This window comes from Pan paniscus, chromosome 2 (assembly GCF_029289425.2).
Source record: "Pan paniscus chromosome 2, NHGRI_mPanPan1-v2.0_pri, whole genome shotgun sequence".
Classification (NCBI taxonomy): domain Eukaryota; kingdom Metazoa; phylum Chordata; class Mammalia; order Primates; family Hominidae; genus Pan; species Pan paniscus.
In genome coordinates this window covers 40,328,742-40,389,689 of record NC_085926.1, presented here as the reverse complement: position 1 = coordinate 40,389,689, position 60,948 = coordinate 40,328,742, and the positions used below count along the sequence as shown (strand labels likewise).

The window sequence follows — 60,948 nt, the reverse complement described above, 5'->3', positions numbered from 1 at the left end:
TTACGTGGCTGGTTTTGAAAAAGTGGTCCAGGAGATAGAGCATAGTATGTGTGTGCAAGGAAAGCTTTGTGGAAGACTTATATGAAGGAACTGGACCTTGAGAAACATACATGATTTGGATGGGTGGGAGGAGGATCTATAATATAGTAGAGAGGATGGTGGGAGCAAAGGTACAGTTTGGGATAGGAGTAGCCGTTCTGGATGAGAACCAAGATTTGAGTGTCAGGTTGTGGACTCACAGAGGCTTAGAATTTCAAATAAGGTACAGAAATGCTTGACTCAATAATCTCAAGCAGTCAAAGGTTTATCAAAGTAAAAGCACTTTGAACTCTCTGGAATAAAGGTGATATTAATGAATGGGTTTCTTAATTTGCTAGGGAAAAAAATTTCTCTCATAAATATCACCTAGGGTCCTTAGGAGAAAGAGTACCATATGGAAGTTAACACACACACACCCCTTGCAAGTCAAAATAAAATAATAGTTCTTTATTCCATATTCAGCTAAGAAACAGCAATATGAAATAATGCTGATTTTTAGTTTGTAGCCATTGGATTTGCTGGAGTTCTTTCTCATCCGACTTTGGAGATAAATATTCCTGCAGCTTCCTTTTCTTTCCCCAAAGTCAAGACCTATGACTACTATGCAGAGAGGTCTATGATCTGGGAAAGTAATTGGTTAGTAGATCATAGAGTAGGATGTTCTATGACAACATCAAGTATACTTGTGGGAATGGTGACAAAAATATATACACCATGATAACAATGGAAAGTCAGCCCTTTGCTAAGCAAAAGCCTAGCAAAGGCAGTAAAATCTGGAATGCAATAATCTTGCTAGGGATCAATATGTTTTTATGGGAGGGCATAGCAATACAATGGTGAGATGAGGATGATGACAAACACACAGGTTGCAATCTAGTGACCAGAGCCCTAAGTGGGAATTCCACTTGGAGAATGGTCTATAGTTTTCTGGGAGACCTTTTTTATGTCTCTGTGCTTCGGGATCTACCTGTATGACAGAAGCCTGGCTGTGGCTGCTGCCCTGAAGGAAGTAAGTCTTCTCCCCCAGATACTATATTCTACTGATCTGAGGGGGTTCACTGCTTACGAGATTGCTACAAGAAAGTCTTAGTTAAAGACCAATGGGAAAAACTATAAAATGAGATTCTGATTGGCGAAATGCTTAATGGGTATCTTGCCAGGAAGAATACTGAGGGAGGGAAATGGAAACTGAGCCCTGAGGTCAATTCTTCAACATTAAACTGATACCTTCTCAACTTACTCTTCCTCTGGGGAACTTAATATAAAGAGCCTGACCTTAGTGGCCTGTCTCTTCTCTGTTCCCCAATAGATCAGCATGTGGGTAGTGAGGTCTCTGAAGAACAATATGCACAGAATAGCCAAGGGACGCCTCAAGAGGTGCTGTGGCAGAAATCAGTGTTTGAGAGGCACGTGACCTAGGTGTTTGATTTTAGTTAGTTGTATTTCCTGAAGGCAGCCACTTCACCTGCATTGCCTGGTGCCACCCAGGCTGACTCTAAGCAGCCATTGGACTCCAGGAGCTGCTTTGAAGGCTCAGTCAGAATCCACTGCATGGTCAAAGGCATGCTCAGAGTGCCTCTTTCTTCTGGTTGCTGAACACAGGTATGCAAGAAATGCCAGACACAGCAAGGCTGCCGCTGTGAAGAAAGCGAGGGTGCCCACAAAGACAGGTGGTTCTATGGGCAGACGGATCAGAGGGCTTTCAGCTGGGATCTGGTTGGTCAGGCTGAGCATGTAGCCAAGAGACCAGGCTATGCTGCTATTCCCCACCTGTGGAGTAGAGGAGATGGCTCAGTTCTCAGGGCAAGGCTCAAGGCTGCAATCACATACCGGAGGCATACCGCTATGAACCTCACAAAGCTCCCATGGGAAATTGTGGCCCAAAGAGGTCAAAGGACTTGCCCAAGTTAAGACACCACACGTAGCCACAAAGGCTTGGGGAATCTCACCTCCAGCGCTGCAGAAGAAATAGTCAAAAGAACAAATTCTCACAATCTTGTCACAGCCAAGAATGAAGACGGCACAGTTAATAACAGTGAAAGTGTTCCTGTTGTCCAGGAGCACAGGAGTGTTTGTGGCTAGAGAAAGAGGCTAATGAGTGGTTTACTGATCCCAGGACCAGTTTCTAAGAATAGAAAATCAGCCCAAATGGGAAGCTGACTGTCAATTTATTCTGGTAGTTCTATCTATTTTTGCTTTACATGTTTTTAGGGTGTTTTATTAGGTGTATAAATGTTTCACCTTTGCAATCTTCATAGTGAATTGAACATTTTATCATTATGTTGTAACCCTCTGTGTCTAGAATGAGGCTCTTGGTCTTAAAGACTGCTTTGCCAGATACTAAATAGTTATACCAGCTTTCTTTTGGGTAGTGTTTGATAATTTAACAAAATTATATTTCTATCTTTCCATGTCTTTATGCTTGAACCATGTTTCTCTTATAAATGGCACCTGCTTGATTTCTAAAAATTCAATTTGACATCTCTCTTTTAACTGGTAGGTTTAGTCCATTTATAATTATTGTGATTATTAATATAGTTACACTTCTTTCTAATATCTTACTTTTAAATTTTCAATTAGTGCTATTTTTCTATATATTTTTTTTCTTCTTTCCTGCCTTAAAAATGATATCTGTGGCCAGGCATGGTGGCTCACGCCTATAATCCCAGCACTTTGGGAGGCCGAGGTGGGATCACCTGAGGTCAGGAGTTCAAGACCAGCCTGGCCAACATGGTGAAACCCTGTCTCTACAAAAATACAAAAATTAGCCAGGCATGATGGTGGGTGCCTGTAATCCCAGCTACTCAGGAGGCTGAGGCAGGAGAATTGCTTGAGCCCAGGAGGCGGAGGCTGCAGTGAGCCAAGATCACACCATTGCACTCCAGCCTAGGCGACAGAGCGAGACTCCGTCTCAAAAAAAAAAAAAAAAAAAAAAAGAAAGAAAAGAAAAAGAAAAAGATATCTCTGTGTTCCCTTTGACAAGAAGAGAATTTTAGGTTACTCTTATGTCCCTGTATCTTATAACTCCTTACCACACCCTTATCATGTGGATATTTTCTATACTTGAGTCATATGAATGGAGTTTTTTAAAAATACTTTTCTTTAGTGTTCGTTTTCTGTTTTTTTAATATAATTTTTTTTTTTTTTTTTGAGACGGAGTCTTGCTCTTTCGCCCAGGCTAAAGTGAAATGGTGAGATCTCGGCTCACTGCAACCTCCACCTCCCAGTTTCAAGCAATTCTCCTGCCTCAGCCTCCTGAGTGGCTGGGAGTACAGGCACATGCCACCATACCCAGCTAATTTTTTGTATTTTTAGTAGAGACATGGTTTTGCCATGTTGGCCAGGCTGGTCTCGAACTCCTGACCTCAAATGATTCACCTGCCTCGGCCTCCCAAAGTGCTGGGATTACAGGCATGAGCCACAGCACCCGGCTTTTTTAATGTAAATTTTAAGCCACAACATCATTTATTCTTACTTCCAGTGTTTTTGTAACATCTCCTGGATTTATTTCTCTTCTTATTTTATTACTTCCACCAAAAATATTTTCATTGTAAGTCTTTTGTGCAGCAAATCTTCTCAAGTCTTTTTACACCTTCACGTTTTTATTTATTTATTTTTATTTTTATTTTTTGAGATGGAGTTTTGCTGTTGTTGCCCAGGCTGGAGTGCAATGGCGTGATCTCAGCTCACAGCAACCTTCACCTCCCAGGTGCAAGTGATTCTCCTGCCTCAGCCTCTGAGTAGCTGGGATTACAGGCATGCACCAACATGCCCAACTAATTTCGTATTTTTAGTAGAGACAGGGTTTCTCCATGTTGGTCAGGCTGGTCTCAAACTCCTGACCTCAGGTGATCCACCTGCCTCGGCCTCCCAAAGCGCTGGGATTACAGGTGTGAGCCACCGTGCCCAGCCTACATCTTCACATTTAAATACTAATTTGGCTGGACACAAAATTCTTTATAATTAAAAAAAGGGAACTTTTAACTTAGAATATTATGTCAACTCAAACTGGCATTCAAATGGAAAGTCATTCTCCATTCTTATAATATACTTTACTGGTAATTAGATTTATTAGAAGCAAAGCTTAGAGAGTACATGCTACCAACAGTCCTTATGTCTCCAGACATCCTTATTTTTTTGTAGATGACTCAATTTTATTTATGTAAAAGTAGATAGTCAGAGGCCTAATGCAGGATATTGATTGGTTTAATCTAATTATTGCTGAAGCTGGTATTGAACAGGCTGACTCCAGACATCCTTCAGGCTTCATATCAGCTATTCCTGAAATGAGAAAATTCTCTGGAACCTGGGGAACATAGTGCTGGCTGAACATATTCACAAGGCTTAGCCCTGCCTAAAAACAAGGTATGGAGGTCCTTTCACCTGTCACCAGGTGACAGCTGTGATTCCAGCTTTGGACCATTCTGGTCACTTGACCATCATATATATATATGGATGTATTTATAGATATCTATAAATATACATATTTTTAAATATATTAAACCCTGAGCTAAGAATATCTTCCCCATCCCCCAAATCTTTGTCAGTAAATATAATGACTTCAGGTTCATTCAAAGAGAAAATATTTATTTAATGCTAATGCAAATCCGTCAGGCCCTAAGGCCTGTATCTTACTCTGATATCTGAATAAAATGGAGAAGAATTAGTTACTATCCTCTTTAAAAAACTTACATTTAAAGCTTCTTTTCAGGATGAAAAGTCTCATATCCTTAACATATTTATTTATGAATTCAACCAACATTTACTAAGTACCTTCTAGGCTCTATCCCTTGTGCCGAGTGCTGGGAATATGAAGATACCAAGACAGGTCTCTGCCCTCCAGGACCGCCTAGTCCATTGGCCCTTGGCTTCCAGTCTTTTCCAGGAGAATGTATACCCATGAGCAACTCTTCTAAATTCTCCACGACCTCTTCTGGGAAACTCACAAGGGATCAGTCTGATCAGCTTCCACCCAGTGAGTTTAACTCATTAATACCCTTTTACCTTCTACATTTGTTCCACACACACATACAAACCTCTCTGTTGGGAAGAAGAAGAGAAAATGATTTGTGCTTGACTTACTTCTTTTTCAAAATGTATTTGGGGCCAAGTCTCCTCTGTGAATTTGTAACCGTTCACAAACAAGTGGTAGATGTAGTTGGCTGAGAAGCAGTAAGAGCGGGCATATACCTCATCAAATTTGGGGAGCAGCAGTGGGAGCTGAAAGGTTTAAAACATCTGAGAGGCAGGGCAGGCAGGTATGTTTTAAAATGAACACCTTGGGTTAAAAGTCATGTTTTAAAGAATCTTATCACCCATAATTTCATAATAGAAAATACTTTATAATACAATCATATAATCATGCAATATAATTATGAAAATATCCCTATATAATATCACAATATACTAATCTTTAAACTCATTGAGTGCTTATTATATGCCAAATATTGTTCTAACAATTGTGCATGTAGTTATAACATTAATTCACACCACAGGTGTGGGAGTAGATTCCCTTATTCCTTTTATTTTACAGATGTGATGGAAATAGAAGAGCATAAAGGCTAAATTCAGAATACACACACATAGAATAGATTCTACCATATTTTTTTGTACTGACATTGATCCCTTCTCTTTAAATACTGACCTGACTCCAATTCTGTGAGCAGAAATTCCAGGTGCTGGAGTTGAAGGTGTCCAGGGAAAAGCTACCTGAAAGATTTAAAGCACTGGCTGTGTAGTAGAATCCTGCAAAAGCCTGGAAATAAGTAATACAGAAGAAAATTAGTTCTCAGAATGGGGTATAATAGAAAGGTTTATGGGTGAGGAATAAGAAGGTGGCTAACAAGTCAGCAGAGGAGAAACAGAAAAGTGAGAAATGAATATTCAATGGGGAAAGAAAGGAATCTTTCAGAAGGTTTTGCTCTTACCACAAATGGCCCTTTAATCTTTGGCTGATAAACCCCATCAAAAGAACAGGTTTCTTGATCATGGCAAGCTTTGAAGTCAAATATGGAAGCCACCTTCTCCTTACACAGAGATGGGTCCCCAGTTCCTTCAAAAGTTATGACATCATTGGGGTTATAACTTTCTGGCCTCTGGTCCACAGTGCACAGGCTATCAAATACATGGCCCATGGTGAAGCTGATGCTATAATCCCGAGGGTAACAGGGATTGGTGAGATGGTTTTTGGTAGGAGAATTCTGTAGGTATAAGAGTAAGGTGTTAGACACGTATGTTTATTGCGGCACTATTCACAATAGCAAAGACTTGGAATCAACCCAAATGTCCAACAGTGATAGACTGGATTAAGAAAATATGGCACATATACACCATGGAATACTATGCAGCCATAAAACATGATGAGTTCATGTCCTTTGTAGGGACATGGATGAAATTGAAAATCATCATTCTCAGTAAACTATCGCAAGGACAAAAAACCAAACACCACATGTTCTCACTCATAGATGGGAATTGAACAATGAGAACACATGGACACAGGAAGGGGAACATCACACTCTGGGGACTGTTGTGGGGTGGGGGGAGGGGGGAAGGATAGCATTAGGAGATATACCTAATGCTAAATGACGAGTTAATGGGTGCAGCACACCAGCATGGCACATGTATACATATGTAACTAACCTGCACATTGTGCACATGTACCCTAAAACTTAAAGTATAATAATAATAATAATAATAATAAAATCTCTAAGTAAAAAAAAAAAAAAAAGAGTAAGGTGTTAGAAACCACTTTTTTTGTGGAGAGCCAAGTATTTCCCTTTTGCAAATTCTCTCTATCACTACCCTCCAATGCCAAGAGAGAAACAAAAAATACCATTCTGTGTCAGCATGTCTTTGATCACAGGTTGTCTAGATAATTCAAGTAGGGGTGGGAAAAGGGTGTGTGTGTGTGTGTGTGTGTGTGTGTGTGTGACAATTACCTCGTACCAGGCATAGCGCTAGGCTCTCTGTCACATTATCTGATCCAGCTCTTATGATAGCCCTATGAACCAGGTTTTATGAACTTCACTTGGTGAGAAAATGGATATATATAATGTATCATTTTAAGTAGAATATCACCCATCCACCTAGCAAAATAATCCAAAAGGTACAAATAAACATATGAAAGTGAAGTCTCCTTCTCATCCACTTGCAGCCATCAGGCCTTTTTCTGGAAACAATCACTATTGCCAGTTTTTGTGTATCCTTCCAAAGATCTGGCATGCAAATGCAGATATATATATTTTCTCCCATGCTTTTCTTTTTTTAAAGCCATAAATGGTAGCACTTTATATACCCCATTCTACCCATTGCTTTTCTCACTTAAAATTATATATCTTTGAGATCTTTCCATTCATTGTACTTATACAGTGGCCTATTTTTTTAGTAGCTGCATAGTATTCCACTGTACAAATAAACCATACTTTATTTAAGGAATATCATCTAGATGAACATTGAGGTGGTTCCCAATCATTTTGCCATTACAAACAAATATCCTTGTCACATATAAATCTTTTATCCATTGCAATTTATTTGATTTAAAGACTCAGAGACTTGGCTTTACTTTTTCCATATGACTATTCAATCTTTAATCTACTGGTGCAAAATACTCTATTTTATGCTAAAGTCCTGAATGTTGTTGATTCAATTTATGAGCTCTCTTTTCTAAGGAATTGGATTTGAACTATGTTCAACTTAAGCCACTAAGGCATACTGCTTCCCCTACAGTAAAATCTTTTCTTTTGGCTGGGTGTGATGGCTCACATCTGTAATCCCAGCACTTTAGGAGGCTGAGGCAGGCAGATCATTTGAGGTCAGGAGTTTGAGACCAGCCTGGGCAACATGGTGAAACCCCGTCTTTCCTAAAAATACAAAAATTAGCCAGGCGTGGTGGCACGCACCTGTAGTCCCAGCTACTCAGGAGGCTGAGGCAGGAGAATCACTTGAACCCGGGAGGCGGAGGTTGCAGCAAACCGAGATTGCACCATTACACTCCAGCCTGGGTGACAAAGCAAGACTCCGTCTCAAAAAAAAAAAAAAAATTTAAATTAATTAATTAATTTTTTTTTTTTTTTTGTAGAGGTAGGGTCTCCCTGTGTTACCCAGGTTGGTCTCAAACTCCTGGGCACAAGAGATTCTCCTGCCTTAGCCTCCCAAAGTGCTAGGATTACAGGTGTGAGCCACTGCACCTGGCCACCGTACAGTAAAATCTTGACTCAGACATTTAGCCCAACCCTTTCATTTTACTGATGAGGAAACTGAGGTACATATTCAAGTAGTGCAATTATTTAACAAAGGTCAGTGACAAGATTCTGCAAAAATCCTATAAAAGCTTAACATTCATCAAATATAACCCAAATGAGTGTTTTCCAGAAAAATCTTCATATGACTGAGAAAGAGGCAAACAGGCCCCTTTCTGCCTCTATGGTATGAAAAAAATCTATGATTTTCAAAAATTGTTACATATAATCTATAGCATATCATACTTGGGTCACCCTATGGCTGAAATATTGGTTGAAAGAAAAAATATGCCAGGCGTGGTGGCTCACACGTGTAATTCCAGCACTTTGGGAGGCCAAGGCGGGTGGATCACGAGGTCAGGAGATCGAGGCCATCCTGGCTAACACAGTGAAACCCCATCTCTACTAAAAAAAAATAGAAAAAATTAGCTGGGCATGGTGGCGGGCGCCTGTAGTCCCAGCTACTCGGGAGGCTGAGGTAGGAGAATGGCGTGAACCCAAGAGGCAGAGCTTGCAGTGAGCCGAGATCACACCACTGCACTCCAGCCTGGGGGACAGAGCAAGACTCCATCTCCAAAAAAAAAAAAAAAAGAAAAAAGAAAAAAAAATCAAACTAATCAATTGGCTATTTAGTATCTACTTCCAAATCTGATTTGTACTTTTTTTCTTTTCTAGTATAGTCTGAAGGGAGATTTATACTTTTAAAATGATTAAAACTATAAATTATTTCTGGCTTGGCCCAGAGAAGAAACAAGATAACATAAATTATTTCTGACTTAGTACATAGGAAAAGCTTAGTAAGTATTAGTTCTTTTCTTTTTTTGTGTGTTTGAATTTTTGTTATGGCATTCTTTAAGTATAATTTGCCAATGTGCCAAGTTCAGGCATTCAACATTCAACAGTCTTCACCGAGCTTAGTGTTTGCAGGGCACTGTCATGAAAAAGTCAGTCAATGGGCTCGAGGGAGAAAAGTCCACTAGAAAACTACAGCATAATCTGATCTTTGAGTAAAACTGGTTAAAACTGGAAAAAACAATGATAGAAACTATTCTTGATAGTGATAGAAAGCTTAAAAAATATACACAAAGAAAATACATTTAACAACAGAGGTACAGAACCAATGATGAAAACTATACATTTTATTGAAGGATACAAGCCAAGAATTAAATAAATGGAAATACATTGTATAATTCTGGATAGAAATTGTTGATGTCACTAATAAGCACATTTTAACCAAATTAATATATGGATCAATGTGATTCTATCACAATCTCAACAAAAAACTTCCTTTTTTGTTACTGCTTCAAATGACTTTGAAGTTCAAAATAAACCTCTGAGAGTAGAAAAATAGACTTTTGCAAGTAGAACAACATGATATTGGCCCCAAAATAGAAAAATGAATGTATAGAACAGAAAATCCAGAAACAGATCCTCATTATCTAAGTACTTATTATTAGAATGTTTTGGAATTCCTGAAGCTTATTTCAAAAAGTCATCACAACATGGGTGGTAATCTGAACGGTTCTAATTTTGTTGGAAGATTACCTATTTGTTCATTTAAATAAAAAAATACACCTGTCCTTTGAACCTGTCCTACAGAAATAAAATCACTAAGATTATATGAGTAAGAAGGCTTATTATATTATTGTTGTAGCAACAAAACAGGACATAGCCTGATGTCCATGAGGGAGGGTATGATTGATAAATTATGGGATAGTAAATAGTAAAGAAAATAAGTTAATATACTGACCTGGAAAGTGTAGAAGAACAACATATTAAGCTTTGACCAGTGATGGCATTCAGTAAATGGGATTGGAAGGAGGATCTTTCATTTTGACTTTAACACTCTTTCTATGGTTTTAAATTTTTACAATAAGAATGTACTTTCTTTCATAATCGAATGGTCAATTTTTTTTCTTTTTAAGTTATGGTACTTGGAATATTATGCTCTCATAAAAAATCGTATTTTAAAAGGACATTAACAACACAGGAAAATGATCATAATATATGGTTAGGTAAAATAAAAGGTAAATATAAAATTATATATACCATATGAAGCCAAGTTTTTACACATTCATACATTTAAAAAATGGAAGAAAATGCAATAGTATGTTAATAGTGGTTAATTCTGTTTTTAAAGAAATCCTTTATAGTTTTTGGTGTGCATCTTCTAAATGTTTTTCACTGAACATATATTACATTAAAAACAGAAGAAAAATTTCTTACTTAAAAAGGGAAAGATAGAAAGTGAATGCACATTCCTAATATCTAACATGTTGTCAGAGTGAGACTTCAGCTCTAAGGTGACTGGAGACTTATTGATAAGAAAGTAACTTGCAAAGTACATATCCAGCTATCATTCTCACCACACTACCTAGTTCCTTATATTACAGATGAGGAAACAAGATCCAGACTGATGGAATTTACTCAGTCAGTGTTTACAATGCAATAATTTGTGTGAACCTTCCAAGTCAGGGCTTGGCAATACATATTTGACCTATGAAACTGTTGGTCAGGTGAGTCTTGACATGAATTTGTCAGTAATCCTCATCTCATCTGGGTCTCTCCTCTTGCATGAGTCAGAAGCCTCTGAGGGCAGAGCCACCCTATCAGGCATCTAGAGGTTACCATGCAAATTGAAGACATGTGTCCCTGTCCCTGTGAGCTGACTGTGAGAGGCTGGGTGCTCACTTCTCCATGGCCATTGCTGGGCTCACATTTGGAGACTGGCATTCTCAAGCCTAAATCAGACCTCAGAAAGGTGAAGTATTTACTTCTTTTCTGTGGACTGCTGGATACATAGATAATCATTCTTTAGTAAACATTGTATGAGTACAAAAACACACAGAGGCACGCAGACAGACAGAAACACACACATTCCATAGGGCCAGCCAAATTTAAAAGATTAGCCTCTCTGATCCTCACTCACCCTGGAAAAAGGAGGATTTCACCTGAGCCTCCACATTCTACCCCTGCTAGGGTCAGAGCTGGAGCAAAGGACATTAGGCATTGCTAGAGGTAAAAGGAGCTGGAGAAAAGAGGATTTTCCAGAGCTTCTCTCCCAGAAAGAAAGAAGCATGTTGGTTGAACTACTTTGATGAGCAAGTGGGGATGAGTGGTGAGTATTGAGATCCCCTGATAGGGAGGGTTGATTGAGTTACCTGTAGGGTTTGGTTTGGCTGACTGGGCAGGGAGGTGGAAGTTGGGATGGGAGCCATGGAAGGTGACACGGTTTGGCTTTGTCTCATGTAAAATTGTAATCCCAGTGTTGGAGGAGGGGCCTGGTGGGAGGTGATTGGGGCATGGGGGTGGATTTCCCCCTTGCTGTTCTCATGATAGTGAGTGAGTTGTCAGGAGATCTGGTTGTTTAAAATTGTATGGCACCTTCCGCTTCACTCTCTCTCTTCCTCCTATTCCCCCATGTAAGAAGGGCTTGCTTCCGCTTCGCCTTCTACTATGATTTTAAGTTTCCTGAAGCCTCCCTAGAAGCAGAAACCTGTACAGCTCACAGAACCATGAACCAATTAAACAAACCTCTTTTCTTTATAAATTACCCAGTTTCAGGTATTTCTTTATAGTAGTGTGAGCATGGATTACTACAGAAGGGTAGTTGAGGGCTGTCAGCAGGGTTCTCACATCTGTCCTTTCCAGGCAGTGCTCAGACTCTCCTGACAATAAATGTCCCATGCATGTGTCCTGGGGCCTCAGCCATTTCTGGGAGGATTGGGGAGATGTTTGGGGGAGGGGCCAGAACTGGAAGCTGAGTTCCCACAACCTACCCTGCATGAACACTGGGTAAATGCAGGGGTCTGAAGTTGTGAGTCCTGCTGAAGATGCACTTTTGTGATCCCTTCAACTCCTCTGCAGGATAGAGTCTGTTCCTGTCTTCAGTTATCAGAGTAGGTTGGACGAACGTGGGTTAACCTCCTGATGTTGTGTCCATTTTGTTCATAGGCTGATTCCCCTGCCTTTGAGTCCCATAAGAAGCCAGGATCTGTGGCTTCTGATTTCCTCATACCCCTCTAGGCAGTCAAGGCCCATCCTCTCAGCCACCCAGCCATGGCTAAGATTGATGTCCCCTGAGCACTGGTGTTTGGGTCTGGGGTCTCACCTGTGGAGTTAGTGCCCTCATGAACACACACTGCATAATGTTGAGTTTAATATTAGCAATAGCTTTCTAGCTGATGCCTGAATTAGCCTTCTGGGCCCTGGAACACTTATCAAATGAATTACTGATCAACATGATGGAATGTGGTTGCTCTAAAGTTCTGCCGTATAAGGGTATCAAGTCTGCCTAATATAGACCCATCTAAAAGGAGGCTGAGCCTGGGAAGGGCTCTGCCCTCTCCCCCTTCAGCACACATTTCTCTTGTGACCACTAATATTATTTTGTCTACACCCAGGGGAGTCTCAAAATTCTCAGGCTTATTTAGCTCCTGGTTTAAAACAGTTTGTGTCCATAAAGGGATTCCAGGTCTTGAGTCATTTACAAAACAACTGAAGCTCTGGAACTTCCCTAGACTTCTTACTCAAATTTACTGGAAGTGGGCAACATGAGAGGGAGACGGAGGGGAAGAAAGAGACAGAGAGGAAAGGGACTTGGACCCCCAGGAGTAAATTGGAAAATGCTGTTATTTCCATCTACCTTTCAATTGAAGTGGAGAGGACAGACCCCAGAAGGCAGGGCATTCTCCCCTCAGCTCAAACCCTCAAGAGAACACCTGCCACCCCCTACCCCCGACTCAAGTACCTGCAGGAGCATTGCCAGAAACTTCTTCTCAGCCTCATTCCGGCCATAGCACTGGAAGCTGTGTGTGTAGAGCGTGTATACGTAGCCATACAGGGACACCTGCATGATGTCGCTGGTGTTCAGATCCATCTTCTCTCCTGCCACGAAGGATATTTGGGTGGAGGCACCACCTAAGTCCAGGGCACCCGTGGTTTCCACTCCATGCGGGTGCACCCACATATGCCACAGGTTCTTCTGCACAGTGGGAAAAGGAAGTGAGAAAGAAAGCCAAAGGCACCATCTCTGTTTGCCCAGAGTTCTCCACCCAAGCCTCGTCTCCTATTACTAAGAAGTAGGACAGAGGGAGCATGTGAGGCCAATTCTTTCCTTTTCTTTTAGAGGTGGTGAATTAAAATGCTTACAGGAACTGGGCAGGTAACATAGGTAAGTAATAAATGAGTGAAGTAGATTAGGTGTATAATAGGGAGTGGTGGGTCTGTGGCAAACTGGAGAGTCCATGATTTACACTCTGTTCCTGTTACCGTGCGGGAATGTGAGTCTACTGTGACCAGTTCCTCCGATTTTTGGGAGGAGTGAGGAGGTCAGAAGAAGCTAGAAGTATGGATTTTTATGTGAAATTTCCCAAATGTTAATTGTTGGTAATTATTTAAAAATTTAAAATACATTTGAAGGGGAACAAAATAGGTCTTGGGCTGGATATGCTCTGAGTAACTCCTGTTTTGTGCCCCCTGTAACATGGCAGTTGTCTCTTGGAGTCAACTTTCCTCTGCACCAAGGGAGCAGGGAGTGCAGGGATTGGACTGTGAGGAGACCTGGGAACACAGAGTGAAGACCTCCTCCTGTCTCTGGGGACTTAGGGATACAGACTTCCTGAGGGCTTTGTACATTTCAGATGGTCATGGAGCCTCTCTGAAGGGTTATTCTTCAACTGCCCTCCCAAAGACCCATAGCCTAGTGTTAAATTTAGATCCCACCCCCTTCAATTTCTTACGAGCTAGTAAAGTGACAAGATTCCCTCCCTCCCTAGCATTTAGTCCTGTTTATGACCATGTTTTCTCCCCAGCTATATATGTCTTTCTTAGCTATTGCCTCATAGGTATTTCCCTAATGCGTTACATGGTAGGAGTGATACAGGGCAGATATCCCTGATGGCATGTACCTCTACTTAGGCTATCACTCACAGGGGATAGGATAAACAGTAAGATTAAAAACCATGCATTTGTTTGCACACACCTCCAGGAAATTTCCCATTAAATAGTTGGCTGTAATCCATCCATATACCCCTTCTTCTTGCCCAGAAATGATTTGAGCACCCCTAAAGTCAAAGGGCTGGGACTTGAAGTAGCTTTGGATGCTTTCAAGGACTTCATTAGCTGCTGTTTCATTTTGCAACCTGTACAAGGCACAGAACAAACAAGTCTGAGTGCCCAGACAATACAGTCTTAAAATACATAGTCTCACCCAGGTGAAAATGCAAACTTCACCATCTCCCTGCTGGTGGGGATGAATGATTTTCCAGATGTGTGCTGTACACCACAATCCCTTTTGCAAGTTGAAGCCTTCTGGGGCAACTGTGAAGGCAGGATGCACTTGTTACCTGTCAAACTGCCAAGCAGGAAAATTGCTTTCAGCATAAGTACAATTTGTTCTCCCCACCCATCTCATCTGTTCATGTATCAAAAGAGCCTCCTATTTAACTGCCATTGCTCTGTCTTAGATCAGCAGAGGAAAGGGGATTGATGAAGTCATAAGAGTGGCATAAATAATCTCTTGGAGGCACCATATGAAGGAACCCTCATCTGACCAGACGGAAAGGGAGCTTAGTAGGAAGGGGGAAAGGAAGAACATTGAGTTTTTAGCTGTTTCTGCTTCACTCTTTGGGAGGGCTTCAGCATGAAGGAATATGACAGTCATCATGGCTGTCACTGGATTGAAAAACCACTGGTGTGCTGACTCTTAGACGAGTGGCAACACAGCATTCTATCCCTGGTGACAGAATGTTATGGCGTCCATCTGCTGCCATTTTACCCTATGAAAGAAAGCTCACTTGGGAGATTATTTCATCTTTCATCCATGGGTAGAAAGCCAGGGGCACTGGCTGACTCTTGGCTCAGGAAGAAGAAAGAGCAAGGCTATAAGCAGGATCCATTCCAATTCCGTGGCCAATTATCACTGCTTGGAAAATAATTCAGAGTTTTCCCAGTTTCATCAATTCTCATCCCAGCTAATTCTCATTAATTGTTTTCTTTTCTATTTTACTTGTCTAGTAATTAAAATATCAGCTAGTTTCTCAGAAGAAATAGATCATCATTAGAAAACAGTTTTACAAGAAAGAGTTAGTACTTAATTTATTCAAAGGAGACATACATTTTTTCCTAAGAGGTGAGCTTTCTGTTCCATGGTTTTTGTCATGAGCTGTAAATTGCAGAGCCTTTTAATTATTTCTCACTGAAAGACTGGGGGAGGGAGGGGAAGCAACCAAGAAAAAGTCAGTTTCTTAAGAGCTGCTTTGTTTGTTTGTTTTGTTTTTGTTTTTAGAGTACTAGAAGTCTACTTAAGTCATAAGTTCAGAGCCAGTTCGACCAAGAAGTTTACATATGTACAAACACTACTGGTAAAGCAAAGATTTTTAAAGTAACTTTTACAGACATTTAATGGAATTGAACCAGTATTTCTCCCTGATTGTAGTCACTTATCACATTCATATTGTTGGTATTGCTCAGGTCCTGTTCTGAAACTTATTACCTGAAGTCAAGTCCCAGGGAGAGTAAACAGCATCCTAATGTATTCTGAAATAGGAAATTCAGTCTGAAAATGGGAATTGAATAGACTGAAAGCAGAAGGATTTCACAAACTAAGCTCTAAGCATTCAGTCTCCAAATTGAAAACTTCATGAGCACATCCTGCAGCTGGCTTTTCTATAAGTAGCTCCACACATGTCGTGTTAAGGAAGCATCCACTATAGCAGAGGAGGATTTTAGGTCCATGGAATTAATAGCCTGTAAAGGGGCTGCCTTTCTGTGTTCTCTGAGATTACATGGTTTCAGTTCCATCCTTTTTGGAAGAACTGTTTTTATAAGAAAGAAAAAGCAAAAGGAAGGAGTTTTTAGATCATTTCTATTACACGTAAATGAAATAATTTGGAAATACACTGCAGATTCCAAAAGTGAGCAGAGAAATCTGACTTCCTTCCACATTCAACGTGGTCAACCAGGAAATCAGATTAGAAACAAGAATTATGAAACTATAAGGAAAAGGCCCAGTCTAATGGAGAGCACATCATGATTTCTTTTCATTATCATGTTAAAGGAGCTCTGTTTGTTCTTTTTTTATTAATGCTCAGACATAGATAATTTTGCGTGCTTGGAATCATAGATAAAGTGGCTCTGAAGCAGAATGAGTGTTGTTTTCTTGTGATAAAACCTTATTCCAACACTTGGAGTAGTAGCCTTTACTCTGAGTAGTTTTAAGTTTGGTGTTTCTTTTTGGAAATTTTTTTTGAAATTTCAAGGTCAAGGAAATGCTATAATGGAGAAAAAAGAGAAAAGACATTCAAAAACAATGCAACTGGGCTAAAAGCCATGACTACAAATTTAGAAGGAACTAATTTGAGTGAGTGAAATGAGATGCTTGTTTCATAACAACTCCAAAAGCTTTGACTGATTTGAGGTGCAGACATGCCATTGTTTTAAAGCAGATTTCAGTGGTATTTTGTACACAAGCGGAAGCTACATAGCTATGGGTTGTACTTACTACCAAACTTAGCTGGTTGTTCACAGGTGTCAAATGCCAACTGTCAAAACAACTACTTTTCAAAGAACTAGAGTTATATCCCATGAGCAGATTTCATATGACCTCTCTCTTTTTCAAAGTTCTCAGTAAAATCACCAAGGGAGAGGGAAACAATTTTAGAACTGTTTCTTTCTGGGTATTAAAATAAAAACTAAAAGTTTCCCAACCTTTAAAGCCCAAATTTATGGCAGAATATGGGCTTCTTTTTGGGAGGCGAGGGTTGTTCCCAGAAATAGAGTTACATTCTTGGCAAGATTCAACATATTCTTGGTTATTTTGGTCAAATGGGCTCCTTTGTGCCACTTAGCCTTTACCTCAGCAAGCGCATCCCAGCCGTGGCTCCCAGGTGAATGGGGGTGGATCCGTGGAGGTGGGATGGAACCTGCCCCTTGACTTTTTGCATACACTCCTCAAAGGCTTTGGGGACATCTTGGGGGTTATTTCCATAGCTGGAGATTCCAGAGCCTGAAAAGCAAGCAGTCAGCATCTGTCAGCATTTCCAGGAACCAATCGCAGTAATACAACTTTTAAATAAAAAACAAATTGGCTTTGAAAATTATTGGGGTTTGGTAGGGGGTCGAAAACAGCTGGATGTGGTAAGTCCTGTATGGTCACACTGATCAGTATACTTGCAACCTCTAAAAGAATGAATTACAATTGTGTAAAAAGTAAGCCAGGGCCTACTTTAAAAAAATGTTTTCATTATAAAAATTTCAAATATAAATAAAAGTAGAGAGAATAGTATATTGAAACTCATGCATCTATCTCCCAGCTTCAACAATGATCGACTCTTATTTCATCCATACAATCTTCCACTTGCTTCCCACAAAGCAAAATGCAGATGTGTCATTTAATTCCCATATTTCAGTATGTGTCACAAAAAGTAAACATTCTTTGAAAAAGCCCTAACTACAGTTGAATTATTATACCTGTACAAATTAAAAATAATTTCTTTTTCTTTTCTTTTTCTTTTTTTTCTTTTTTTTTTCTGAGACAGAGTCTTGTTTTGTCGCCCAGCCTGGAGTACAGTGGCACGATCTCGGCTCACTACAACCTCCACCTCCCAGGTTCAAGTGATTCTCCTGCCTCAGTTTCATGAGTAGCTGGAATTACAGGCGTGCACCACCACGCCTGGCTAATTTTTGGTTTTTTTGTAGAGACACGGTTTCACCATGTTGCCCAGGCTGGTCTCGAACTCCTGACCTCAGGTGATCCACCTGCCTCGACCTCCCACAGTGCTGGGATTACAGGCATGAGCCACCATGCCTTGCCAAAAAAATAATTTCTTAATATCATTAACTATCCAGTCATGGTTCACATTGCCTCCATATTCATTCTCATTCTCATCCTCTGTGTCTCTTTCTCTTCCTCCTCCTCCTCTTCATCCCTCCTTCTTCCTTCATCCACCACCCTCTTCTCATTTGTATGAGTCAGGATCCCAATAAATTCGGTACAGTGCAATCTTAAGTCTCTTTCTGTCTATTAGTTCTGCCTTCCCTTTCTATTTTTCTCCTAATTATTAAAAATTTTACTTGCAATTTCTTCGTCCTGAAGAATGTCCATAGTCTAGAGTTTGTTGATTGTACCCTCATAGTTCAATTAACATCTTACTTGGTCCCTTGTATTTCTATAAATGGTTAACTGAATGTAGAGGCTTGATCAGATCAGGTTTGAAATTTAAAAAAAATATATAGGGATTAGTGTGGACTTACAATAGGAGGCACAGTATCTGGTTGTTTCTCTTTTTGTGCTGTTAGCATCATCAATGATAATGGTTTAGATCCATTATTTCATTAGGGGTTGCAAATAGTGATATCTTTTTCTCTCTTTTTTTTTTTTTTTTTCTGAGATGGAGTCTCACTGTGTCACCCAGACTGCAGTGCAGTGGTGTGATCTCGGCTCACTACAACCTCTGTCTGCCAGATTCAAGCGATTCTTGTGCCTCAGCCTCCGAAGTAGCTGGGATTACAGGCACGTGCCACCGTGCCTGTTTAATTTTTGTATTTTTCGTAGAGACAGAGTTTTGCCATGTTGGCCAGGCTGGTCTTGAACTCCTGGCCTCAAGTGATCCACCCGCTTCAGCCTCCCAAAGTGCTGGGATTACAGGTGTGAGACACCATGACTGGCCTGTTGCATTTTACTTTTGAGTTTTAGGAATTACTTTTTAAAAAACGATTTTGTTTTATAGTTACTAAAATAATTACATAGTTCTAAAATTAGATCTACAAAACTAGGTATATTCAGAGACATCTAGATTCTCTCCTTGTCTCCTCTTCCTGTAAGTAGTTTCTTTTCTAAAAAAAGTTTAACCATTGTTTGTTTAAAATAAGCAAATATATATTTTTAATCACTCCAACTTTTAGATAAATGGTAATTTACTATATATACTTTTCTCCACTTTTTTTTCTTTGCATTCAACAATACTTCTTAGTGGCCACTCCATAGCAGTATATAAATATTCTTCATTTCTTTTTACAGTTGCATCGTATGCCATTGCATGAACATAACTTAATTTGTTCTCCCAGTCCAGGCTCTGAATTTAAATAAGTCTACTTTAAGGAAGACAAAGTATAGGACAGACAAGGAAGATGGAGAGAATATGGTCCCTCTGGAAACTTCCTTCTTTGGAATTGATAGAGCCACTGCCTCCTTCAGCTGCCCTTTCTTAACCTTTCCCACCCATCTTCCAACTACCACAAACCAATAAAAAAACCTGAGCATTATAATTACAAGTTTTGCTTGGATGTGTCCATTAAGATGCATAGACATGTGGATTTCATCGACAGTGCTAGAGAAGCAAGGACAGGCTTTCTCAACCTTGGCCAAGGACAGAGCCTCTAATGTAATTTTCCCTCCTGGGGCAATGACCTCCTACAACAGACAAATGACAGCACCATAAGCCGTGGGCTTGATGAACTCAGTGGCTTGATCTCAGGAGTTCAGAACTGAAGTAGCTGTAAGAAACACTAATAACAATAACAACAATTAAATAAATATATATGTTTATATACGTATGTATATATAATTTTTTTTTTAGACGGAGTTTTTTGCTCTTGTTGTCCAGGCTGGAGTGCAATGGCATGATCTCGGCTCACTACAACCTCCGCCTCCCAGGTTCAAGTGATTCTCCTGCCTCAGCCTCCCGAGTAGCTGGGACTACAGGTATGCACCAACAGACGCGGCTAATTTTGTATTTTTAGTAGAGATGGGGTTTCACCATGTTGGCCAGGCTGGTCTCAAACTCCTGACTTCAGCTGATCCACTTGGCCTCCCAAAGTGCTGGGATTACAGGAGTGAGCCACTGCACCCAGCCTGTATGAATAATTTTTAATATAAAAATATATTAATCCTAAAAAAAGAAAAATGTTCCCCTCTGGTGGGAAGGATTATGGATGATCTTACTTCCTTTTCTACTTTTAAATAAAGATGGGCTCTTGCTATGTTGCCCAGGCTGGTCTCAAACTCCTAGGCTCAAGTGATCCTTCTGCCTTAGCCTCCTGAGTAGCTGGGAATATAGGTGCACACCATTGTGCCTGGTTCCATTTTATTTACCTGTGTTTTCTGATTTTCACACAATGAAAATATATTATTTTGTAATTAGAAAGTTATTTTTAAAAAGACACACAATTCTCTCAGTAAATAAAATGTGAGATTAAGCTCTCAGGCATATTCCTATGAGATAGGTTAGTTAACAGGTTTTTCTCTCCAAAATGCCAATAAAGCCAACAAAAACAACAAAACTGTGCTGAACATCACAGGTCAGTGCTCACATTAGTCTTAATTCTTTTCTGTGAAACTAGTAAAATGAATCCCCATATACTGATCATTCAGCTTCAACAGTTAATCAATACACAGCCCATCTTATTTTCATCTATATGCTTTCTTTTTTCCATCTCTAGGAATTATTGTAAAGAAAATCCCAGGCATTATGTTAATTCATCTACAAACACTTTAGTGTATGTTTTTAAGAGGGAAGAACTCTGAAAAATATAACCATGATACCTAAGAAAAAAATCACTCCTAAAAAAGTTCTTAATATTATTAAAGACCTGTCAGTGTTCAAATTTCCCAGAATAACTAACTTTTTCTTTATAGTGTGATGCAGAAACCAAAGTCCATACCTTGTATGTGCATTTGGATGTTTTTTAAGATTCTTATTCTGTAACAGTTTTCCTGCCCCCCTTTTATCTTGCCATTTATTTATTAAAGAAATCATTTTAATGGAGTAGGTCTCTTATTTTGGATTTCGCTGATTGGATCCGTGAGGTGTCCTTGAACATGTTCCTTTGTCTTCTGTGTTTTTTATAAACTGGGAGTTAATTTCTAGAAATGTGATCAGATTCAGATTTGATTTTTTGGCAAGAGCACTTCCTAGGTGTGCTAGGTTTTTCCTAGTGTACATCATCGCACTGGGGGCATATCATGTCTCTCTAACTTCTTAGATTATAAGCTCCCCATCACTTTTCACCTAATTGCGCACTTCCTCTTTCTTCAACTACCTTGGATTTGGGTTCTGACCTTCTTCTCCCCTCACTGGCTGTCATTCCTCCTAAGTTCTTTTGCTGGATCCTCTTCCTCTCCCCAACCTCTCAGTACTGGAGTGTGTAAGGCTAAGTCCTCAGATCTCTTTTCTTCAGTATCTATTCACTCCCTAGATGAGCTGGGGCTGGATATCGTCTGTATTCTGATGACACGCAGCTTTATTTCTTCATCCTCCCCCTCCCCCGAACTCCCGACTTGCCTATCTGACAACTCCACATCACTGTATAGATCAGGAATGAGCAAGCTATTTGACCCCATACCTGTTTTTGTATGGATTGCAAGTGAAGAATAATTTTTACATTTTCAAGTAGTTGGAAAAAAATAAAATGAAGAACAGCATTTCATGACATATGAAAATTATAAGAAATTAAAATGTCAGTGTCCACAAGTAAAGTTTTTTTTTTTTGAAATGCAAACATGCTAATTCATCTACCTGTTGTCTATGGCTGTTTTCATGCTAAAGGGGCAGAGTTGAGCAGTTATGACAGAGACCATATGACCCACAAGTCTAAAATATTTATCGTGTAGCTCTTTACAGAAAAAGTTTGCCTCCCCTGACTCAGATGATTTATAGCCATCTCCAACTTAATATGCCCAAAACCAAACTCCTTAAGCTTTGCCCTGCCCCCAATATGCTCCACTCCCAGTGTTCCCCAATCTCAGTAAATGGTGTTGTGATGCACACAGTTGCTCATATCCAAACTCTTGCTCATGGATTATGAACTCAGATGCCTCACATCAAGTCCATCATAAAATCATGTTGGTCCTACCTTCAAAATACCTCGCAAATCTAAGCGCTTCTCACCCCCTTCCCCGGAACCATCGTAAACCAAGGTTTCTTAACCTTGGTGCTACTGACATTTTGGGGTAGATAATTCTTTGTTGTGGAGGCTGTTCTGTGCATTGTACAATGCTTAGAACATTGTAGAATGGCAAGGGAAAAGGCCAAGTGTGGAAGCTGCTCAGCATTTTCTAGGAAAAGCCAAGGGGCCAGTGTGGCTGGAAGAAAGATGAGAAATGTCTTCTATACACTAGATGCTAGTAGCACCACGGACCCAGTCATGACAATCGAAAAGATCTCCAGACATTGCAAAATGTTTCCCGGGAGACAAATTCACCTTGTGTTGAGACGCACTAGTCAAGGGCAAATTGACCATCACCTAATCTCTCACCCGTACTGATTTCACAGCACTTAACTGGTGTCCTTGCTTCCAATCTTAGCCCCTGACTACGTGTTCTATATCAACTGAGTGATCCGTTAAAAACAGAAGTCATATCGTATTAGTTCCCTAGTTAGAATCTTCTAATGGCTTCCCAATATACTTTGAAGAAACTTCATTTGTGTCACAGTCAAACCCTTAGGACACCTCAAGTCCCTCCAAGGAGCAGGCCTTGGCTATAGCTTCAGTCTCATTTCTCATCTTTCTTCCAGCCACACTGGCCCCTTGGCTTTTCCTGGAAAATGCTGAGCAGCTTTCATGCTTGGCCTTTTCCCTTGCCATGCCTCTGCTCAGCATGTTCTTCCCCCACACATTTACATGGCCCATTGTCTCATATCACTTTTGTCTCTGCTTAGCTGTCATATTCTTCATACTTCCCTGACAATCCTGTTCAAAACAGCATGATCACTCTCTTTTTCCTGCCTTGCCTGATTTCTCTTCACATCATGTCTGCCTGACACTCGTTATATGCCCATTTATTTTTTTGTCTATCTTCCTCATTGGAATGCAAGTCTCATAACACATAACCACAGATTTTGTATATATTGTTTATTTCTGAATTCCTGGTGCCAAGAACAGTTCGTATCAAACAGCAGGCACCTAATACATATTTATTAAATCAATCAATCAATGAGACTTTCAAACCACCATACATCTCTATAGTAAGGAGATTGGCTAGTCCAATCTGGGATAAACAAAATATAATCTGCAAGGAGCTGGTCTCTGGTTAGCGGCTGGTGAGAGGCGAGATAGAATGGTGAAACCTTGGGAGTATGTCACCAGACAGCCTGTTTGCATAAGGTCCATTAAGCCTTCTAGAGGGAAAAGGAGATAGGATTCACAGGCTTCTAAGCTGCTTGGACTTGGATACTTGGTCCCATGAGAGGAGCACTGAAATTGCTATTTCAATATGGGGAGAGAGGGTTAAACAGACGGCACAAAACTTACTTGAGGGGAAACAGAAGCCAAAGACATGCACCTCAGCTTGAGCTCCGGCCAACTATTGGCAAATGATTTTTTTTTTTTGAAATGAAGTCTCGCTCTGTCACCCAGGCTGGAGTGCAGTGGCATGATTTCCACTCACTGCAACTTCTGCCTTCTGGGTTCAAGCAATTCTCCTGCCTCAGCCTCCCGAGTAGCTGGGATTATAGGCGCCCACCACCAAGCCCGGCTAATTTTTGTATTCTTAGTAGAGATGGAGTTTCATCATGTTGGCCAGGCTGGTCTCAAACTCTTTGCCTCAGGTGATCCACCCGCCTCAGCCTCCCAAAGTGCTGGGATTACAGGCATGAGCCACTGCACCCAGAGGCAAAGGATGTTTTTTTAATACTATGGTGGCCTGGTTTCTGATGCAACTCTTTGAGGGATTTTAATGGAGGAGATAGTTAAGTTTAGGCTCTAGTGGAGCTTAAGTAATTTTTAGTCACTGGTTTAAAGGAAAGACATTGTGAATGTCCCTTGTGGGGAAAGGCAGCAGCAGGCATGAGTACTGCAGATGAGATGAGACGCATGCAGAGAACCCAGCACCTCCAGGAGGTGGCTTCACCACAAGCAGCCAGAGGTACAGACACCAGCACAGAAACCGCCAGCAAAGGCAATGAACTCATGGAAAACAGTAGCAACTGGGGGTTGATACCAACCAGAAAGAAATTTCTGAGGGCCTAGGCATCTGGTAATCCCTGCTGGGTGAGCAAGCATTCATCACCCCCTTCTGTTTGGCCAAGACAGGGGAGTCCTGGGAAGTTTGCAATGGAGGAAGCAGAAACCCAAATTATCCTTGGAGAAGCCACAAGCCTTTGAGGGGATGACACTTGCTGACCTTCAACTCTGTAATTTGAGCTTTAGTTTGTGGTCTTCTGTTCGTTCAGAGTATATATAGATCCCTGAGGCTACTGTGATCAGGGAAGGGAAGATCCATTTATGGATATGCTGTGGCCTCCATGACTCTGTGCCTCCTCAAATCACATATGCCATCCAAGGTGGGCCAAGGAACCCTTCCCCTGAGGGACTGCCATAGCACCTCCCCATGTAAGTCTTATTTTTCCCCACAGTCGTAAGGCCATCAGGACTAACTTGGTTGAATTGCCCTCCTGGGTCTAAAGACAGAGATCTTGTAACTGTGGGACAGAGTAACAAGTGGCAAGAGGATCCACCAGGAGCTCTGATTGTGGTGCCCCATGAATAACAGTTAATGCTTATTGAGCACTTACCGTATGCCAGGCATTTCTTTTACAACATTATGTCATTTAGTCTTCAAATCACTCCTGTAGGGTAGGTATAACTATTATTATGTTTTTTACTTTAGAGATGAGGAAGTCAAGACTCAGAGAGGTTAGATAACTTTCCAGGGTTCACACAGTAGGGATGAGGTGAAGTCTCAATCTCGATCCTACACTATCTTCTCTTTCCTTGGAGCACATAGTCTCTGTCTTTGAAAGGAGCAGCCTGCTGCCCTATTTCATGGTTGAAGGTGAGGAAATGGCTCAGGCATTACCTGAGCAGATAGAGGATCGCTGGTTGAGGTCAGAGCAAGGCTACAGCTGCCTGCATCTTGTGGATAACAAGCAAGCAATACTCAGAAAATATCCGCTGGGTGCAGTGGCTCACACCTGTAATCTCAGCACTTTGGGAGGCTGAGGCAGGAGGATGGCTTGAGCCCAGAAGTTCAAGACCAGCCTGGGCAACATAGTGAGACCCCATCTCTACAAAAAATAAAATTAGCCAGATGTGGTGGCAATGTCTGTAGTCCCAGCTACTCAGGAGGCTGAGATAGGAAGAATGCTTGAACCCAGGAAGTCTAGGCTGCAGCGAGCCATGATTGTGCCACTGCACTCCAGCCTGGGAGACAGAATGAGACCCTATCTCAAAAAAAAAAAAAAAAAAATTAAAGGAAAATATCCAAGTCCCTTATGTGGTGAATCCAAAACCGTGCCGTGCAATATACCCCTTCAAATAGACTTATTGTCCCAGCTGTCAGCTTCTTCAGGGTCTGCCTGAGCTGCAGAGAGCTGCCTTGCTCAAGATCTTGCTCTTTCCAGGGTGGCAAACATCCAAGAGTGGCAGCAACAGGGGGTATTACAGCCAAGCCACTTTACACCATTTCAACCCAGTGCAGCATAACGGATCAGCTGAAGCTTCATCAGGCCTGAGTTGAAGTTTGACTTCTCTTTTTTTGTCCAGTACTTCTCTCTGCCCACTTTCTGCTATAATAGTGCATCTCTAATAACCACCTTGCACTCCATAATCTGTCTCTACATCTGCTTCTGGAGAGCCTAACCTGGAACACCTGTGCATCAGGGTAGGCAAGCTCCTGGCTGCCCTCCTCAGAGGGCAGATGATCAGAATTCACTCTGATTAGCCAAAGAAGACTCTTGGTCTCCCGGTGAGAAAGACTAACTCTGCTTTCCAAGTTTTTCAATGCCATGATCCCCATGAACTTACAATGTTTTGGCAGCTCACGGAGGGAAACAAAGGAGGCTGCTCGGGCTGGGAGGACAGGTCTGGAGTCTCTAACCTGTTGTCCTGTGGGCTCAAGGATACACTGGGCACATTCAGAACACCCTGGTTGGGAGGCTACAGGCCAACTGAAGATCCTAATGCTCGAACGAGGAAGATAAGTGGCTTTGAAAAAGGCTTACACATATACACACTCCCTAACTAGGCTCAATTACTTGGACTAATTACTTAATTGTAAAAGGCAAAATTATAACACTTTTCATAGAAAAAGGTCTGTATGACCTCAAGATAGAAAAGGATTTCTTAAATAAAACATACAAAAGAGCAAGCCACAAAAAGGAATATTGATGGTTGTATTTACATAAGAATCAAGAACTTTTCATCAAGACACATCGCGAAGAAACTAAAAAGACAAACTACAAACTGTGAGACGGTATTAGCAATAATATGATAATAATAATGGCAAAGAATTCATATTTAGAATATTTATAAAGAATTTCAATGAATTAGTAAGAAAAATTCAACAATTCAATAGAAAAATGAACAAAAGACATGAACATGCATTTCACAGAAAACAGAAATGCCTATAAATATATGGAAAGATATTAAGTTTTATTAGTAACCAAGAAAATACAAATGCCCGTCAACAAGGAAAAATGAGGCCGAGCACGGTGGCTCACACCTGTAATCCCAGCACTTTGGGAGGCCGAGGCAGGTGGATCACTTGAGGTCAGGAGTTCGAAGCCAGCCTGGCCAACATGGTGAAACCCCATCTATACTAAAAATACAAAAATTAGCCAGGCGTGGTGGCAGGCACCTGTAATCCCAGCTACTTGGGAGGTGGAGGCAGGAGAATCGCTTGAACCCAGGAGGCAGAGATTGCAGTGAGCCAAGATTATGCCACTGCACTCCAGCCTGGGCAACAGAGTGAGACTCTGTCTCAAAAAAAAAAAAAAAGAAAAAAAAAAAGGAAAGGAAATGAACAAGATAGTTACTCATATCAATGCAGATGAATCTTAAAAACCCAATGTTGTTAGTGAACAAAGCAAATACGGCATAAAATATGTTGATTCCATTTATATAAATACATGTTTAATTTTGTTTTAAAAAACAGAAACACTACATACATAAGACAAAACTATAAAGAACAAGGAAACAGTTAATATAAAACTCAGAATATGTTGTGGAAAAGACAGGGAGCTGCATGGCGGATCATTAATTATCATTGCTGATAATACTCCATTTCAGGGGTTGGCACTCCATGGGCCAAATCCAGTATACCACCTTTTTTTTGTACAGCCTGTGAGCTAAGAGAGTTTTTACATTTTTTAATGGTGGGAAAAAATTTACAGGAAGAATTACATTTCATGATATGAGAATTATATGAAATTCAAAATTTCAGTGTCCATAAATAAAGCTTTACTGGAACAGAGCCATGTCCATTTGTTTACATATTGTCATTCTCTGTCTGCCTCGCCATCAATACACAGGACTACTCCTTATCACTGCTGGAAGACAGCTATCCATGTGTCCCTTGTGTTTCCCTCCACAGCAAAAGGCAGGCATGCTCACTGCCCATTATAAATGCTTCCCTAAAATCCCAGATTTCCTTTCCTATGACAGAACCTATTGCATGAGTGCATACTATCTGTCCGTCTTTCCATCATCCTGGGCAAATTGGGAATCAGAACCAGTATAAGAAAATGCTGATACTCTGGGCTACTCCTGTGAGTAACAAATTGTCCTTTATTTCTGACCCAGGAGTCTTGTGTCTTCCAGCACCCATGAAAATATGGCAGGGTAAAATCTCAGACCATTCACAGTTCTTGACGCCAACCCTTTCCATGTATACAGATGAAAAAACTGAGGCCCAGAGAAGGGAAGTGACTAGAGCAAGTTTATTCCACTGATGAGTAGCAGCACTAGCACACGATCTCCTATTTCCTGACTCCCAGTCCAATGCTTATTCCCTGCCTCCAAGCAACATCTCAGGACCTCTCCAGGCCTCCAAAACACTTAGAACTCTACCTTGCTGCCCATTGTGACTCCCAGACACACTTCAGTCCTTACCTTTCACACTACATTTGAAGGTTTGACTGACCACTCCGGTATTATTCTCTTTTTCTGCTGGCCATTGATACACGTAGACTGTGGTTCTTGAAGACCCGGCATCCAGCACAATACCATACTGAATAAAAAGGGAAAGGGAGAGTCAGAATGGGCGGGACTCCTCTGAGGACTGCTTTCTCAGTGGGCCGCTGAGAACGCTGAGTACCTTAATCCACACTGCTTCGCTTAGGGAAGGGCTAATCAATAAGAAAAACTATTTTCTCCAAACCAATTTTGTCTCCTTGGATTGTGAGGGAAGGGGATGAGGAAAGGTAGGGCAGGTTCTAGGAAATAATTATCACTTTGCAATGCATTAGAATCACCTGGAGAGCTTAAAAAATCCCCCAATGCCAAGTCTACACCCCATACCAATTAAATCAGAATCTCTGAGAGTGGACTCAGGCATCAACAGGTTTTAAAAGTCCCAGGTGAGTCCAACACTCAGCCAAGGTTGAGAATTGTACTTCATGGATCTTGCATACAATTGAGTTGCCTGATTCTTCCTCATTCAGACCTCTGGGGAGAGGTACAAAAGCCATCTTCATCTCAGACGGAAAATGAATAGTCACCTGGATGCCCTCTATTTCCAAACTTCTAGGCTTATCAGTCTAAAAATAAACAACCAAAATAAAAGCATAGGAAGAAGTTATAAGAAGTTTTTCACAGGGTAGAGGCATTTCCTTTTTTCTTTTTTTTTTTTTTTTTGAGATGGAGTTCACTCTTATCACCCAGGCTGGATTGCAGTGGCACGATCTCAGCTCACTGCAAACTCTGCCTCCCGGGTTCAAGTGATTCTACTGCCTCAGCCTCCCAAGTAGCTGGGATTACAGGTGCCCACCACCATCCCCGGCTAATTTTTGTGTTTTTAGTAGAGATGAGGTTTCACCATGTTGGGCAGGCTGGTCTCAAACTCCCGACCTCAAGTGATCCACCCGCCTCGGCCTCCCAAAGTGCTGGGATTACAGGCGTGAGCCACCACGCCCGGCTGAGGCATGTTAACACCTGTATCAGTGCTCAGAATTAAAGTATTCATAATTAAGGAGAAAAAAAGCAAAATAAAAAAATAATATTGACATATTGATCACACTTTGGCAATGTGTATGTCAACAAATGAACAGGCAGGTGTTGCTGGGCAGTGCTGGGGCTGGCTGTGTGCAGGAGAGTAGGCTGAGAGTCCTGGACCAATTTGTCCAAGTTGAGCAGGCACTAGAAAGCTTCACCTGCAGGTTTGGCCCAGCCCAGGCTCTGGACCAAACCTGACCAGGAAAGAGCATGTATTAGTAGCCTATAGAATTTGGAATTAGCAATGCATACCTAAGCCCCGTATCTGTTTGTGCTCAGAGTCATCCTAGGGCATCCAGAGGCCTTCAGGGTGGCCTGAAGTCTCCCACCGCACCACCTTTGGGTTAACCTAGCCTGTCCCACAGAAGATGATGAAGTTGGGTCTGGAGGCAAGCTGACTCAGATGGATTCTCGATTTTATGATGCTGGACTGGGTAAGTTGCCTAACCTTTCTGGGTTCCCTCATCTTTAGAGGACTTACTTGCAGAAGTAAATAGGAGGCTATATGCCTAATGCTTAATGGCTACTCATAAATACAGGCTATTAGCATATATAGAAAAGCCAGTCAAGCAAAATAAACAAATAAAATCACAAAATAAGAAAAACAGAAAAGAAAACAAAGCATCCCTCAAATCCAACTATTGCGTTAGCCCTTGTTGTATCTTTTCTAACAATATATGTATATATGTATCTGGATATATACATATATCATTGTATATATGCAGTGGTGCCACCAACGACTCACTGCAGCCTCAACTTCTCAGGCTCAATCGATTCTCAGCCCCAGCTTTTCGAGTAGCTGGCTAATTTTTATATTTTTTGTAAAGACAGAGTTTCGCCATGTTTCCCAGCCTGGTCTCGAACTCCTGGGCTCAAGTGATTCACCCACCTCCGCCTCCCAAAATGCTGCTGGTATTACAGGGATGAGCTACCGCATCTGGCCATGCAATGCTGTTTTCTTAAAAGTATATCATGAACATGTCTTCCTGACAGTAGAAACAGATTGATATCACCATTTTCATACATTCATTGTATTCACTTTTAGGTACAGAGTAATTTAACCAATTTCCTGATCCTATACATTTAGGAGGTTTCCAACTTTTTATTATCTATATTACAAATGCTTGTTTTGTTCAAAATGGGACCATATTTTTAAAAAGTTGCTCCAGCTCCTGAATCATAGCCTCTCCATTATTTTGAAATAGAACATCTGTGTTCACTGGTATGTGAACTTGGACAGCCTCTTAATCTCAGCCCTTCAGTATGATGAATGTTGATCAGGATCCTGACCTGACATCCCTCATGGGGAACAAGGGTGGCATTGTTCATAATCTGTCACAGGCAGCGACTCACAGGGAGATTAAAGTACAGGTTGAAACTGAAGGCAAGAAGGAAACCAGGCACTAAACTAAAGAGGTCCAGGCCTCTATATTCTTGGTCTGCTTTCTTTCCTCCCCCCTGCTCCTGACCTGATCACCACCACTCCAGCCCGCCCTGCCACGCCTGGTGCTGAACCATAAAACAAGAAGAGAGAGATAATAGGAGAAAAACTGTCACCTTCCTTTCCTCAAATCTTTATTCCAACCCTTCAAAAAGGGTGCATGTTTTTCCTGTGTTTCTGAGGCTCAGGGCTGCTGGGCCAAGATCAGAGAGAAGAGTATCCATTCTCATTTGTAACTCCAACTGGGATCCAGCTTTCACCAGGGTCTGCAGCAGCCAGACTTTGCTCTGTGAGACTGGAGAAATGGCTGTCCCTCCGGCACCTGCTGATATAGGCCCACCTCTACCAACTCACACGGATCTAGCCCTACCATCATTCACTGACATTTTCAAAAGTGGGAAAAATGGTCTTTAACCAGTTTTCAGAGCTCTTTTGCCTAAACAGTGAAACTCAGTGTGATTCTTTTGGGGGAGAGGGGATGGGAATGAATTTCAGTTCAGCTGGCAAGGTGATGTTCGGATAAAAAGTAGTAAGTAATCCTCTGTCTAATGCAGTGTCAGAAAAAGCATGGCTCAAATGTGGATCTGAAGACACAGTGGATTAACTGAAAGGAAGCAGTCTTTCAGTTTAGAAATGTATAGAATAAGGAAACTGGTTAAATTACTCTGTATCTAACAGTGAATGCAATTAATGTTAACTGAAAGGGCCAGTCTCCTTGGTCCAACACTTAAGGATTGTGTGATCTGTCTAAAGCAATAGCGAAAGCAGAATCATAAGGTCAACTTTCTTAGATTTGTTTATTATTATTATCATTATTACTATGATAATAAATAGTAGTAGTAATAAGCCTTGTCCTGCACTTATTCTAGGCACTGCAGAAAGTGCTTTGTGTTATTGCCTGTATAAGACATATGTTATCATATCATATCATATCATATCATACCATTCGACACATGGGCAAACCGAGGCTTACAGTAGTAAGTAAATGCCCAAGATCACAGACCTGGGATCAAGCCTGAGTCTAACGGACTCTAAAACCTGTACTCATAGCCATGATGTTTTCACTGAGCTCCAAGGAAACCAAGTGTAATGGCATGACTGTTCAGTAATCAGGTGCATTGCAGACTTTCTTATTTAAACAAAAAGTCCCTTGAAAGTAAAGTCTTAGTTAAGGGGTGTGCAGATCTGGCTGGAGGAGAGGACCCATTTGCATAAGGAGACCGAGGCTTTCTGAAAAAAAAAAAAAAAAAAAAAGAAACTAATTATCCAACTCTTACTCTCCAAGAAGTAGACCAGGGTGGGCTACAAGGCACCAGAAATCCAGGCTGATGAGCAAGGCTCAATGAGGGTTAAAAGGGAATGATTTCAACACAGACTGGGCCAGTGGTTTTGCTTTGGAGAGTAATGGCTGAGCATGGGAGTGTAGACTAAAATGGCTTATGATCTTGGACCCAGTATGGGGAACTAATGTGGGCTGAGCAGGTCACAGTGGAAAAGCCCATCCTTAAAACCTTTAGACTGTGCAGAACCCATCTTCAACAGTGACATCACATGGCTGCAAGAGGCAGTACAATAGTATTGATCATTGGACTGAGAAGCTCTAAAATTCTTGGATGGTTATGATTAGGGGTAGGGAGGGTGAAGCCTCAAGAGGAAGGTATTGGACTTCATGATGATAAAGCGGGGGAGTGGGGGCCGAGTGAAAATTACAAGTGATGGCATCATGTTTACTCTTCAAGCTTGTGGAGCAAGTCAGACCAGTAACACAAGAGACTCAGACATTTTCGCCCCTTGACTGCATTTTAATAGTTCTGACCATAACCTCACATAAACCAGGGTTAGGCAAGCCAAGGTTAGATTTAATAGCCAGATATGACCTTGCATTAGAGTCCTCTGTAACATTTCAGAGCCCTCCAGACAGGCTGTTGTAGAGCTGGCCCTTTAGAACCAACTGTCAGCTGCACACGAAAGCAAAACAGGGCTCATGGTATAAAAAAATAAACATAACAAATAATTTAAAATCCCTCATATTTGCTCAACTTCATCACCTGCAATCCTCTTCAAAACAAAAAAAGAGAGATCTCTCCATATCCTGAGAAAAACTGCATATGGAACACTCTCTTCCAAAGCTGTCATTCTGTTTCTGGTTCAACTGGCCCAGAACATCTGTCTTTTCTCACATTTAATCCACCCAATTAAGCAGAATGGACCTTCCGAGCTCATCTTCCTGTGTTTTACAATTTCCTGTCCCTTGCAATGGTGGCTAAGGTCTGTTACCAAGATTCAGAAGAGATTTAAAATCCCCTCTTTGAACTGCCTGCTGATTGGTGGAGGGTGTGTCTCCTGGTTCCTCCAAACCCTTGTTTAAGGCCACTGTTGTCTGTTCTCTTTTCTTTCCTTTACACCAGTTCTGCTATTTTCAATCTGTGTAACTATGGGAAGCTATTTGCCCTTTCTTTTCCTGTTTTCTCATCTGCAATACAGGGATAATAACAATATTATTTACATGGAGTAGTCACTGGCAATTCTCTGCCCACATCCCCTCAGGCCTTACTACTGTGATGTAGAACCATCCATCTTCCACCTGCCTGAAGGCTTAACTAGTGGCCCGAGTCTACCTGATCACAAAATATGCCAGAAGGACTAGAGAGTTAACATCCAGGGAGCAGCCTCTCAGCTAATGACTGATGGAAGCTGGTGAATAAATATGCCCTTGACTGGGATATCTGGGAGGCACATGCCTGTATGCCCCTTGATATGGGACAACTTTGAGTTCTCTGTACCAGCTCACAGGGTCTCAAGCAGGACTGAGTCCCAGTTGCCCACAGTGCTGACCTGCTGCATAGCAGGCCCTCTCTTGGCTGCCTGACCCATCTCAGTTCCCTAGTCCCTCACCAGTGTTTCCTGGGATCATCCCCAGATGATCTACTTGCACGTATGTCTTTGACTTGGAGAGCCCAACCTAAGACAGTAGCATTCAACATGTGTGGTTTTCTCCTTCAACAGTGCCCTCTAGACTGCCCAGGGATCTATTTTTATCTACTCATTTTACTAGTCTTCCATCTGATTCCTCCATGTCTCTCCATTGTGAACAGAGGACTTGCCTGTTACTGTCCAGAACAAGTAGAAGCCATCAGCTGGCAACTGCCTTAACCAGCCCATTTCTAACATTTGTAGGATTAGAGACAAAATTTTATGAATAGAGGCTTCTGCCCTGTCCCTTTCCCAAACCTGTTCTCACAGAATAAAGAGCCCATGCACCTGTGTGTGGACAGTTCAGACCACACAGCTATGCTCTGTTTACACTCCCTGTAAGCAGCTGCCTCTTGGCCACCCCTCAGACCATTGGTGATGTCCACCTTCTGGAGGTCCACGAAGACCCTAGATTCTGAAGTCTTGGGCACCACAGTGTGTTCTAGAAGGGGAAGCATGGGCTCTGGGTAAACACATTCGTTTGGGTCATAGAGAGAGATAAGCCTGAAGTGCAGCTAGAGCTGGTCTTTCTGAAATGTGGGGCCCAGGGCAGGCAGCCCAGCTATCAGGGTCTAAGGGTGGTACTAGGCTTAACTCCTCTCCCTCAATTCAACAAACCTTCCCACATCTGCATGCATCCTCCCTACCTTCCATCCTGTGCAAAGCAGGAAGTGTTCTCTTATCTGAGGCCAATCCCTTCCCTCCACTTGGGATCTCCATTCAGAACTCAGGGTCAGGGAGAAGTGGGAGGCAGTGAAGAGAGCCCTGGCCTTGGGAACAGAAGGGACCAGGTTTCAGTTCTGGACCTGTCATTCACTGACCAAACCTGTATTTTCTCACTTTCAAAATGGCAGTCATGGTGCTCGCTTTGTCCACCTTCTATGGTTGGCATAAGAACTAAGTGATGTAATCAGGGAAAAGCGCTGACTTAACTGAATAGCACTATACAAAGTGTAAAGAGATATTACTCTTAGTTGCGGCTGGGCACGGTGGCTCATGCCTATAATCCCACCACTGGGAGGCTGAGGTGGGTGGATCACCTGAGGTCAGGAGTTCAAGACTAGCCTGGTCAACACGGTGAAACCCTATCTGTACTAAAAATACAGCAAGAAAAAATTAGCTGGGCATGGTGGTGGGCACCTGTGATCCTAGCTACTTGGGAGGCTGAGGCAGTAGAATCACTTGAACTGTGGAGGCAGAGGTTGGGGCGAGCCAAGATCATGCCACTGCACTCCAGCCTAGGTGACAGAGCACGACTCCGTCTCACAAAATAAAAACAATAAAATAAAAAATAAAAAATATATTACTCTTAGTTGCAGTTCCTTTTTTTTTTTTTTTTTTTTTTTTGAGACAGAGTCTCGCTCTGTTGCCCAGGCTGGAATGCAGTTGGCACTATGTCAGCTCACTGCAACCTCCACCTCCCGGGTTCACGCCATTCTCCTGCCTCAGCCTCCTGAGTAGCTAGCTGGGACTACAGGCGCCCACCACCACGCCCAGCTAATTTTTTGTATTTTTAGTAGAGATGGGGTTTCACCACGTTAGCCAGGACGGTCTCAATCTCCTGACCTCGTGATCCGCCTGCCTCGGCCTCCCAAAGTCCCAATTTTATATACAGTAGTTTGTAGAAGGCAGTGCCTGGAGCTTGGGAAAACAGCTTCTTTTAGGCCTCAGCTACTATCTTTGGACAACTGGGTAATTTGCTTTCTTCTCATTATTGGGTGATTGCATAAGGTTTTTTTTAATTTTTAATTCACATTATTCATGAGGGCTGAGATTCTTAAATAAAATATCCTATCAAGGAACCAAATGCTATTATATTATCTAATGGAGATTTTACTCTAATCTTTTAGAAAACCTGCCTTAGAATGTTAGCTCAAACCCATCCTTAGAGTCCAAAACAATATTAGTTACTTTTCTTTTAAAAATGTCTATGTATTTCAAATATTACCTTTGAATAGTCACTAACAGCAGGAAGATATGGAAAAGACTTGTGAGGTCAAGTGTAAATGTTAAATGAGATTCAAAGAACATGGCTGAATTACCTGGTCCCTATGGCACAGCTAAGAAGGGTTTGTACATTCTTAATGAGTCAAAAAACAAAGAAGAGTTATAAAACAGAGACTATAAATGGACCTCAAAGCCTAAAATATATACTATTTGACCCTTTATGAGAAATGTTTGCTGACCCCTACCCAAAATGATTGAAGGACTCATCAACTTGCTTCATCTTTCCTTTGTCAGCCTCTCATGGAATCACCTCCTGTCTCCAAGGGCACCCTCAGAGCCAAGCCTGGGGATATATTATGATTCTGAGCCTAAAGATCATTTGGGGATGGACTTGTTGAGAACTAAGAGGGGCCTCTGGGACTAAGCACAAGGTCCTGAGTAATTTTTTTTTTTTTTTTTTGCCGGGGGTGTGTTGTTGAGGGAAGTGTTGGAAGGAACACAGCACATGTTCTAGACTCAAGAGTAGCAGCGGACGCCATGGGTGGGGCGGAGCATCTGGGATGCGCTGGGAGCCTAGGATCCCCGACAGTTTTGCAGAACACTGAAATCTATGGACTCTAAAATGGACTTCATTTAAAGAAACCCACGGACCATTAATGGACAAAAACATGAGTCAATATGTATTGTGGCATTCAAATCCTAGCACTCTGGGAGAGCATCAAGTACCACGTTTTTGAAGACCATGGCCTATCATCATTATGCATTCAAGATATGAGTTTGAATAACCTCATCAAGACTTAGATCTTCTTCAGAAGCTTCAAGTCTCATCTGCATTAAAGCTCTCCATTGAACCCTCTCACAAAAGTACAAGCTTAAAGGGGCTAAAATCCATTAATACATTCCATTTTATATCCCTTCCTCTGACTTCTCTTCAATTTCCTTGGCCTCTAGGGTCCTTCATATTGCTTACGTTCCTTTAGACTAGAGCCAAGGAGACAGTGCTTTCCAAAAAAAAAATGTGTTCTGTGACCATAAGTTTTCATTGATAGAGAAGCATAAATTTGGTGAATTTAGAATTAGGTCTTTTATCATATCCTATAAAAAGTTGAGTTAACAGGCTGGGCACGGTGGCTCATGCCTGTAATCTCAGCACTTTGGGAGGCCAAGGCAGCTGGATGCCCCAAGGTCAGGCATTTGAGACCAGCCTGGCCAACATGGCGAAACCCCATCTCTACTAAAAATACAAAAATTAGCCAGGCATGGTGGCAGGCGCCTGTAATCCCAGCTACTCGAGAGACTGAGGCAGGAGAATCACTTGAAGGCAGGAGAATCACTTGAAACCAGGAGGCGGGGGCTGCAGTGAGCCAAGATCGCGCCACTGCATTCCAGCCTGGGTGACAGAGCGAGACTCCGTCTAAAAAAAAAAAAAAAAGTTGAATTAACAATAAGGAAATGAGGATGAAGCGGTAAAAATGTTTTGGGTTACATTATACTCTCAGAAGCTATGTGGTTTAGAGAAAAGGGCCCCCAACCACAAAAGTTAGTGGTTCTTATTCTGTCTGCTTCGTACTAGGTATATGGTAACTGAGAAAGTCACTTAACCTCTCTGAACCTTAACTTCGTCATCTATAAAGTGAATCTAACATTTTCCCCCCGGCCTACCTCACAGGGTTGTTGTGAGGATCAAATGAAATAATGTACATGAAAAGACATATATAAAATGTATAATACAGACAAAGGGTCCTGTTACATAGTTGGAAGTCATTCCCTCAGATTTTGGGCCTAGGAAGGTAGGTGATTTAAACTCACTGAAAGCATGTACCATGTCCAGGTTGGATACATGGCAACAAGGCTATGTTAAATTTTTTTTCTCTGAGTTGAGTCCCTAAAATACTATCATGGGCTAATTCTAAGAAGGAGCACGAATATATATTCCCCTAAAATTATAGCTTAGCATTGTTAATGCTTTAGAGCAGTTATGGGAGTTATAGATTATAACATATTAGTGATTTGTGAAACTTTTTTACTAAAATGTGACCCTCATTTTTCTTTACATGAAAGAACATAGAATATTTCACAATGCATCCCACGTGGTAAGAATAAAAAATTGTTTTAGTTATATGTAAAAAAAAAAAAAAAAAAAAAGAGTAGCAGCACAAATAGAGCTCAAGGAGACCTTCTCAAGTTCTTGATTTTTTGTTCACTCAGCCTAGGCTAGAAGAGGTGCCTGGGTCTCCTGGTCTTGACTTATTTTTTCCTTTTTTTGGAAAAATTTCTTTTTGGTAGAGATGGAGTCTCTCTATATTGCCCAGGTTGGTCTTGAACTCCTGGGCTCAAGCAATCCTTCTTCCTCGGCCTCTCGAAGTGCTGGAATTACAGACATGAGCCACTGTGCTCAGCCTCGGTCTTTACTCATTATCAGGGTTGTGTGGTTGGGAGAACAGATAAACTGGTCAAAATGGAAAGTGCACTAACTGGTAAATTTTTTTTTTTTTTTTTTTTTTTTGATAGAGATGGGTTTCACCATGTTGCCCAAGCTAGTCTCGAACTCGTGGACTCAAGCAATCCACCTGCCTCAGCCTCCCAAAGTGCCTTACAGGCGTGAGCCACCGCACCTGGCTGAACTGGTAAATCTTTGATAGCTATCTGCAACTCTTGGTTACAAATTTTAGCTTTGAAGTCAGAAGTCAAAGCAAGACTACACAGTCCTTGGAGAAGGTGTCAGTCACTACCCTCAATTTGTAGCCTCAAATATCAGAAACCCAGCATGTCCAGACCTTCTCCCTTGCGTCTTACACTAACTTCTCCTGGCTTCAGCCAGAGATGGGGGGAAAGGATTTTCTGCTCTTCTAACTCATGGTTTTGGAATAATTGATTTCTTCCCCTTTATGCTCATTTCTTCCCTTTGTTGCCAGTCCCTTCACACTTACCTTCAGTCCTGGAGGGAGGACCTCTTGCTTGTGGATCTGGATGACAGTGATACTCACAAGTACCACAATACTCACAAGCAAGACCACCAAGGCAATGATGGTTGGAGTTCGGTAGAGGGCCTTGAGGCCTAAAATGAGAAGACCCAGAAGACACTTGAGGGGGAGGTAAAAACCAGGCACTGGTATTCTTTGTAGAATTGATGGACTGGCCCCATAATCAGGTGCATAAACCACTTTCTCTGGTGTTAGCAAGACCCACACTTCTAAGATGGAGTAGCAAATAAGCTCCCCTTCTCCCCAGTTTTGGGGAAGCACAAACAATACCTATTTGCCCTTCCTCACAAATTGTGTACTAAAACAGTGTTGCAGGGAGGGTATGCATGGTCTAGTTTTCTGATATTTTGGTTATCCCTGAGATGAATTACAATAACATTTGTTTTACTTTTTTCTTTTTCTTTTCTTTTTTTTTTTTTTTTGAGATGGAGTCTCACTCTATCGCCCAGGTTAGAGTGCTGTGCCATGATCTTGGCTCACTGCAGCTTCCACCTCCCAGGTTCAAGCGATTCTTCTGCCTCTGCCTCCTGAATAGCTGAGATTACAGGTGCCTGCTACCACGGCAGCCAATTTTTGTATTTTTAATAGAGACAGGGTTTCACCATGTTGGTCAGGCTGGTCTCGAACTCCTGGGCTCAAGTGATCTGCCTGCCTCGGTCTCCCAAAGTGCTGGGATTACAGGTGTGAGCCACCACGCCCAGCTAACATTAGTTTTAATGGAGATTCAAAAAATCTATTTTTAAAAAATTAAACCAGGTGATAGAATATTTCACTTAAAAATAATCTCATAGAATATTTCATTTAAAAATAATCTCAGTTAAAGAAAAAGAAATTGGGCTGGGCAGATGGCTGAACCCTGTAATCCCAGCACTTTGGGAGGCCGAAGTGGGTGGATCACTTGAGGTCAGGAGTTCAAGACCAGCCTGGCCAATATGGTGAAACCCTGTCTCTACCAAGAAATACAAAAATTAGCCAGGTGTGATCATATGCGCCTGTAGTCCCAGCTACTCGGGAGACTGAGGTGGGAGAATTGCTTGAAGCCAGGAGGTAGAGGTTGCAATGAGTTGAGATCAAACTACTACACACCAGCCTGGGTGACAGAATAAGACCTTGTCTCAATAAAATAAAATAAAAATAAAAAAATTAATACTATACTATACTGAAATGATTTCATTTATTTGAAGTTCAAAAGTAGGAAGGTAACAGGAATCAGAATAGTGATTGCCAGGGGGCAGAAGTTGGGGCAGGGATTCACTGGGAAGGAATATGTGGGCACTTTCTTGGGGTAATGGCAATGCGCTATACAGAGTGTGGAGTATATGGATGTGTGCATTTGTCAAAACTCATCAAACCTTTCAAAGTCCTTTGGAGAAAACTTGAAAATGAAAGCAAATCAGTGTCTTAGGTATAATTTCCCTTTAAAAAAACATTCTTATAAATTGCCCTTACTATTCTAAAAACATACTTTTAGAAGGCAAGAACACCCAACTTAGGGGCACAACTTAAGATCTATCCATTTCACTGAATAGAAGTTATACCTAATTTTTTAAAAAGATCAAAAGACATTCAATGAAAATACTGACTAAATAATAATCTTGGGCTGGGTATAGTGGCTTATGCCTGTAATCCCAGCTTTGGGAGGCTGAGATGGGAAGATGCTTGAGGCCAGGCGTTAGATGCCAGCCTGAGCCACATAGTGAGACCCCATCTCTACAAAAAATGAAAAAATATCAACTGTGCATGTGGTGCACACCTGTAGCCCAAGCTACTCAGGAGGTTGAAGTTGGAGGATCCTTTGATCCCAGGAGCTCAAGGCTGCAGTGAGCTGTGCCGCTATACTCCAGCCTGGTGACAGAGTGAGACCTTGTCTCTAAAAAAATAATAATAATAGTCTTGGTAAAACTATTGGGACATCAACATAAATGACAACCAAATGGTTGAAATATGATGAACACTAATAGAAAGATCACTAGATTCATCGAATTCCAATATATATCGAATCAATTGGCTATCTAAATGTAAATTAATTAAAATTAAAAAATGCAGTCTCTCAATCTTACTAGCCACATTTCCAGTGTTCAATAACCACATGTGGGCTAGTGGCTACTATATTGGACAGTGCAGCCATATAACATTTTCATCATTATAGGAAGATCAATTGAACAGCAATTGGATAGATCCTGTCTTATTCCAGAACATTATTCCTAGATCATTATAACCTATGCTTTACCCCTCCATTATTTCTGTAAGCCATTTTCCCAGAAGAATAACAGGGCATGTCTGTGCGCCCACGATATAATTAGATTCAGCCCCCAAATTCAGTCACATCACAACATTTGCTACAGGAGGGCAGTCATGCAGTAGGTCTTCATGGCTCAGAACAGCTAACTCTTTCCATCTCAACTGATTCCCCTGCAGTGTAGCTGCGGTCACAGACACTTCTTGGTGTCAAAGTTGGTCACTTAACACCTTAATCCTCCTACCTTGTCATTGAAAGTGTAAACTGGTACAGCATCAATGGAGGGCAACTTGTCAATATTTATGAAAACTGCAAATAAGCATGCCATCTGACTCACAATCACTCTTTTGGGAAGTTATCCCACAGAACTAGCTCCACATGTGTAAAATGACTTAGACACAAGGTTACTCATTACAGAATTGTGGGTAATAGCAATGGAAAGGAGAGCCAACTGCCATGGAGTTGACCTGCAGAGCATGTAAAGAGGTCCTATATCACTTTTCTGTGATTCCAAGTAAAAGTACAGGAACCAGTTAATCCACAGAGGCAAACTTTTGCATTAGCTTTCAAAGAATGCATTTGTCAGTGTTAGTTATAGAAGTTTAAGGGATTTTTTCCCTCTAACAAAATGGGGTAGAAATTTAATCTGCCAAGTTAAACTTGTCCTTTGGAAGGAATGTAACAGGTTAGTCTGTATGAGTGACGTTACAATCTGTGTTAACATTTCAAAGTGTTTTGGGGGAAAACCTAAAAATCAAAGGAAAACAGCTCCTCAAGTGCAATGTCCCTTTACAAAAATAAAAGATCATATAGATTGCCCTTACTATCCTAAAATCATATCCTTTTGGAAGACAAGAATACCCAATTTAGGGGCATGACTAAAGAATGTCTATCCATGGGGGAGGAGTGTGTGATATGTATGCAGTTTCCTGACCACAGCTACGTGGCTGGCCTCCTAAGTCTTCTGTGTTTCAGCAGTTTTCAAGTAAAAAGCTATGATTACCTTAAGCAAACTCTTGTCCTTGCAGAAAAGCTTATTACAAAGCAAAATGGATGAGACCAGGTCTTACTCATTTAGGAAATGCAGCCTAGAGCTGTGCTGTCATTAGGGCTGAACAAACATGGTAATTGCAAGGTACCTACCTGAGCTTGGAGAAGCCAGAGCCTTCTGGGCTTCCACATGAGCAACTCCAAAAAGTGCTCTAGAGGCAGGCGGGGCAAGCTTAGAAGTGTGTGTGTGTGTGTGTGTGTGTGTGTGTGTGTGTGTGTATGTGTCTGTGTGTGTGTGCCTTCCAGTGTGAGAAAATCCTGCACTTGTGCCTGCAGTATCAACCATAACAACACTGACTCACAGTGAGGGGTGGGGGTGTTGTAGGCACTGTGCCAGCAACATTTGGATGGGAATACAGGAAAGATCCAAGTACTGTACAATTGATCACAAAATCCACAATACAGTATTCTAAAGCAAACCTTACACACAGCTAGCTAAGGGAAACCACAAGGACCAAATTAATGGATTATACAAACCGGAAAAACCATTTAAGTGAAACATGCATGTTAGTCCTTGTTTTGTGTGGCTTTGATGAAAAGCATTACTTTTATTTGAGGAATGCCGGTGTTGAAACCCAGCTGAGTACTGAGTCTCAAACCAATAAAGTTAAACAATCATTTGCAGGGGATATGGATGAAAAACTGTAGGCCGAAGCTGGGGTTCTCTTGCGATTTGGCAAAACCACGCTTGCTACCTGCTGAGAGATACTAACCTGCTTGCTCACATGGTTGGCGGGTCAGCACAGTGAACATCTTTTCTCCTAGCTGCAGGTGAGAGAATACAGGATGTCAGTAAGTCCACCGCCCCCGGCCTCAGAAGTTTAAAGAACGAGCACAGGTTAAGACAAAACCCATTTTACTTCCTCCAAATCAAAACCTCATCCCGGGAAAGGTAAGCCCAACCCCAGAACTTCAGAGACAGCCCCAAAGCTGGAGCTTAAATTCCATATCATCTCCCCAAATGCAAGGAAATGAAAAATGGATTTGCTGAAACTTCAAACTGAAAAGGTTTTCGAAAAAAGGTCTTTTTCTGCAGATTGTTCCACCTGTACACACACCCAAGAGAGAACAAATCTTCCCCCTATTATTAACATTCACAGAGCTGAGGCGGGGCTTTTCTTCAGAACATGAGCAAGGAAGGTTTTTGTGTGTTCATGGATCGCGAGCCTGGAGCCTCTCTAAAGCCCCGGGAAGGGAGTCTTTAGCTGCTGGCTGGAAATTGCAAAGGGATGTCGGGGCCCTGGGATCCAGCCCCCACCAGGATCTGGGGTCACCTCTCTGGACTGCGTCTCTGCATAGCCGCAGGCATCTAAGCGCCCAGCACATCTGCGGATCCGTGCAGGCAGTCGGTAAAGACGCGCCCCCCCGTCGTGGGCATGACAGGGACCACCTCCCAGCCGCCCAAGGATTTGGGGCTCCCGTGTTTCAGTCTCTTCCTCTGGCCCTCTGAGGAAATCCGATTTTGTTTCTTTGCCTCCCAACTCTCAGTCTCACGCAGCACCCCCGACTCCTTCCTCGGCAGCTCAGGCGCCGGGTCCCCTGATCTTACCTGTGCGGAGCCGATTCGGAGAAGGCGACTAGCGCTGCCGCAGAGGCGGCCCGCGGCCAGCGCTAAGGAGGTGTCAGCTCAGACGCCGGGAGGCGGCGCCGGGTGTAGCGGGGCGGGGGCGGGGGCGGGGGCGGGGGCGGGGCGGCCTCGGCCTGGGACCGCCCCCCGCGTCCGTGTCAAGGCCAAGTACCTCTTCACCTTTTCTGATTGCTCTCACCTTCACACCCAGCCCTCGATGGAAGGGGAAGGGAGAGAGAGCGCGCCTCTTGCCAAAAGACCGGCCCTGCCTGCCCAGAGAGCCTTCTGTCCCCCTCCAGGTCGAAGACAAACAGCACTTCACCTTTCCTCTTTCAGTTCCCTCCACACTCACCTGTACCTGAAGTCGGAGAGGAGGGAGCCAGGCCTTGCCCTGAGAACCCACCGGAGCCTATGTGGGCGAGGGGGAAGGGAGGTGTCTATTATCTGCCTCCTTCTTGCATCTGTGTCAAGACCAAGAACCTTTTGATCTGTCTTCTAGTTACCTCCATTGTCACCCCAACCCTAGGTGGAGGGAAAATGGGGACAAGGCCAGGCAGGGACTGGGCACTCTGTGGGTGTGCATGACCTTATGTGGTCCCCCGGTGGGTGGCTCCTGTGCTCCGCCTCTCCACGGGGTGGAGTAGAGTCAAACACCTGTAATGTTGGGAGTGAGGCCAGTAGGCAGGCTGGCCCCTAGGTCACTTGGGCCTAAAGCACAAAGTATAGCAGGCACATTCCCTTTCATACTTAGCAGAACTGCCTTGGCCATGCCCAGGGACATTCTTGCTGTTTACTGAGCAATGCTCTGCCCTACTCCATTTAATATGGATGTCATAAGGCCAAAAACTCAAGACAAGTACAGCCCGGAAGAGGCAAAACAGAAAAGATAACAAAAAGGCAGCATGTGGGCTGCCGTGATCCAAACACCCCAGGAGTCTGTCTCAGTGTACAGCAGCAGGCAGCCTCCCGGCTCCTCTGAGTGACCCCAGAGACCCTTGGAGTGATCCCAGCAAGAGGCCTAAGCAGGCCCTGTTTGACCATCCCTCCTTATGGTTCCTGCATGTCTGGAAGGAAGAGCTGAGTCCCTGGCTATACCCTGCCATAGCCTGCTTTCTCCTAGAAATCCACTAATTTTCTGTCCTGTGCAGGTGGGGCCAAAGCCCCTAAGACAAGAAGTCCTTAAGATAGGAATGCCCCTGCTTTGATACCTCTGAATCCAGAGAGGTGGGCCCCAAGCCTGAGTTATGTGTGTGTGCCTGTGTGTGTGTGTGTGTGTGTGTGTGTGCGCGCGCGCACGTGCAAGAGCACCATGGTCATTCACCCAGAGTTGGATAGAGGTGGACCCCATTGGGGGATTGGGACAGGGTCTGCACTGGGGGTGTCAGACATTCAGTGAATACTTGCTGAATTAAAAGACTTGTTTTCTTTGAAAGCTGTGGGACAATGAAACATAAGGCATATGGCTGGCAGCCGGGGGTCCGTCTGCACCCAGGGGGCTGTAAGTACACAAACAGCTGCTGGCAGTGCACCCGGACCCGAGCTCAGTTAGATAGCCCCAGTGGGTGAATGACTAACCTTAGCATCCCCAGTGACTTCCCAGGGGCTGGGAAAAGGTTTCCAGGCCTAATGGGCCTTGAAAGGCAGTTAGTGCTTGTGTATAAAAATAACAGAGATCAGTCCATGCCAGCTTTCCTCTCTGTTTGCATCAACCTACAGACCTTGTAAGTGTGAGTATCAGCCTCCTTTGAGAGCCCTGTAGTCTCCAATTCTCCTTTTATTTTTCCAAGCTTTTCTGGAAACTCTGCTCCAGGCACTGTGTCAAACTCCTTTGCAGCTTCCAAAGTAGACCTAGTCATTCAAAGGCATTTCCTCATCCACCTTCCACATGCAAGAACACACACACACACACACACACACACACACACACACTCCTTTGCGAGTTTTCCTGATAATAAAATAATACAGATTTGCCCACCAGCTATCAAAACATATTGTAAAGCCACAGTAATAAAAACAGCCTGGCTTGGGCACAGGAATATACTGAGAGATCTAAAGAACAAAAAAGATAGGCCACAACAGACTATTGGATATAGGATTATAAGATAAAGAACAGGTTGAAATAACATATTATTCAATAACTGGTATTGAAACAACTGGCTCATTTGGAAAAGGATTCTAATTACTCATCACCCACAAAAATAGATTTTAGGTGGTTTAAAAATTTAAATGTATAAAATAATTTGACATCCTAAAAAATGTAGAAGAACATTTTTATCATCCTTGGGAAAGAACAGTCTCTTCTACTATGCAGTCAAAGCAGGAAGAGAAATAAAGTCAACAAATTTGAATCCATGAAAATGAAAAATGACTGAATAGAAAGACACCACCCACTGCAACCCCCCCCCCCACCAAAAAAAAGATAAATTCTCAGGAAATACCTAAGAATGTGACAGTAAAGAGTTTAAAACCATAAGATATACTAAAGTCTATAGAAAAATATGAATATCTGAAATAGAAAATGGGCAAGTCACATGCATTGGCCAATTTACAAAAGAAATATGAATGGCTGACTAACATGGCAGAGATGCTTAATCTCATTATTTACCAAAAATTGTCAACTAAAACTTTGGTATATTTAAACAAGATTAAAAAAAACTGATTAGACTTGATTAGCTTAGCAAAGTTTAAAAAGATCTAGGCCAGGCACAAGGGCTCACGCATGTAATCCTAGCACTCTGGGAGGCCGAGGTCAGCAGATCACCTGAGGTCATGAGTTCAAGGCCAGCCTGGCCAAAATGGTGAAACCCCGTCTCTACCAAAAAATACAAAAATTAGCCAGGTGTGGTGGTGCATGCCTATCCCAGCTACTCAGCAGGCTGAGGCACGAGAATTACTTGAATCTGGGAGGTGGAGGCTGCAGTGAGCTGAGATGCTGAGATCATGCCACTGCACTCTAGCCTGGACTACAGAGCAAGACCCTGTCTCAAAAAAAAAAAAGCAATAATAATCAGTGGTGCTTGTGTTGGAGAAGGTGCCAGGAAACAGGCCCTCTTGAAGCATCTGATGCGTGCCATGTCCTCCCACTTCTCTAGACAATTTTGCTGGTTCCTGCTCCTTTCCTGGGAGTTTCTCAAGACTCAGTCTCCAGGATTATTTTCTTCTCATTCTGTATTATTTTCCTAGGTAATCTCATCCATGCCTACGTCTTCTGTTTTATTCACAGAAGCTCTCAAATACAGGGTTCAGGCTTCCCCTCTTGATCTGTAGACCTAGAGAATTGTGTTTTTCATCTTTCAAGTGTCATATAGGCACCTCACATTTACAGGGTTTCAAGCAGAGCTCCTTATCTTCCCCTACCAAACCATCAACTCCTCAAGCATTTCTCATCTCGGCACTCCCCACTCATCCAGGTGAGCAAGCCAGAAACCTGAGGGTTGCCTTTGATAGTCTTTCCCCCATTATACACGATCAATCAGTCACTAATTACTGCTGATTTTAGCTTCTTAATCGTCTCTGCAATATGTACTTCCTTCTCTCTCAGCCACCATCATGGTCTGAGCCAGGATTTCTCAGTTGGAGCACTATTGATATTTCAGGTCAGATGATTGTTGAGGGAACTGCCCTGTGTATTGTAGGATGTTTAGTAGCACCCTTGACCTTTCCCTACTAGTTGCCAGTAACATCCTCCCACACATGGTGTGACAACCAAGAATGTCTCAAGACATTGCCAAGTGTCCTCAGAGGAGTAAAATTTCCCTGGTGAGAACCACTGGTCTAAGCTACCATGCACACTTTTCTGGATCTTGGCAACAGTCTCACAAATCTCTCTGTGTCCATTTTCTTCCTCTCTGATCCATTTTCCCAAGCCAACAGGCCCCATCTCTTCAAAACCCAGATCTCTCTGTGTCAAAACTCTCTGTAAAACACTCTTCTGTGCTGTCCATTTCTTAGTGGATTCACAATCAGATTCTCAGTGTGACCTGGAAGGCCCTGCAAGGTATATTCTCTATCTCTCTTTCCAGTCTCTATTAACCCATACTACTTACTTCATGCTCTGAAGACAAACCAGCCTTCTTTCAGTTTTTCAAATATATCATGTTTACTCCTGCCATAGGACCTTTGTACATTATTTTACTAATTAGCACTTGTTTATACTTTTTTTCTCACTTCAGTCATTTCACTGATACTTCCCCGGCATCCCCTAATCTGGATCATACATCCAAACTGGGTCAAGTCCCTCAATTATGTGCTTTTAAAGCAGGCATTCCTTTCTTTCAGCTAGAGTTTCATTACAGTCATTGTTGAGCAAATGACCCCTGTTGCTTATCACCAAAGCAGCAGTCCCAGGATGTTAACTTACTGTATGGTTTGGAGATGTCCATGTCACCAAGAAAGATGATTCACACAGGCACTGGATGGAAAACACTTTACTCATATAGAGAAGAGATGGAACAGGATTAGCTTCAGTGATGACTGTGTGCCCCCATGGCAGTGGGTCTTGACCTCTAGCTGATGCAGGAAGATGGAATGCATACACTGCTCTGTTGCTGCAGGTGAAGATCCTCAACCCATCCCCCTGGGGCCAGAACTATAGAAAGCTGAAGGTGCACTTGATGGCCATTGACCCATGCACTTAAGAACAAAGAAGTACACATGAAACCCGGAACGGGGAAAGTTATTACAAAGCAGAGATGTGCCTAGCACAGGCTATGATGACTCTTTATCTCTGTGCAAGAAAATGTTCCAGGCCCAAGGTTGCTCTTATGTAACGATGCAGGGAGTGAGAAGCTGTGCACAACTGCCTTTCATAACAGGAATTCTCTCGTTAGTCTTTCTCTGTCCACTAGACAGTAAACCACGTGCAAGCAGAAATCATGCTTTTCTTACATCACTTTTTGCATTCTCAGTGCTTAGCACTGTTAACTGTCTAGTGAGCACTCAGTAAATATGTGTTGAGTGAATAGGATGCTCTTTTATAGATTAAGAATATTAACCATTTTACTACCTTATATGATAAATACTTTTCTCCAGTTATCTATTTAAGACTCAACATTTTACAAGTGACTGCTATCTCTCTGATTGTATGTTGAGGCTTGTAGTATTGGAGATAATTCATAGCTAACTATAGACCAGAGGGACAACCACGTTATCAGAGAATGTTATACTGGTAGTTAGGAAACCTGGCTTGAGTCTCAACTCTTCTAATTACCAGCAGATGTGCGATCTTAGGCATATCTGTAGACCTCTAGGATCCTCAATTTTTTCATCTGTGAAATGAAGGCATTAGATGAATCAGACAGGCTGTGATTCCATTATTTTTGAAAGCCCAAGGCTAGAGGTATATATATCATTAACACAAAGGGAATAGTTGGAGTTTGGGGAGAAAGTAGAGATGAACAGGAGTAAAGGGCTAAGAGTGGAGCCTTGGGATGGAAGTTAGACTGCCAGAAGTCATGAAGAGCAGATGAGGAGGAAATGGAGCAGGTGTGTGTGTGTGTGTGTGCCTGTTTGTGTGCCCATGTGTGCATGTGTCCCACACAACCCTCTTTTCTGCCCCCTTCAAAGCAGACCTCACCCTCCCCATTTTAGCCAAACTTAAGTTCTTCTGAAATTTATTCTTCATTTTTCTTGATGCACCTTGTTGGCCCAGCAAATTTAACAAGCACAAGGAACAAACGATTTTGCTCTAAATTTATGGTCTTGTAATGTTTTTGTGGATGGAGAGTTGTAGACAAAGAAGATTGTGTCCAACTAAAATTTCCAAAAAAATTGTATAAGTCTGAGTTCTCCAGAGAAAGTGAATCGTATATCTGTATATATGTAAATAGATTTATTATAACAAATTGGCTTGTGTGGTTACAGAGACCGAAAAGCCCAAGGATCTGCAGTAAGCAAACTGGAAACCCAGGAGAGCCCAGGATATAGTTGTAATTTGCGGTTGAAGCCCTGAAAACCAGGAGAGCTGATGGCGTAAGTTTCAGTCTTAGCCCAAGCCAAAAGGCAGGAGATGACCAGCGTCTCAGCTAGAAGACAGCAGGCAGACAGTGAATTCTCCCTTATTCCACCTTTTAAAAAGTATTTATTTATTTTTTAGAGACAGGATCTCACTCTCTTGCCCAGGCTGGAGTGCAGTGGCACAACCATAGCTCACTGCAACCTTGAACTCCTGAGCTCAAACTCCTGGCCTCCTCCCTCAGCCTCCTGAGTAGCTGGGACCACAAGTGTGTACCACCATGCCCAGTTAATTTAAAAAAAAATGTTTTTGGTAGGGATGCTATCTTGCTATGTTGCCCAGGCTGGCCTTGAACCCCTGGCCTCAAGCAACCCTCCTGCCTCAGCCTCCCAAAGCACTGGGATTATAGACATGAGCCACTGTACCTGGCTTATTCTGCCTTTTTGTTCTATTCAAACCATCATAGGATTGGATGATGTGTACCCACACTGGGGAGGGCAAACTGCTTTACTCAAGCTACTGATTCAAATGTTAATCTTACAGAAACAACATCACAGACACACTCAGAATAATGTTTAACCAAATATCTTATCCCCTGCCTCAGTCTAGTCAACTTGATACGTAAAATTAACCATCATAAAATCCAATTGCTTTTGAAAAAAATTTGTGATTCTGGCCCTAGATTCAGGGTGGTATTATATAGTAGGGCAAACTCTTCCTTGCAATAGAAGTTCTGAGCTAGGAAAAGCCTCATCCAAACTTGACTTTGTGGACAACATCCAGGAGGACTGACAAATATGCTCAAGAGGCCCGTGTATAAAGGAGAAAAAGCAAATCTGGAACAAGATCCAGTGAAATTAAAAACTAACAGCAATGTGTGATTATGGGCTATCCAAAGGCTCAGAAGACAAATGAGCCCTTTACTTTTGGTAGGCACATTGCAAGTCTGCCATCCACTTGCACCTGCTCTAGCTTCAGACTTCACTGGAACGTGTCTAAGTTTGATGCAACAGCCTCTATGCCTTTGGTCCGTCCTTCTTCCTAGCCTCATAATCCTACTCGCTGGACTAACCCAGTATATTCCACTTCACACTTGCCTCTCATGCCAGTTCCATTTTCTATTCATTTAACAGATTTGACTTGGTGGCCTCTATGTGCCAGGCACTGTGCTAGATACTGGGCCTGGGCAGGAAATGAGTCAGACACTCGTGTATCAGAACTTCAGTCCTTTACTCTTACTATACCCTTGTCTGGGCCCTTTTATCACAGAATCAGACTGCAGACTCCTGCAACAGCCTTCCAGGAATCTGCCCCAACCTTCTCCCCCATTCTGTTTTCCTGTTTGTTTTTAATTAACACATAATAATTGTACATATTTATGGGATACAGTGTGATGTTTTGATACATGTATACATTGTGTAATAATTAAACCAGCATATTTAGCAAACCTATCACCTCAAACATTTATCATTTACTTGTAGTAAGAACACTAAAAGTCCTCTTTTCTAGCTATTTTGAAATATACCATAATAATATTGTTAACCATAGTCACCCTACTGTGCAATAGAACATCATAACTTATTCCTTCTATCTAACTGTAACTTTGTACCTGTTCACCAAACTTTTCCTATGCCCTACTCCTCTGTATTTTCCCCAGCCTCTGGTAACCACTATTCTACCTACTTCTATGAGATCAATTTTTTTAGGTTGCACATATGAGTGAAATTATGCAGTATTTGTCTTTCTGTGTCTGGCTTATTTCATTTTACAAAATAGTCTCCAGGTTGAACCATGTTGTCACAAATGACGGGATTTAATTTCTTTTTAAGGCTAAGTAGTATTCTCTAGTGTATATATACCACATTTTCTTTATCCACTCATCCATTGATAGTGATAGACACTTACGTGACAGACACTTAGGTTGATTCCATATCTTGGCTATTGTGAATAGTGCTACAATAAACATGAGAGTATGGATATTTTTTGACATACTAATTTCATTTCCTTTAGATATATATCTAGCAATGGAATGCTGAATCATATACTAGTTTCATTTTTAACTTTTTTGGGAGCCTCCAAACTGCTTTCCATAATGGCTGTACTAATTTATGTTCCCATCAACAGTATATAAAGAGTTCCTCCTTCTTTACATCCATGCCAGCATTTGTTATTTTTTTGTCCTTTTTATAATAGCCATTCTAATTCGGGTGAAGTGATATCTCATTGTCGTTTTGATTTGCATTTCCCTGATGATTAATGATGTTGAGCATTTCTTCATAAATGTGTTGGCTATTTGTATGTCTTCTTTGGAGAAATACCTACTCAGGTTTTTTGCCCACTTAAAAATTGTATTGGCCAGGCATGGTGGCTCACGCCTGTAATCCCAGCACTTTGGGAGGCCGAGGAGGTCAGATCACAAGGTCAGGAGATCGAGACCATCCTGGCTAACACGGTGAAACCCCATCTCTACTAAAAATACAAAAATTAGCTGGGCATGGTGGCGGGTGCCTGTAGTCCCAGCTACTCGGGCAGCTGAGGCAGGAGAATGGTGTGAACCCAGGAGGCGGAGCTTGCAGTGAGCAGAGATTGCGCCACTGCACTCCAGCCTGGGCGACAGAGTGAGACTCTATCTCAAAAATAAATATAAATAAATAAATAGATTGTATTATTTGTGTTTTTTTTTCTGAGTCATTTGAGTTCCTTACATGTTCTAAATAGTATCTCCTTGTCAAATGAATAGTTTGCAAATATTTTCTCCCATTCTGTGGATTATTCTTTCACTTTGTTGACGATTTCCTTTGCTGTGCACAAGTTTTTTAATTTGATGTGATCCCATTTGTCTATTTTTGCTTTTGTTGCCTGTGCTTTTGAGGTCTGATCCAAAAAAATTCTTGCTCAGACTGATGTCATGAAACATTTCCCCTATGTTTTCTTTAGTAGTTTTATTGTTTCAGATCTTACATTTAAGTCTTTAATCCACTTGATTTGATATTTGTATATGGTGAGAGAAGGGTTTAGCTTCATTCTTCTGCATGTGGATATCCAGTTTCCCAGGACCATTTATTTAAAAAGGCTGTTTTTTTTTTCCCCTCTGATATCTCTGTGTGTCTTCTTGGCATCTTTGTCAAAAATCAGTTGGCTCTTTGTCAAAAATCAGTTGGCTATAAATGTGTAAGTGCGTGAATTTATTTCTGTGTTCCCTATTTTGTTTCATTGGCCTATGTGTCTATTTTTAATGCCAGTACCAGGCTGTTTTGATTATTATAGCTTTGCAGTATATTTTGAAATCAGGTCATGTGATGCCACCAGCTTTGTTCTTTTTGCTTAAAATTGCTTTGGGTGTTCAAAGTCTTTTGTGGTGCCATACGAATATTTTTATTATTGTTTTTTTCTATTTCTGTGAAGAGTATCATTGATATTTTGATAGGGATTGCATTGAATCTATAGATTGCTTTGTATAGTATGGACATTTTAACAATGTTAGCTTTTCAAATCCATGAACATGTGATATCTTTCCATTTATTTGTGTCTTCTTCAGTTTCTTTTACTAATGTTTTTCAGTTTTCATTGTATAAAACTTTCACTTCCTTAATTAAGATTATTCCTAGGCTTGCTTTCCCTCTCTTTCTTTCTTTCTTTCTTTCTTTCTTTCTTTCTTTCTTTCTTTTTCTTTCTTTCCTTCCTTCCTTCCTTCCTTCCTCTCTTTCTTTCTTCTTTCTCTTTCTTTCTTTCTCTCTCTCTCTCTCCCTCCCTCCCTCCCTTCCTTCCTTCCTTCCTTCCTTCCTTCCTTCCTTCCTTCTCTTGCTTTCTTCTCTGACAGAGTCTCACTCTATCACCCAGGCTGGAGTACAGTGGCACAATCTCGGGTCACTGCAACCTCCACCTTTTCATTTCAAGTGATTCTCCTTCTCAGCCTCCCGAGTAGTTGGGATTACAGGCACCCACCATGACACTCGGCTAATTTTTGTATTTTTAGTAGAGATGGGTTTTCGCCATATTGACCAGGCTGGTCTTGAACTCCTGACCTCAGAAGATCTGCCACCTTGGCCTCCCAAAGTGTTGGGATTACAGGCCTGAGCCCCTTTCTTCCTTCCTTCCTTCCTTCCTTCCTTCCATCCTTCCTTCCTTCCTCCCTCCCCTCCCCTCCCCTCCCTTCCCTTTCCTTCCTTCCTTCCTTCCTTCCTTCCTTCCTTCCTTCCTTCCTTCCTTCCTTCCTTCCTTCCTTCCTTCCTCCCTCCCTCCCTCCCTTCCTTCCTTCCCTCCCGCCTGCCTTTCTCTTCTTCTCTTTGGTAGCTTTTGTAAGTGGGATTGCTTCTCAATTTCTTTTTCTGAAAGTTCACTATTGGTGTATTGAAATGCTACTAATTTTTGTATGTTTATTTTATATCATGCAACTTTACTGAATTTGTTTATTAGTTTCAACAGTTTTTTGTGAAGTTTTTAGGGTTTTCTATGTATAAAATTATGTTGTCCACAAACAGGAATAATTTGACTTCCCCCTTTCCAATTTGGTTGCCCTTTATTTTTTTCTCTTGCCTAACTGATCTGTAGAACTTTCAGTACTATGTTGAATGAAATTGTTGAAAGTGAGCATTTTTAGATCTCATAAGAAAAGCTTTCAACTTTTCCCTGTTCAGTATGATGTTAGCTGTGAGTTTGTCATATATGGCCTTTGCTGTGTTGAGGCACATTCCTTCTATACCTAGATTGTAGAGAGTTTTTATCATGAAATGATATCAAATTTTATCAAATGCTTTTTTGTGTGTTTATTGAAATGATCGTATGGTTTATGTCTTTGATTCTGTTAGTGTGGTGTGTCATGCTTATTGATTTACATATGTTGAACCATCTTTGCATCCCTGGGATGAGTCTTCCTCGATCATGGTGAATGATCTTTTTTTTTTAATTATACTTTAAGTTTTAGGGTACATGTGCACAACGTGCAGGTTTAGTTACATATGTATACAGGTGAATGATCTTTTAAATGTGATGTTGAATTGGTTTGCCAGCGTTTTGTTGAAAATTTTAACATCTATGTTGATCAGAGGTATTGGCCTGTAGTTTTCTTTTTTGTTGTTGTTTCGCTCTGGTTTTCATACCAGGGTAATGCTGGCCTCATAGAATGAGTTTGGAAGAATTCGCTCTTTAATTTTTTGGAATAGTTTGGGAATAATTGGTATTAGTTCTTTAAATGTTTGGTAGAATTCAGCAGTAAAACCATCAGGTCCTGGACTTTTCTTTGATGAAAAACTTTTTATAATTCAATCTTGTTACTTGTTATTGGTCTGTTCAGGCTTCTTCCCATTCTTTGCCATTTTACTTAGTTTTTACCATTTTTTACAATGAACCCCTTTGGCAGTCTGGTTAAGCTGATAGATGTTCTCAAAACATGTTATTAAATATATAAAATGAAACAGAATTACACAGAAATTCTTTATATTAAATTCATTTCAAAATGTTTTAAAAATTGTATTAGTCTGTTCTCATTCTGTTAATAAAGACATACCCAAGACTGGGTAATTTATTTAAAAACAGAAGTTTAATGGACTCATAGTTCCACATGGTGGGGGAGGCCTCACAATCATGACTGAAGGTGAATGAGGAGCAAAATCACATCTGACATGGCAGCAGGCAAGAGAGCATGTGCAGGGGAATGCTCCTTTATAAAACCATTAGATCTCATGAGATTTGTTCACTATCATGAGAACAGCATGGGAAAAATCCGCCCCCATGATTCAGTTACTTCCCACTGGGTCCCTCCCATGACACATGGGGATTATGGGAGCTATAATTCAAGATGAGATTTGGGTGGAGACACAGCCAAACCATATCAAAAATCAAATTTGTGGTTTAACATATATATATACATATATGTGTGTGTGTGTGTGTATATATATATATATATATATGCTTCTTTATTAAATCATTACATAATGAGATCCAGAAGCAGGTCTAACTTCCACTCTCATTTTAAAGTGTGATGAACATAAAGAATATTTAAAGACATCCATCACAACTATAATGTGACATGAAAACATGTGTGATTTCTATTGGAGACAATGGCATAGGTCTTGCTAATATTGTGCTTCATTACCTGTGTTCATAATTGAAGGAAACATTACATTTTCTATAAACAAAGATGTGTTTTTTTCACATGTAAGGACACAACCCCCTGAATTCTCTATGTGGCCCCCAGACTAAGAACCCTGCAGGACTGATCTCCTTATAGAAAAGGTCAAGTTATGTGGTTTCCTGGTCAAACTCTTTTTATGACTCGTTCATTCAACAGTGATCTCTTACTGCCTACTGGAATAAATTCAAAGGCAGCCTGGCATTCAGAGATCTGCTTCTACCGATTAATTTTTTCCTGCCTTAAAAAATTTACATACATGATATTGTATATTCCACTTTTTTGGCCACGTGTCTTTTTCACTCAAAATGTTTTTTCCTGAGATTTATCCATGATAATATTTATAGATTTAGTTTAAAATAGGTTGTATAGTATTCTATTATATAAATATACTACAGTTCACTAATGGTTTTCCCTATTTGTGGATATTTTGATTGTTCTCATTTTTGCATTGTTTGCAAATGATGTTGTATTGGTTTTATTATTTTTATTTTTAGATGAATAAAGTTTTTAACTCTAATGCATTAAATATTGAGAACTAAACTTCATGGAAATAAATGCTTTTGGGGTTCCTGAGAACTTCTGTATTAAGTCAATTTCTACCCAAGCACAGATGGGCGCACACTAAACCCTTTTTAAGAATTGGACTCTGTCTATTCCTGGGACCAAGCAGGCATGGGCAGGTCCAGCCAAAGCCCTTCAGTGGGAATGAGTTTATAAACAAGTGCCTCACATGTTCCCTGGGCACCAATATTAATAGTAATCACTTTCCAGTTTTTATCTCCTGATTTGGGGAAATGAAATTCTATACTCCTAGCTGGAATACACCTAATTTCCTTCTCCACTTGACTGGCTTCAATTTATCTCTTTTCCACCTGTTTGGATTCTGTATTATTTTCATAGCTTTTTTGTCTGGCTCTCAGCCACAATTCTACTGTCATTTTATTAACAGTCCTCTCTATGTTGTGCCTTCGTTTGCAATTATGGCTAATGTTATTCTTATTTGTATTATTTTCTTCTTTCTATTTTAAAAAATATTTTTGTTGTCCTTTTTCTAGCTTCTTGAGCAAAACACTTGGCTTATTATTTTTTAAATTTCTGTATTTCATATACGCATCTAAGACTATGCTGTTTACTCCAAGTGCTGCTTTAGCTATGCTCAACAAATTTTTATATTTAATACTTTTGTTATTATTCCATTCTAAATATTTGATGATTTCTATTGTGATTTCTTCTTGAATTATTTTTTTATTTTTAATTTTTTTTTAGACAGCGTTTCGCTCTGTTGCCCAGGCTGAAGTGCAATGCTGCAATCGCTGCTCACTGCAACCTCTGCCTCCCAGGTTCAAGCGATTCTCCTGCCTCAGCCTGTTGAATAGCTGGGATTACAGGTGCCCACCACCACACCCAGCTAGTTTTTTGTATTTTTAGTAGAGATGGGATTTCACCATGTTGGCCAGGCTGATCTCAAGCTCCTGACCTCAGGTGATCTGCCCACCTTGGCCTCTCAAAGTGCTGAGATTACAGGTGTGAGCCACAGTGCCTGGCCTTCTTGAATTATTTCAAAGTATTTTTTTTGGTTTCCAAAAGTAGAAGATTCAGGAACTAAATTTTCATAACTGATTGGGAGTTTTATTGTGCCATAGTTAGAAAATTTGGGGTTTGAGGTGTTGACATTTGATAGTTCTTAAGACATTCTTTGTGATCCTGTTCTCGGTCAATTTTGTAGTTATTTTATTGAGCTTGAAAAGACTTTTTAACATTTAATTTAAAAACGTGTTTGTATGCAGAAAAATTCCCTGTTTTTTGGTGTACAGTCCTGTGAGTTTTTGCAGATGCAGAGAGTCATGTAACCACCACCCCACCACCACAATCAAGATACAGAACCTTTTCTTTCTTTCTTTTCCCCTTCCCCTTCCCTTCCTTTCTTTCTTGGGGTCTCACACCTGTGACGCAGGCTGGAGTGCAGTGGTACAATCTTGGCTCACTGCAGCCTTGACTTCCAGGACTCAGGTGATTCTCCCACCTCAGCCTCCAGAGTGGCTGGGACTACTACAGGTGCATGCTACCACATCTGGCTAATTTTTTGTTTTGTTTTATATTTTTAGTAGAAGCAGGGTTTTGCCATGTTGCCTGGGCTGGCAGAACATTTTCAATGCCCCCCCAAAACAGATTCCCTTGGACTGCTGTTTTGTAGTCAACCACTTCCCTACCTTCCTGGAAACCAATGATCTGTTTTCTGTTCCTTTAATTTTTGCCTCCTTCAGATATTATATAAATGGAATCATATAATATGTGACCCTTTGAGTCTGGCTTCTTTCACTCGGCATAATGCATTTGAGATTCATTCATGTTGCATGTATCAACAATTCATTTACTTTTTATTGCTGAATGGTACTCAGTTTGTTTATCCATTCACCAGCTGAAGGACATTTAGATGGTTTTCAGTTACACTGTATGTTCTTAATTATTGGGAGTAGAATTCTAAATATGTTCACTATACGAAACTTACTGGGTTGTTTGTATTTTCTATAGACAGAAAATTCTTGTCATTTGAATCCATCACTTTCTGGGAGATTTTTGTTATAACCTTCTACTATGGTAGTATATTTGTGGGTGTTTCCTTGTAACTCCTGTGATGTTTCCTTTAAATATCAAAGCTTATTTTGTTAGATTTGTATAGGTCCATATTGTTATATCTTCTTGGTGAACTACTCCTTTTATCATTAGCAATGCTCCTTTTCACTCCTAATAATGCTTTGATCTTAAAGTCCTTTCTGTCAGACATAAATACTGCTATGTCCTTTGTGTCCTTTGTGCACATTCTCCACCCTTCTCTCCCTGCTCTGGCCCACAAGTTGCATCACCTAAGCTCTCTTGCCAACTGCCTCGTGGTTGGATTGCCAATGGGAGGCAACTTGGCTAGACTGAACTACAATCCCCAGAATCTCCTTTACAGAATGTTTCCAGTTATGGTGGGCTACAAGGAATATTCTCCTCCAAGAGCTGAAGGATGGAAGAGAGATACTAGCCATTTTCCAGTATATACACTTCTCAGCTATTCAAGTAAACTAATTTAGGTACTGCTGTGAAGACATCATTTGGAAGGCCTAGCCATTCCCTGTGTGGGAGACTCTGAACAGTTATGAGTCTGCAATGGCTCTCTCCCTTCTCCCTGAATCTTGATTTCCTGATTGCCATCTGTGGACAATAAGCTTCAGCACCTGTCCATGAAGTTCCAGCCTGTTTGTGATCTTCCCAGCCTTCACGGTTGTGTAAACCAATTATTTCTGACAAATTTCTCTCTCTCTCTCTCTCTCTCTCACTCTCATCTCCTACTGGTTCTCCTTATCTGGTTCGACCCCAACTGGTACATTTTATTTTATTCTCACTCTTGACTAAGAATCTAGTTGGTATAGGATTCAACACTGGCAGTTATTTCCCTTCAGCACTTTGAAGATATTAAATTGTCTTTTGGCATTTATTTGTTGCTGATAATAAGTGCTGTCAGCCGAATTTCAGTTCCATTTGAGATAATCTGTTTTCTTTTTGGATGTCTTTAAGGTTTTCTCATTGTTTTTGATCTCTCATTTCACTATAATGAATTAATAATTTGTTTTATTCCCACTTTGGATGCTGCATGATCTTTTTATCTGAAAATTTATACCTTAATTTTGAAAACTTCTCAGATTTTATCTCCAAAAATATTGCCTCTGTCACATAGGTGTGTCTTTTTGGTAAAATGATTTTTTGTTTTTGGATATATCCCCAGTAATGGGATTGCTGGGTCAAATGGTAGTTCTATTTTTAGTTCTTCGAGAAATCTGCAAACAACTTTCCACCGACAGTGTAAATGCATTCCTTTTTCTCCACAGTCTTTCCAGCATCTGTTGTTATTTGACTTTTGAATAATAGCTATCCTGACTGGTGTGAGATGGCATCTCGTTGTAGTTTACATTTGCATTTATCTAATGATTAGTGATGATCAGCATTTTCTCATATGTTTTTTGGCCATTTGTGTGTCTTTTTTTGAGAAGTATCTGCTCATGTCTTTTGTCCAGTTTAAGATGGGGTTACTTGCTTTCTGTTTGTTCAATTGTTTAAGTTCCTTACAGATTCTGGATATTAGACCTTTGTTTGATGCATAGTTTGTGAATATTTTCTCCCATTCTATAAGTTTTCCATTTACTCTGTTGATAGTTTCTTTTGCTGTGCAGAAACTCTTTAGTTAATTAGATCCCACTTGTCAATTTTTGTTTTTGTTGCAATTGCTTTTGAGGACTTAGTCATAAATTATTTCCCAAGGCCCATTTCCAGAATGGTGTTTCCTAGGTTTTCTTTTAGGATTCTTGCAGTTTGAGGTCTTACATTTAAATCTTTAATCTATTTTGAGTTAATTTTTTATATAGTGAGAGGTAGGGGTCCAGTTTATTCTTTTGCATATGGCTAGAGAGCTATCCTAGCATCATTTGTTGAATAGGGAGCCCTTTCTCCATTGCTTATTTTTGTCAACTTTGTCAAAGATCAGATGGCTGTAGGTGTGTGGCTTTATTTCTGAATTCTCTATTCTGTTCCATTGGTCTGTGTGTCTGTTTTTGTACCAGTGCCATGCTGTTTTGGTTACTGTAGTTTTATAGTATAGCTTGAAGTAGGGTAATGTGATGCCCCCAGCTTTGTTCTTTTTGCTTGGAATTGCTTTGGCTATTTGAGCTCTTTTTTGGTTCCATATGAATTTTAGCACAGTTTTTTTTCCAACTCTCCAAAATTCTCTTTGGTGAAAATTTTCATTTTTACCAAAAATGATGTTGGTAGCTTGATAGGAATAGCATTAGATTTGTAGATTGCTTTGAGCGGTACGGCCATTTTAATGATATTGATTCTTCCAATGCATAAGCATGGAATGTTTTTCCATTTGTTGGTGTCGTCCGTGATTTCTTTCAGCAGTGTTTTGTAGTTCTCCTTGTAGAGATCTTTCACCTCCTTGGTTAGGTGTATTCCTAGGTATTTTATGTTTTTCAGGCTATTGTAAATGGGATTGCATTCTTGATCTGGCTCTCAGCTTGAATATTATTGGTGTATAGAAATGCTACTGATTTTTGTACATTGGCTTTGTAGTCTGGAAGTTTGCTAAAATTATCAGTTCTAATAGCTTTCTGGTGGAGTAGTTAGAGTTTCTTAAGTATGGAATCATGTCATCAGTGAAGAGAAATAATTTGACTTCCTCTTTTCCTATTTGGATGCCTTTTATTTCTTTCTCTTGCCCAATTGCCCGGGCTAGACTTCCAGAATTATGTTGAATAGGAGTAATGAACGTGGGCATCCTTGTCTTGCTCCAGTTCTCAAGAGGAATGCTTCCAGTTTTTGCCTGTTCAGTATGATGTTGGCTGTGTGTTTGCCGTAGATGGCTCTTATTATTTTGAGGTATGTTCATTCAATGCCTAGTTTTTATCATGAAAG

General features: G+C 41.2%; 1 protein-coding gene across 1 annotated transcript; it reads right to left on the bottom strand.

Moving 5' to 3' along the window:
• Positions 1-458: 458 nt before the first annotated feature.
• ENTPD3 (ectonucleoside triphosphate diphosphohydrolase 3) lies at positions 459-43,510 on the bottom strand. Its single transcript, XM_003826064.5, has 11 exons — positions 43,391-43,510; positions 42,555-42,606; positions 38,499-38,626; positions 28,107-28,224; positions 17,133-17,283; positions 14,260-14,419; positions 13,027-13,260; positions 5,967-6,239; positions 5,684-5,794; positions 5,122-5,259; positions 459-1,809 (listed from the first exon to the last, which is right to left on the bottom strand). The coding sequence occupies exons 2-11, from the start codon at positions 42,592-42,594 to the stop codon at positions 1,573-1,575; spliced, it is 1,590 nt and encodes a 529-aa protein (XP_003826112.1). The 5' UTR covers positions 42,595-42,606; positions 43,391-43,510; the 3' UTR covers positions 459-1,572.
• Positions 43,511-60,948: the final 17,438 nt, after the last annotated feature.

Bases quoted from the DNA above. Each gene is read 5' to 3' on its own strand.
- ENTPD3 (XM_003826064.5), bottom strand. From the start codon at position 42,594: ATGTTCACTGTGCTGACCCGCCAACCATGTGAGCAAGCAG. The intron at 38,627-42,554 runs GTTAGTATCTCT...TTCTCATTTTAG, and splicing joins CCAACCATGTGAGCAAGCAG to GCCTCAAGGCCCTCTACCGA. The intron at 13,261-14,259 runs GTGTGTGCAAAC...CCCACTGTGCAG, and splicing joins TAATGGGAAATTTCCTGGAG to AAGAACCTGTGGCATATGTG.